This window comes from Phragmites australis, chromosome 24, assembly GCF_958298935.1.
Source record: "Phragmites australis chromosome 24, lpPhrAust1.1, whole genome shotgun sequence".
In the NCBI taxonomy this organism is placed as follows: Eukaryota; Viridiplantae; Streptophyta; class Magnoliopsida; order Poales; family Poaceae; genus Phragmites; species Phragmites australis.
This window is the reverse complement of record NC_084944.1, coordinates 6083382-6153763: the sequence shown is the minus strand read 5'-3', so window position 1 is coordinate 6153763 and position 70382 is coordinate 6083382. Positions and strand designations below refer to the sequence as shown.

At 44.4% G+C, this 70382-nt stretch overlaps 5 protein-coding genes, 1 non-coding gene and 1 pseudogene across 7 annotated transcripts; 4 read left to right on the top strand and 3 right to left on the bottom strand.

Annotated features, from left to right (window-relative positions):
- Window positions 1-421: 421 nt before the first annotated feature.
- LOC133908060 (uncharacterized) lies at window positions 422-2085 on the bottom strand. Its single transcript, XM_062350184.1, has 2 exons — window positions 702-2085; window positions 422-459 (listed from the first exon to the last, which is right to left on the bottom strand). The coding sequence occupies exons 1-2, from the start codon at window positions 2083-2085 to the stop codon at window positions 422-424; spliced, it is 1422 nt and encodes a 473-aa protein (XP_062206168.1).
- Window positions 2086-16475: 14390 nt separating this feature from the next.
- LOC133907606 (peroxisome biogenesis protein 12-like) lies at window positions 16476-22232 on the top strand. Its single transcript, XM_062349678.1, has 10 exons — window positions 16476-16868; window positions 17909-18014; window positions 18487-18635; window positions 19503-19755; window positions 20023-20132; window positions 20617-20691; window positions 20799-20885; window positions 21226-21312; window positions 21507-21644; window positions 21739-22232. Exons 1-10 carry the CDS (start codon window positions 16761-16763, stop codon window positions 21808-21810), a joined length of 1185 nt encoding a protein of 394 aa, XP_062205662.1. The 5' UTR covers window positions 16476-16760; the 3' UTR covers window positions 21811-22232.
- Window positions 22233-22894: 662 nt separating this feature from the next.
- LOC133907652 (eukaryotic translation initiation factor-like) lies at window positions 22895-27820 on the top strand (annotated as a pseudogene).
- Window positions 27821-28556: 736 nt separating this feature from the next.
- LOC133907367 (cellulose synthase A catalytic subunit 7 [UDP-forming]-like) lies at window positions 28557-33057 on the top strand. The gene is made up of 10 exons (XM_062349392.1): window positions 28557-28692; window positions 28839-29037; window positions 29166-29284; window positions 29370-29439; window positions 29533-29689; window positions 29781-30393; window positions 30483-30959; window positions 31054-31632; window positions 31805-32155; window positions 32252-33057. Exons 1-10 carry the CDS (start codon window positions 28621-28623, stop codon window positions 32837-32839), a joined length of 3225 nt encoding a protein of 1074 aa, XP_062205376.1. The 5' UTR covers window positions 28557-28620; the 3' UTR covers window positions 32840-33057.
- On the bottom strand, window positions 31692-31762 carry TRNAG-GCC (transfer RNA glycine (anticodon GCC)). The gene has a single exon. It is a non-coding gene; the product is annotated as a tRNA-Gly (tRNA).
- Window positions 33058-41180: 8123 nt separating the features above from the next.
- LOC133907750 (nucleolin 2-like) lies at window positions 41181-47817 on the top strand. Of its 2 annotated transcripts, none has more exons than XM_062349832.1 (20): window positions 41181-41290; window positions 41659-41759; window positions 41884-42029; window positions 42720-42812; window positions 42880-43110; window positions 44478-44579; window positions 44686-44778; window positions 44862-45020; window positions 45100-45159; window positions 45285-45374; window positions 45450-45581; window positions 45691-45786; window positions 45924-45986; window positions 46078-46169; window positions 46247-46364; window positions 46535-46623; window positions 46753-46843; window positions 46969-47060; window positions 47169-47461; window positions 47589-47817. In XM_062349832.1, exons 2-20 carry the CDS (start codon window positions 41678-41680, stop codon window positions 47615-47617), a joined length of 2151 nt encoding a protein of 716 aa, XP_062205816.1. In that variant the 5' UTR covers window positions 41181-41290; window positions 41659-41677; the 3' UTR covers window positions 47618-47817. The 2 variants fall into 2 exon arrangements, with proteins under 2 accessions (XP_062205816.1, XP_062205817.1); XM_062349833.1 differs by lacking the exon at window positions 41181-41290 and adding an exon at window positions 41569-41590.
- Window positions 47818-52716: 4899 nt separating this feature from the next.
- LOC133906953 (MDIS1-interacting receptor like kinase 2-like) lies at window positions 52717-56605 on the bottom strand. The gene is made up of 2 exons (XM_062348922.1): window positions 53414-56605; window positions 52717-53320 (listed from the first exon to the last, which is right to left on the bottom strand). The coding sequence occupies exons 1-2, from the start codon at window positions 56289-56291 to the stop codon at window positions 52911-52913; spliced, it is 3288 nt and encodes a 1095-aa protein (XP_062204906.1). The 5' UTR covers window positions 56292-56605; the 3' UTR covers window positions 52717-52910.
- Between the last annotated feature and the right edge of the window lie 13777 nt (window positions 56606-70382).

Here is a 70382-nt window from a genome sequence, read left to right as displayed (position 1 = left end):
AACAAAAGAGAAAAAGTTAGAAATGGTGGGAAACGTGTCCAACTTAAGGCGAAGTGGGAACGCCCATAGAAAATGTGAGCAATCATCGAGAACAACAAGGTAATACTTGTAACCCGAGACACTAGCGATAGGGGAAGTCCACAAGTCACAATGTATTAAATAAAAAATCTGAGTAGCACGTGAACTAGATGAAAAGAAAGGTAAACGGACATGTCGACCCAGCTGGCAAGCATGGCAAAGGGACGAGTGATGGTCATATTTATTACAAGAAATAGCAGCGCTACTGGCTAACCGAGAGAAGGCTTCAGAACCGAGATGACCAAGGCGATGATGCCAAACGGTGGAGGACTGGGCGTCGGCAAGGAGGGCATGTGGAGGAGTGGATGCCGGCGTCGGGAAGAGGGGATAAAGCAGCCCTGAGCTATTGCACCTGATGATCACGTTCCTGGTTTGAAGGTCCTTCACAGAAAGGCCATATGGGTCAAACTCAACAGAACAGTTATTATCAGTGGTGAAACGATGAACAGAAATCAAATTCTTAATGATATTGGGGGAGACCAAAACATTATGGAGATGTAAAGGACCTTGGGCTGCAGGAAAAGACATGAAACCGGTGGAGGTAACGGGTAGCAATGACCCATTACCGACAATAATATTAGATGGAGTGGAATAAGAAGGAGGGGAGACTGATGCGAGTGTACCGGAGTTCGATGTCATGTGTGAAGATGCCCCTGAGTCCATGTACCAGTTTGTCGTAGGTGGAGGCGTCAATGTCATCGTGTTGAAGTTGTTGGCGAGAGCGGTCTGGTCCCACTGGCCGAAGACGGGCGGTGTCAAACCCGGCAGTCCTGCTTCTGCATGCGGCACAGGAGACTGCAGAGCGGGCTGTGGTGCATACTGGTGCAAAGCGGGAGGTGGGAGCCAGAGGGGCTGGGCTGGCATGCCTGGTTGGGCCGGTGTGGCAGGCAGGCTGAACGCGCCAGCAGGACCCGCCAGGAGGGCATGCTGCTGGGAAAGGCTGCGCGGGTGCTGGGGCATGTTAGGCCGCGGACCCGGGACAGGCGGACGAGACTGCGATGGGTCGGGCCACATTTGAATGGTCCCGGTCCATGGGTTGTAGAAGGATGGCCAGCCCGAAGAAGGTCCGTTGGAGGTGCTGTCGTTGCGACGCCGACGACAATTGCGCCGAGAGCCACCATTGCCGCCATTGCCGGAAGAAGTGGCAGTACCGGTGTTTCTGGAGGAAGGAACCGCCGGAGATGAAGCTCGATCTGTGGCGGCAAGAAGGGCAGTAGACGTGGAGCCCGGCTTTGAAGTCATGGTGATCTCCTCCAGAAGGAGGTCGTTGCGGACCTCGATGAAGGAGGGGAACGGCTTCTGGCGCTTGAGTAGAGCAGCCATGTAGCCGAATTTTTCGTTGAGGCCGCGTAGGACGGAAAGGACGAGGGTCCGATCTTGGACCGGCTCGCCCAGATCGCCAAGAGCATCGGCCATAGATTTCAACTTCCGGCAGTATTCTGCAATGGAGAGATCGCCCTGGACGAAATTGCGGAACTCATCATCGAGGATGAGAGCCCGTGTCTCCTTGTTGCCGAGGAATTGATCCTCGATGGCGAGCCAAACACGTCGCGCGGTGGTGCCGGGCGTCATGACGTCGTCGAGAAGATCGGTGCTGATGGTGGCATACATCCAGGAGCGCACGGTGCAATCCATGTGTGCCCAACCAGGATCGGCAGGAGGGTCGCCGGTATGAAGAATGTGATCATCAAGGGCATACTTGCCCAACGTCGTGAGGAAAAGCCCCTGCCACTTGCTGTACTGGGTGGACGCCCGATTAAGAACAATCGGCACCAAGGCGCGAAAGTTCTGGACAGCGACGGCCTGCGCATGCAGAGCGGCGGAGACGGCCTGGGCATTGGCGAGGGCGAGCGCGGTGGTCTCTGCGCGAGCAGCTTCCGCGGTACGGCACGCACGGGCGGCCTCGTCATCTAGGTGTGCACGCGCGTTAGCGTCCGCCGGCTCATCCAGGCGCGCACGAGTGGCCGCCTCGGCCAGGAGCTCCTCGACGATCTCCGGATTGTGCATGGCAGAGAGGCAAGCGGCAACGCTAGGGAGAACTGGCGGCTAGGGCTAGGGTTTGGAGCGGAAACGTGATGGTTGCGGGAGCAACGGCATTGGATACCATGAAAGCGAGAGATAATACACGCAATGATTGAATCGATTAACCAGGGGTTACATATATAGGCACGAGCCCTTCCATATCTCAACAACCGGTTTATAGAAATAGATATCCGGGAGAATAGGAAGGTGAGCCTAAAATAGGTAATGCGTGATATATGCCTAAATAAGTGACATGCATATTGATATGTCTAACATTTTGAAACAGACGGCAAGAGTATTGCCGATCCTATATTAAAACGAATAAAAGAGAGAGTGAACAAAAAAAGTCTCAGTAAGTGACCGTCACCACAGAAACCAAACCGGAAGCAACTCGACCCAGTTGCCTGCCCCCACCGCAAACAACAGGGGTACAAGAAGCACAAGAGCTACACCCAGCCAAACAAACAAAAACAAAGAACTAAACAGAGGAACACGAGCGTAATACTCCTGGGTTAACTAATAAAAACAGGAACTAAATGACACTGATCAAACTCCTCCTTGAACCGGTATGCCAATTGTGTCACTGAAAGCTGAGTGTTTTTGAAGGTTCTCTGGTTCCTTTCTTTATTAGTGTCGCTGAAAGCTGATAGTTGAGTGAGAGCTTTCTATGCTGATGTTTTTCAGGGAGCATCTGGGGCTGTGCTGAGCAATTTAAGGTGCGATCAGTTCCTCGCATCATCGTCTTCTTGGTTTGGTTTGGGTTTCCAGTGCTTTGCAAGCTGAAGCCCAGGCCTGCAGGGATGGTATTTAGCTCCTTGCTGATCACAATGCCCCTTATGTGCTAGTTGAAACCGAGTCTCGGAACCTGGTAAACTTGTGGCACACGAGACAGGAGCACAGATCTGAGACTGCGGTTTTTCTCTATGAAATCCTAGAACTTTCGCTTCGGTTCTCTTCTTTCGATTCAGTTCATGTAAGGAGGAATGCTAATAGGCAGCGCACCTTGGCACCAAACATGCTTCTCCAATCTCCATCTAGGAGATTCTGTATCTGTACAAACCTCCTATTGCAGGTTTTGCAACATGATTGTAAATGAATAGAAATGCCCTTGGTCTAAAAGATATCATCGGTGCAGGATGTATAAATAAAACTAATCTCTGATGTAAAAGTGGTGCGTTATCAGTAGTTTCTTGTGATCCCGAAAGCCGGGACTGAGATCCTCTAATTTGAGGGAGTAAAGTCATGGGTAACAGCACCCGTGATTTTACCCTGCAAACCGTCGGACTGGAAATAAACTATATTGATCGCTGCAGTCTTATACAGTACCATGCTACAGTATCTTCAGTGCATTACAGTTGCTGCAGTAAACTAATACAGTACAGTCCCAACACTGTTCGCAGTCTCGCAGAAAATACTGCTCACCGATGACTTCAAGTCAGAGCATCCGGTTTCCGTTCAGTCCAAACTGGAACAAGCTGGACATGAATCAAGTGGGAGCTCTCGCTTGCAAGTGACAGAGTTTGAAGCTCTTCACTTTTGCACGAACGCCCGGTCGGCCAGAATGACTCGGATAATCTGTACGGCCTTCCCAAACTGCCACCACAGCCGTCCTTTTTTTCGAGATCTGTCGACCATCCGACCATGCTGATGGCTCACAGGCAGCTTCCTCTCATCCGGATTTAGCAGGAGCAAGCAGAAAGTCGTTGTAGCCGGTAGATGTGTGTCAGCAGGTAGGTGGCGGAGCGAGTGCACTGTGCTCGCGCTTTTCCTCTCCTCATCAGATCCTCGACGAGCTGCATGCGATTCGGCAGCGAAAACGCATTGTACATGCGGCCATCTCTACCCAAGCGGCTGGCCGTGCCGATTAATTCGGCAGCCGCCACCGCCCACCGGAGCACCAGACTAAAGCTTGCCGGCGGCACGACGCAGGATGCGGCCGCTTATCTCCTTTCACGCGAGATCATGGCGAGATGACATTGCCCTTGCTGGGAAAAAAATTCTATGCAGTATCGTTGCAGACATCTCCTCATACAACACTGTTAGTCATGTATATCAAGTAATACGTCTACAAAATATTTTTTTTATTTAAACGAGATCTACCATTTTAAAAATCACAGTAGAAATAATGGACTGCAGCACCACTAAAAAAGTCATTGCTAGCTCATGTATATCAAGTACTTATACAGTTGGTGATAGTTACCTTCTTTTGACTGCAGGGATGACGCTAGAAAAGATACTGAAATCAGTGACAAAGCTAAGATCCTGTTTGTTTCAGGTTCAAATTCTAGCTTTTAGCTTTTACAATCCGAAGCTGAAATAAATAGGCAGCTTTTGGTTATAGCTTTTTAAAATCTGCTGGTTGGATGGTGAGAATCTGATAAGCTAGTTTTTCTCAGCTTTTGATAGATTGTGAAAGTCCATTTTACTAAACTGTCCATTAAATTTTGTTAGAATCTACAATCTAAAAACTTTTTACAATTCAGCTTTTATAAACTACTTTTCAGAATCTCTAGCTCAAATAAACAGACCGGTACACAGCACCCCTTCAATCAAAAAATATTGCTAATAATAACTAACATTACTGTTCATACAATTAACCGCAAAGGGTCGTGCACCCTGTTTTGACTGCTGGCTCCGTTCCTGCCTGAAATCGGCTTTAATTTTCCTTTAATTTCCCCCCGACCGTTCCGATGATCGCCGCAGTGGATGTCCTCGTCACCCCGTAGGTGGGTGAGTTAGTGCTGGCGGGCCCGGCCGGCGATCGAGATTGACACACACGGATTCTCCCCCCTCCCCCTCCGAGCTTATAAAGCAGCAGCTGAGAGGGGCTTCGTTCCGACGAGGTCTCATCAGAAGCCAAGCAAGAGCAGCTAGTCGCAAGCTGTGAGGGAAGGGCGTGAGCTACCGAGAGAGGACAGCGTCTATGCTGGGCCTGTACGCCGGCGGCGGTGGCCGGACGAGGGTCAACGCCAGGAGCGGCGCGGCGTGGCGGTCGGCTGCGCCGGTGAGGCGGATGCTAAGGAGGCTGAGGTCCAGCTTGGGGAGGAGCGCGGCACGGCCGAGGCGCGGCGCGGTGAGGTTCGGGTACGACTTGCAGAGTTACTCCCGGAACTTCGACGATGGCCACCACTGCTCGTAGCTTGGGATCCTTCTGCCGCTTCTTGTAACTAGCTAAAGTGAGATCGAGTGCCAGCGTCGCTGCTACCGATTTCCAGTGATGATTAGCTAGCTAGGTCGTCCAGTTATAGTATATAGGATCACACTCACTTCTTCTGTGTGATTAGATAGTTATGCAAGACCAAATCTTACAACAATCAGCAAAAATGCTTTGTTCAGCTCTTGGAAACTTGGAATGGGATGGCTTCTGTACTCGTGAGTTTGAGCTGCTCTGTGTTCTGATTTCAGGCTTATGTACGTTTGAATGTGGCACACATGTTGTTAGGCTCCGGCTCTGAGAAACAATTTGAGGGTTTTTGTCGATACATTTTATTTTATTCTACTAACTCTAAATCAGTATAAATTTTAAAGTTAAAACTCTGCCAAACAGAATCTAAATATTTTGTTTTTTTTTTCTTTAAGCTGACGTGGCATTTGCGTGTATATATCTGGCAGGTACCACTAGGCGATCAGAACAATCTTCCCAGTAATTTTTGAATTTTTCACAGACATTTTTGTTTTGCACTTGTATTCTACTGAATCCCTATACTTTTCCGTTATTGCATTCTAAGGACGACTTTTGAGTCCTCTACAATTTATACGGAAAAATTTCAAGTAAATCCTATGTTCCAAATAGCTTCGTCCGCAAAATTCGTATAGAAATCCAATCCTGCCCTACAGAATTCCGTAAAAATATGCTTGTTCCGAAGAGGCCCAGCCTAAAAGACAAAGCGAGACACTTTCTCAACAACAAAAAAAACAGTGTGAGGCATTGTGTGCTTTATGATTGAGCAATCGGCCACTGACAGATGCAGAGGAACCACGTAGGGGCTTATCCATGTGTAAATTGATGATTTATCATTAAAAAAATTAAACTTTTGATTATAATGTCATTCATGCATATTGATGAAAAATGAGTAGTCAATAATCGTAGGCTAGAGTAACAAATAAACGAAACTACTCTACGATGGTTGCAAAAATAAATTGGCTCTCATCCACCACTTGTTTCCTCTTCTTTCTTTTCCTCCTCTTCTTAATACTCTCTCTTTTCTTTTTTCCTCTCCCTTATCCATGACCAGGCTCAAGAGGCTTCCATTGACTCCAAGCAGTAGAAGGCTGAAGCCCCCAGATCCGCCCCTGCAATCGGCAATGTCTATTTGAGTAAGTGCACAAGCGGCCAGGAGCAATAATTTGGCAGGAATTGATGCCCATCAAATCACACAAAAAGCTAACCTTGATATCCAAAGCTATTGGTCCCTGGTTAAATTGCAAAGGAAATCTAACATCAGAACATTAGCTAAATCTAACATCAGAGCAAGCAAAAGCCAAAAGGCTAGTCATCCCTGGTCCAGAATGACTCGGATGATTCGTACGGCCTCCCCAAACTGCCGCCAACGGCCGTCTGTTACGAGATCTGCCGATCAAGTGGTCATCCGATCAGGCTGATGACTCGAACACTAGCAGCTTCCTGTCATCTAGTAGAGTTCTAGATTTTAGCTTTAACACTAGTGCTAACCCTTTCTCTAGATCTCACTTTCTGACGACACCTAGCCGCAACAGGAGGTAGAAAGCTGCTGCAGTCGGTAGATGTTATTGGAAAAATCAGTATCTTAGGTTTATTTAATCTATAAATAAATCATGAATTCAAACATATAGCATGAGCATATTCTAAATATGTATGCAGCAGTGTTTCATAAATATCTTTTTAATATACTCGATGATAGAAATAATATAAACAGATTATAAGGGACATGAGAAAATAATAGATTTCTTTCTAGCCCTTCTAATAGGATAAAAGACATGATTTAATTATGATTGGTCTTCCTTCACCTTACTCCACGTTCACCTTCACTAGCAATGTGTAATTAAGGAGGTGTACATTTTGCGCCTATACGGTTTTTAAGAATTATAAATGAATTTGGCCCATATATGTAACAGATGTAAGCAGGAAGGAGGAACAAGTGCACTATGCACTCTTTTATTTCGCTCCCATCTTGATAACTTCTCTCTTCGAAGATTTCCAAGAGCATGCATGCTAAGAGATTTGATGCGTTCTGATTCGATCTGCACGGCAAGCATGTAGTACACGACAGACGTGAAAACCCCGGTCTGCCGCTCATCAGCCCGACCCATCTCCATCACAACGTTTGATCGAGTAGCTGGTCACCTGGAGTATCCAATCCTCAAAGGAGCATAAGCTGTCAGGTCTCGCCAAAGCGAACCCTATCGCACAAGCTAGCGCACTGGCCGCCCGCGCGGTGCCGGTCTCGACGGCCACCATGCATCCACCAGGATTCCCAAAGCCGGCGGCATCGTCTCTTTGTTGGACGCTGTGATCCGGCCGGCTCGGCACGGCCGCACGAGGCGCCGCCGACACTATCGCTCCTTTTGCTCTGCCACCTCGCATCTCATGCTATACCTCAGGTGCAATAGAGCTACTTAGGCATAGCTTTATCTCCACCATCCACCTCTCTTATCTAATACACATCAATCTATTTATTATTTTATATATTTTATGATTTTTTTATCTTCTGCCCGGCTATGCTCAGCATCTAGGTTGGCCAGGTCCTGAGTTGGAAGCCAGTGGCTAATTTTTATCATCCCATGTTCCAGTTCGGAAGCTGGGCTACGTATCACTACGAGTATGCAATTCACATGCAACCATCGTCACATGGTAGCAATATACAATATTGCATGTAGTTGCTTAAGAGGTTGCAGGTTACGAGAGCATATAGATTTTTTCGTGACTCTACGTTTTTTATGTTTGTGATCAAGTAATATAGGTACTGTCGCGCAGTGGTGGAGTAGATCATGCTATTTTTTATTTTTAGTTCTATGCAGCATGATGTTAAGTTGCTTGTTGTTGTCGTGTCACATAGTGGTGCGGGGTTGATTCTTAGTGGTTGTAGGGGCTCCTTTTATTGTAAGGGACCATCTATATTTTTCCCTATTTTATATTTTTGGACTCTTTATTTTTCTATCCTGCGCTTTACTCTTCTCTAATAAAATCGGCAAACCTTATACCGTCTTTTTGAAAAAAATTCACTGCACCTTCTGATTTCTGGCTTAACATGTGTTGTTAGGCATTATATATATGTCCACATGTTTAATTGCTAATTGTTACTGAAACAAATCGATGTAACCGAAAACTATCAGAGCCGGGCTTGCTGCGGATGTGAGAGAGATCAGTGAAAGAGTGCTCTTGTGTACTCTTGAAAAGTGAAAGGGTGCTGTTGATAGTTGAAGAACTCTGGCTGTACGGAAGTAGGGATGGGCATAGATTGATCCGTCCACTTTAATTTTACTTAATTAACTAGCTAGATAATATATATAGAAAAATTATCTAGTTAGTTAATTAAGTTGAAACTTCATTTTACCTTTATCGATCAACTCCCCATGAATTTCAAACTTTGAGCTCGACCAAAAAAATCAAAACAAAATTCCTTAAAAGATCCTTGCTCCAAATACGCCGTAAAGCACAATGCGAGGCACATTCGCAAAAGAAAAAACAAAAATAAGAAGACAAATTGAGGCACCGTTTTGTTTTATGACTGAGCAATGCCTGTTTGAGTGAGCAATATTTCGACATGAATTGGTCCCATCAAATCCCGTAAAGTTAATCCCATCAAATCACGCACACAAGGTTAATTTTGGTACCCAGAGAGCTTCTTTACATAAAATCATGCACTCATCCGCAGCTTCATCTCAATCTCTTCTGACGCTTTTTCTTTCTCTCGCTTTCTGACGCACTTGGTATTAGGATTTACAAGTTGTTGTAGTCTTCGTAGATGTCTCCAAGTAGGTGTGATGGGAGTAGAACAAGGGGAGACGTGCTCTAAGCCTGACTGCTGCTGCTAGCTCCCAGCTTGATCCTGTCCTACGCATGTATGGACGGGAGTAGCGTACAGGAGTATGATCTTATACCACGAGCAAATCTTATGTCGACTCTACAGATACGGTGTATGATCCGCGCGACGTTTAATTTCGACAAAACTCACGCGTTCCATACAGGCTCCGAACCGGAACCCTCGATTGCCCTTTTTTCTTCTTTTTCTTTTTTTGAAAAGAGAATAGGAACTCTATCATTCATTAATAAAGAAAAGAGTTTTTACGACGAAACACGTCTTTACTTAAAACGAAGTGACTGGGAAACTACCGAAGATGCATTAGCAGAACTAATAACACTATTGCTCTTGCTGCTCGATCACCAGCCAGATCGATCCCCATCACATGCTTGAGCAGATAGATAATCAGCCCCGAGGAGCATCGATCAGGTCTCGCCCAACTCAACCATGGAACGATTCGGCAGGTAGCGAGAGCGCGCTGTACATGTGACATCTCCGCACATTGTACGAACGTGCAACGTAGAGCTAGCAACACATGGCCATCTGCAGTTTTGCACACATGCATGGAACAGGCCATGCCGATCGATTTGGACAGCCACCAATTCCGAGATCGCTCGGGATACGATACTGTCTCGAGTCTCGACACGAGTCCGCCGACCCAATCGCTCCGCTCCTTTTCCAGCCATCCTTTACGCGAGATCAAATATCAGAAGCCATCGATCGCCGACGGTAGTTACTCCTGGCTGCAGGATGACGACAACGAGGGAAAAAAGATACCGCTTTTGCCCGGACCATTCCGGCGATCGTCGACTTATCCTAGTTGATGCCCTCGTCACCGCGTCGGTGGGCGCACTATAAAAAACTATTTTTTAATATTTAAAATATTTTTTTACAGACACTTTATTTGAAAAATCTTCTGAATAGTTGATAAGGGTCTCTTTCAGTTACAGACCGTCGATAATAATGAATGATTATCACAGACGGTTCATATAAGAAACCGTCTCTAAAATTAACCATCTATTAAAAAATTTATAATTTTTTATATCAAGTTGGATGAGAAAAACTCTATATAAAAATTGTAGCACTTGACGAGACCTACAAAGTTGTAGTTGACATTTTTTTATTTGAAGTCATTTAGAGGTCCAAATAATCATTTTAAATTTCAAACAATTATTTGTACATCTAAATGACTTCAAATGAAAAAAAAAATTAACTACAAAGTTGTAGATCTCATCGAGGGCTACAATTTTCATATAGATTTTATCTTCATCCGACTTTGTATGAAAAAGTTATTAATTTTTTAAGATAAACTGTTACATATTTCTACAGGCGGTTACTTATAAGAACCGCCTGTAATAATTGATGTTCATTTTTACATACGGTTAATTAGGTGAATCGTATGTAGAAATAGGTGACAGTTTATCTTAAAAATTCATAACTTTTTCATACGAAATCGGATGAGGACAAACTTTATATGAAAATTATAGTTCTCGACGAGATCTACAACTTTGTGGTTAATTTTTTTTTTTCATTTGAAGTCATTTAGATGCCCAAATAATTATTTAAACTTTTGGATAGAAGATATAAAAAAATTATATATGCTAATATGGTCAGTAGTAGTTCTATGGTGGGATGGTGAGGAGGGTTCACGCGAGCTGAGAGGTTCGAGTTTGAGTGCCAAAAACCGTGTAGCACGCGTATTTCATGCGAAAAAACGCATGACTTGCAACTTCGCGACCGCGGGAGGTGCCTGATCGGTCCAATTTTTTTTTTTTTGCTTTTTTTGGGTCAAAAAATATCGATTCGGGGACTGATTATCACATGCGGTTCACTTAAGAAACCGCCTGTAGAAATAAATTTTCCACAGGCGGTCCGCTTAAGGAACCGCCTGTGGAAACCTATTTTCATAGGAGGTTTTTTAAGTGAACCGCCTGTGATAATAGATTTTCACAGGCAGTCTTTTTTTGCGCATGTGAAAATTGTTTATTTCTACAGGCCTTCAATCACAGGCGGGTGCGCTAAATGCCTGTGAAAACGAGTTACCACCCGCCTCTAGAAATAGTTTTTGTAGTAGTGGCGAGTGAGTGCTGGCAGGCCCGGTCGACGGGGACACTGACAGTGACACTAACGTATAGGAATGTTCCAAACTTTCAATCCGATCCGGGCTTATAAAAGCAGCAGCACGAGAGGCTTACAGTCTGTTGGGACAACGAGGCTTTCAGAGGCCAAGCAAGAGAGCAGCCAGAAGAGAGGGAGCGCTGCTTGGTCGGTCAGTTGCGAGCTGTGACTTGTGGGAACGGTGCCAGCGGTAGATGATGGCGTCTCTGCTCGGTCTATACGGCGGCGGTAGCCGGAGGAGCGACGGCGTGGCGTGGCGCGGTCGGCGGCACCCGTGAGGAGGCTGCTATTGGGGTTGAGGTCCAGCTTGAGGAGGAGAGCAGCTCGGCCGGCCACGGTGAGGTTCGGGTACTACCTGCAGAGCTACTCGTAGAACTTTGACGCCGGCCTTGGCTCCTCCGGCCATCGCGGTTTCTTTTTTTCCGAATGGACGGAATGAGCTCCACAGATTTTATTATAGAAGAAAAAAGAATTGACTCAGTTTATAAGAAAAACTGGGTCCGAAAACCTTACATTACACGGTTAATTAGAGAAAAAACCGGCTAAAACTCACACAACATAAACCGCAAGACCGCAAAATCACACCACCGCACTAGACACCAAGTCGTTGATGTAGCCCACTGCCTACCATCGTTGTCGAGCTTGTTGCCAGAGCAATGCAACAACTCCGATTTCACCATAGTTGCCACGATCACGTGGCTAAAACTAGGCCCAAATAGCAACACCGAGACCTGAAGTAACACAACAATAACCCACCACCTAGCTAAACTATGTCATGTGGGCAAGACCTGTGCCGATTTGAGCAACGCCATGCACATAGCCTAAAGCCCCCAAGACGCGGGGAAGGATCGCCAAAGCGACTCCTCTAGAGAGGGCACAATGTCAGAGACGCCTGTCGTCGCTCGTCTGAAAGATCAAACTGAGTTTTCACCAAGGAATTCTCCCAGAGCGGCAAGGGCAAGAGGCACTATGACAACGACGCCTCCAACAAGAGGAGTGGCACCCTAAGGTGGCACTGTGGCTGGCATCGGCAACAAGCTAGACACGGTTTTTGCCTAGCACCTTACACCCCACGAGCCGCTTTTAGCTTGGCATCCTTTGCCCTTCTTCTTGTAGCATTGTGTTTTAGCAGAGTACTAGTGTCGATGCTACTGATTTCCAATGATTAGCTAGCTAGCTCGTCTAGTGATTTTCTAGCTAGAACTCACTTTTTCTATGTAATTAGCTAGTCACGTAAGGCTAAACCTGCCATCAATCAACAAAATGCTTTGGTCAGATGTTGGAATGGAATGGCTATATATAACTTATGTATACTAATATAATGACTACGTGTTGCAATGGATTCTCAATTCGGCACCACTATATTGCAATGGTTCCTAAAGCCCACACTCAATATTGTTTTACTTCCCACATGGAGAAAATAAAAACATTGATGCTAAAGGTAATACTTAATTCATAGAGAAATATTGCTCTATGATGTCTAAGGTCCAACATTAGAACAATGACATAACTCTCGATTTCTTGTCTAACATGAATATAACAAAATAACATCGCTAATAGATCAAGAATAAATTACCTATAAGAGTATATAAATGTAATTGGTTCATGGATCTGAGTTCTGTACAAAATAATAAAAGATAACTAAAGTAGGAAGCAGTAAAATACCTTGAGCTCCGACATGATATTGGCGGCGATGTGGTGAGGACAACACACTGGGTGTTGGGGACTCAACATCGTCGCGGAAGAACTATGAAGAAGAACAAGCTATTGCATATTGGCTGCTTCCTAGGCTATGGCCACAAGAGAACAACATCCAAAAGGTAAAATATTTGTGCAAGTAGGGAGCAAGTTTAAACAAACCTATGAAATTGAGGAACAATCTGTGCGCCATTGAATTCGCCAGCTCAAGCACTAAAAAAAGGGCTAAAGGTGTCAGACCTTAGTGAGAACTATCATTTTGCAAGTGCATACCTCTTGGTTACTCCTCCTAGGTAAGCATTATGGACAACCTTTGTCGTCTATTAGCCTTGTTCAATCACAAATGACAATTCAACCTCGTATTCAATTAAAGCTATCGCAGAAACAAATAATGGTCACAAGAAGCTAAGTGAACATGAAAAGGTTCTAGTTAGAAAAACTCTAATAGAATTTGTTGATCCAATGACAAGATTTAAGGCATCTTATATGTTACTAGGCCGATAGTACCATAAAGCAAGTTAGTTAACATTGTTGCAAAGCTATGATTATCAAAATATAAGAAAAGATTGCATCCTTTAGTTAGAAAATGTGCCCTATAAAACCAAAGAACTGATCATCAGCTACTTAATGTAAATCTCCTATCTAAAGTAAGCAAAAACAGTGATATTCTACGAATTTTCAAGGTAACTCAACCTACTTAAAAACTTATCTCAAAAAAATATATGAAGAAAGATACAAGCATTAAGATAGTAAGCTTACATAAATTCCAAAAGGAAAGTTTTCTTGAAGAAACTAATTTTCTTGTTAGGGGAGTTAAATGAATTCTTTTACACAGAAGGAATTACTTGGAAACAAAAATTGAAACAAAGATGATCAACTAGGATTGTCACTTGTATTATTACCAATTGTAAGAAAATAATGGTATATGGATACATCACAAGATGGTAATTACAATAAGGAATAGATCAACTTTATTTCAAAGAAACATGTAAAGAAGAATTTTAGAAATTTAAGCATTATGCTTCAAATACATTCTTCAAAAAGTCAACTATTACAAGTAAAAAAATAAAAATCATAGTTGATTTGATTCAAATGAGAAAAGATTCAAATTAAAATTCTTGAGATTAAATAGATCACTAGAGAAGTACTAATAATGGATTATTGCAAAATTGAGCTTTATATGAGCTTGACATACCACTTAGATGTTAGATAAGCAATAATATCAATTCTAAATGGTAGTGCTCAAATATTCACACTTTATGGATTTTTAAGATGCACAAAGCATAATACTCTCCCATAATATGATATTCTATTAATTTCTCCAAAAGAGTCAAAATAGAATTCAATAAGATAGATAAAATCAAATAAGGCTCAAAATCACACAATCAACAAATAAAAGTGCAATACATCCTACCAATACTAGTTATATGACATACACATACTAATTGTTAAGAAAAGCTAGATGCACTGGAAATAAATTCATAGCACATTTAGCAAGCAATCAATATATGTATGGATATTAAACATAGGCAGGACAAGATTACAATAAAGTCTACACATGCTATAATAAGCATAAAACTCTAAAACAAGCACAACTATAAAACCTACACATACGAAGAGCTAGAAACTTCCAAAATCTGGAATTTCCGGATACAACTTGAAACTTCTAAGTTCTAGAGCACTCGGATATTCCGACCTGATCCGGAACCTAGGCGACATCATTGTGCTTTCACTGCCAGGTAGGTTGTTCCACCGGACAACCTGACCTACTCTAGGGCCACATGAGGGTGAACTAGCGGTAGCGACGACATGACCATGATGGTGGGAACAACCGACGACAGCGGGAGAGACAGTAGTAGAATTTTATCTTTGCTTTCATAACTTAGATGTTTGTTTCATGATGCATGTTCAATTCACAAATTAGTCTTATATATTCGGACGTGTCTACTTTCTATATACTACATGTGACCGCACGCTAGTGCTTTTTTAATTAACAAAATCGCCTTTTTATGAGCAATGTAACCGCACGTTGCCATCTTTTGTGAGCGATGTGACCATATATCTGCTTTCTATGTATTACATTAATAACATGGTAGAGTGATATTATATGGAGAGTTGCTAAACAAACCCATCGAGAACTTTTTTTGCTACATCTACTCTTCGGTGACAACTGTCTACCCGAACATAATGGTCATTCGAGACCTTCACGTCGTTGTGAAAGAGGCGGTGATTCGAGCCGTCTTGAAAGAGGTGGTCGTTCGACAACAATCACAAGAGAATGTGCTTCTACCACTTCCGTCACAACTGAAGGGGTTGTTCCAACGATGATGACTTCGTGCTTACTCCTCAGAGAACTCCACGTTGTTGCGAATTCTCTGATGACGGGACAAATGACTGGGATTCTAACTTTGATTATTTTCCGTATATACCGACACCACGTAGACCAAAATCCCCATAATACGATTACCATTGGACGGAACGGGAGATAAGACATATGTAACTTCAAGGGTCATTTCATCGTAATGTTTATGCTACTAAATATTGTACTTATTGAATTTAAAATGGTTATATAATTTTTAATCTATTACCTAAGTTGTGTATGTATCTTAGATATAGTATACATACTATTAATAATGTTCAAATTCCATATACTTATCTCATGTACACATTATATTTAATATTCAGTATAGTTTTTTCATTTCACTTACATATATTTATTCTATCTTCACTATAACATTTTCTAGAATTTTTGTTATTTTTATCTTAGATAACTTCTGGAATTTTTGTTATTTTATAATAAAACTAGGTTAACAGTCATATGAAAGGATGGTAGGAGTGCTAACCACTCTTTCAGAGGGTGGTGAGGGGCAAATACATGGAGCGGGCTTGCGGGCGCTAACCACCATCTCAGATAGCGGTAAGATGAGTGTGAGGTCTAATCGACTTCACAAAGGACATTAAGAGGTACACATGCTACCGTGATACGTTAAGCGCTCTATGAAAAGACTGCAACCCTTTTAGATAACGGTAGACGTCTATTTATATAAATCTTTTCATTAAAGATCTATTTAAATATTAATATTAGAAAATGTAAAAAAAACTCGACTGGCTAACCTCAACAGGTCGTACCCGGGTGAGAAGAGATCGTCTGCCCATGAGGCTCGGTACTTTTCGGCCCAGATTAGATCCTCCTGGGCCCACAGTAGCCCAAGCCCATAACTCCATCCATCTCTATGGGCCATCCATCCTCCTCGTCATAGTGAGTTTTTTAATATTTCGAAAATGATAAATATAAAAATAAACACCTGTTTGAAAAAAATTATAGAGTAAACTACTATCGTCCGTTGGAACTAATTAGTTTGAGTTGTAGAGTAAGAAATAAAAATATAAATTTCATTATACAGAGTCCGTTAGATATCTAGTTCTGTATTTTTTTAAATATACTCCTATTTTTATAATTTTTTTATTTTTAAAACATAAACAATTACAAAAATCAATTTAGATATCTACATAATTGCGTAATATCGCTATTGATACATGCGCTAATTCTCGATGAGCTGCGCGTGTCAGCGAAGAGGTACCCCGAGCAGTTACCTCACAGCATCTCTCTCCCACCCATCTCCGTCACGCCTGCCCTCCTGCGCCCCGCTTCTCCTTTCCCTCACCTCACCGCCGTGGACGCGCGAGCCAACACCCAAACCGTACCGAAGAGATAACCCCCATCCCCCCCCCCCCCCGCGGCGCCCACCACTGCAGCAAAGCCCCGCCGCAGCCGACGCGACCGAGCTCGAGGCACCGGGCCTAAGCCTAGCCAGCTCCCGCGCTCCCGGAGGCGGAGTCGATATGCTGTTCCAGGTGGGAGGGCAGGGCGCGCGGCCCACCTTCTTCGAGATGTCGGCCGCGCAGCAGCTGCCCGCCAGCCTCCGCGCCGCGCTCGCCTACTCGCTCGGGGTAAACCTCTCGCCTCCCACTTCCGCTTTGGCCGGCGTCCTCTTCGATTGGATCGAGTTGCGAGGGTTGCGTGTCCAGTTTGAGCATTTCGTGTCTTGTTGTTTGTTTGTGCGTGCGAGATTTTAGGTATGTTTGAATAGTGTCGCGTGGGGCAATGCATTCAGTGGTCTAGCGTCTAGGTTATAGATGATCGGAGTCTCAGAGTGTGCTGGTTCTGCTAGTGTTTTGACTGGTTTTTTTTTGTCTTTCTAGCACCTTCAGCTTCAAGAGAATTCAACCAGGGGGTAGTTATGTAGTATATGGAAATGCAAATCTGAGCACCCGGATGCTGAAAATCTTATCGAGTCACTCTTTTTAGTTAGCTTCCTGGCCCAGAATGGATGCGTTGGTAACGAGTGGTATGGGATTGCAACATTGAGCTAATATGATGATGTTTTATACATTCCTGCGCGCTGTAGAGATAGTGTTAGCCAGGCTTTTGTGTGTTGCCATTGATTTGATTGCCTTCTGTATAACATCTTAACTCTTAAGTCAATTTACTTTAGTTTCCTTCTTGATGTTGCATATGCCTCCCAGAAGGGAGGGCAGAGGTACCAAGTTCACCTACCGTGCTACTACTTTTCCTTCTTGTTTCCTGCTTCAGTCAACTGATAGTATGTCTAGATTTGAGAAAGCAGCACACTGCCGTTATTTTTAAGTTACGTTTCAATCTTTTTGCTTTGCATAACTATTTATATATTTCAGTTTATATGAAGAGAAGGAAACTTTCTACTTCTTAGCTTGTTTGTATGATGGATTGCACAGCTACACAAGAACTATACTTAGCGAAACATAAGAAGAGTACCCTCCAAAAACTTCAGTTGCCTTTTTTTTAGCGCGCAAGTGAAAAGCGTTTTTGGCTAAACCAGTATAGTTCTGTATCCAGAGATAGTTCATTTCTCATCGATGTTCTCTCTCTTCCAAATTTAGCAATGTTCGTGCACTTCATATAAGTTTGTTTCACACCTTATATTATGGTTAACTTCTATTATTATTTGCAGGTTTTTGCCCTAAGAAGGCCATTCCTACATAAAGTTTTGGATTATGAAGATGAATTCTTTGCTTTGTTAATGAGCGTCCTTGAGTCCCACAGTCTACGGACAACAGGTTCGTCATCTTGGTAGCATAAGGCTCTTTTCGCATAAAAAGTTAATTTTGTTCAGGACCCTCAAAGAATGAAACGGGAATGCAGGTTACTGAGAAAGAAATTTCATGTACCATTCCATGTTGTAATATTAAAATAGGGCACCCCTAATCCTTTATGTTTATACTTCCATCACTATCTCCATATCTGTCTGATATCTTACCTATTATCTTTTTTTTTTTGTTATTTAGAGTTTTAGACAAATCACATGCCCAGAAAAGGCGCTACTTTCGATTGCCATTGTCTTTATTTCTAAAAAGACAATTGGTTTGAGGAATAGCCTGATCCTACTTTGATCTACTTATATATGTGGCATTACCACCCATGAAACTAGTCCAATCAACAAACTTAACGAAGGATATAATTAGCTTGCTCTTTGAGATACCCTATTGTAATTGTATTTAATTCTTAACTGTCCTGGTTATTTCCTTTCAGACGGATCCTTTGCAGAGTCATTATATGGTCTCAGGAGGAGACCTGTTAAGGTTTCAGTAAAGAGAAATAATCCTGGTGCTGAATCCAGTGACAAAGTCTATGATTCTGCACTAAGGAAGCGCCAGAAATTCCTCTCCGTTGTTTTTTTGGTAGGATGCCCTCAAGTTTCATGTACTTGCTGCATTTTAGCTACTGCTGTAAAAGTACGACCCACAAAAGTTTTTTTTTGCTTAATTGGTACTACCAAAAGCACATGCATTAGATTTAGTATGCTGTAAGTTGAGCTTGAGCTTCTGGACTCAAAAGTCACCTATTTATTGCACGTTTATTCCTTTTGGCTCATGATATATTTTGATTTTCTCATATGTGCCATGAGTTGCTCATTAAGATTGAACCACTTGTTTATCAGCAGCTGACTTTTGTGCAGTATGAATATCAGAAAGATGTTTTGCTTTAGTTACTGGCACTGATGCTGTTACAATGTTACTGTATTACTGAGATCAGATTACAATTCTGGTTTTCAGTCTTCAATCATGTTGCTAGTCTGTTAGCATTTGGTAATGATATTTGTGATGTTATTCCTTCTTATGGTACCCAGCTGCTATAAGGATCTTATTTGTTATTGTACGCAAACTCCTGCGTATTGGGGATGAACTATGATGATTGGTACATGTACTGCTTGCAGGCATATTCCATGCAAACTCCTTAATTTTTGTAATGTATTGGGGATGAACTTTAGTAAAATTTGTGTTGCCATTCACAATGTTAAAGTACGTCTTCTTGCTTTTGTCTTTTTGTTTGGAACTGTTAACTTCTGATTTCAATAGTATACAGCTCAACAGATTGTGCCATCCAAAAATACAACCATCGAAAATTTTAGTTGTGTCTATGATAAGTAGATAACTATACACATATCTAAATAAGAAAATGTGTACTTTTCCTTTATGTAAAGATGAATTTCTTGCTTTTGGAACATTTCTTCTCTTTGTGCTGAACTATTGCCATTATTATTGTAGGTTGTTTTGCCATATTTTAAGTCAAAATTGCAGTCTATATATAACAAAGAAAGGGAAGCCAGGTTGCAAGCAACACTTTGGGGTCAGGATGATGTTCGATTCGATGAAGCTGGCTTTGTATTAGATCAGGAGCAGACTTCTCAAGCACAGTCTGAGTCCTCAACTGGAGTAGTGTCAAATTTGACACGTTTTAAGAAGAATTTTGCCTCACTTATAGGTGTTTGCTATCCATGGATTCATGCAACCAATGAAGGTTTGCTTGCTACTCACGCTTTTCATCTTGTATAAACATAAGTTGTTTCTGCCTTATTCTGTCACTGTTTGCTTTAAAGAGCTAATTTATTCTTTTTTGAAACAAGACCTTATTTATTCCATCTTGCTGTTATTGAACACCAATAAAAGAATCAACATTCAATTCTAGTTTGCATTTTATATAAGCAAATGAACTGTGGACTGCCTACTTGGTTGTTTCATTGGATGGTTAACATAATCTTCACTTATTAGGTCCTATATTGTGCAGGTCTCTCGTTTGCATACCAGTTGTTGTACTTGTTGGATGCCACTGAATTTTATAGTCCAGCATTGCATGTGCTTGGGCTTCACGTTTGTCGTGCTACTGGTCAAGAGCTGGTATTGTGCTTCCCATTTTTTCTTTCTGTTGGTATATTTATTATTGTTTATACAGAGGCGCAAATCGTATGTTATTATTACTACATTTTCTAGTCTTTCTTCCCATGTGTTATTTTTAAATTATATTACACTTACACCCTGGGAACGCGACGATAGCGCGCATTGGCAGAGCACCCAGTTGTGGCGCTGTTGACCCGGGCTCGAACCCGGGTACCCACCAAAAAATCCCCCTCGCTGCAGCGGGTAGTGCGCGGTTGCCACAAAGCGATAGCGCAGTTGCGCCGGCGTTCGGGGGTTTCTCGATCTTAGCCAAAATGCCCTCGGGATGTCTCTCCTAGGGGGTCGAGTGTTTTTTTTTTTTTACACTTACACCCTCATTTAACCAATGGAAGCAATAATCAGTGGGCAAATACATGTACACCTTACATTTTTCTTGATCTGTAATGTGCCTGACATGTTTTCCTTGCTTCATCTGGATAAATAGATGGATTCATCTTCTAGGATATCAAGGATTAGAAATCGTGAACTTGAGAGACTCCGTGGCCCTCCATGGTTGAAGGTATGAGAGGGTTGTCACTATGTCAGAACTCAGTAGTTATATTGCTTGCAACTGTGAATTCTCAAGTCATAATGAATGAAAAGAACCTTTCTGTATGACCTCTGCAGGCCGTGCAACAAATGTTCCTTAGTGGTATGTACACAACTCTGGATTATGCACAAACTGGTTTAATTGCTGCAGTTTTCTTTTTCAAGGTCAGCTCTCCAATTCCCTGTAATAGATAATTTAAGACTTTTAAGGTTCCCTCCAAATATCTCATTATAGGAAGACTACTGAGGTCGAATGTGTGACGGTTATTATATGAACTCTTGAATTGAAACTTCTACAATAAATAACTCCTAGATGGCATCCTAAACTTCTTGAAATTGGCATGACTGTAAGAAATCCAAATCCTCACTGGATCATGTCAGTAAATTTTCAGCAGTTCACTTTTAGATGAACTATCAGTTGTCCCTGCGGTAGACTTCCATGCGGCGTAAAACAAGATTCAACTGTAGAACTGCACCTAATGTTCTTTCTGGTAATCTTATCTAGATGATGGAGTGGTGGTATCAATCTGCTGAAGAAAGAATGTCAGCTCCGACTGTATTTCCACCGCCCCCTCCTCCACCAACTCCTAAGGTATATATATTTAATTTTCTTGCGAGCAAAGAGCTACCACCATTCTCTTACTACATAGTCAACCCATTGGTTTTGTAAGTATTCGAAACTGTGCTGTTGGCTCTGTAGTTCAAACATATGGCTTTAACTGCAATAATGAAACCTTTTATTGTTCATGATTATAGCCTCATATGGGTCTCTGTCATTTTCCTTAGGTTGCCAGAGATGGAATTCCCTTGCCACCTGACAGGACGCTTTGCCCCCTATGCTGTCAGAAGCATGCTAACCCCTCTGTTCTTTCTGTTTCTGGTTTTGTTTTTTGCTACAGCTGCATATTTAAGTCCGTCTCTCAGGTAGGGTATTCTACCATATCAGATAGAAATCTATGATATCTCGCCCCAATTGTCTGTCCATTATCAGCTAATATGACATTGTTATGCGCTACAGCATAAAAGGTGTCCCGTAACGCTGATGTCTGCCTCTGTTGAACAAATCAGGCGTCTCTTCCATGATTTGTAGTCAACTAGTCATGAATGGACAGAACAGTTCCTGCTTCCTGAAGATCAGGAGGAAATCAGTTAAACAAAATACATCACAGCCGCCCATTTTGTTAACCATGAGAAATTCAGCCTCAGTCAGTCTCTCCTTTTGATATTCAATCACTGTACATAATGGCGCCAATTCTTCTGCTTTTAGGAAATTTAATGTTCGCATACCCCATGTCTTTTTTTGTTCTCATTGGAGTTGAACCGCAAAAGTGATCTGAGATGACAGTTTTAGGTTAGGGTTCATAATCTATTGTTTGGTGTTACTGATCGGATCCATTTAGATGAGGTGACTGGTTGTCACTTGTTCCACATGTATCCCAATTTGCGGTCATGTAAAGATTGCACTTGCTGTATATCACCTTGTGAAAAATTGGGCTGTAATTTTTAAAATAACCCTGGTCTCTGTTATATGCGGACTAACGTCACAATGTACTCCACTAGCCCCACTTACAATGACAATTTGTGCATACTTTGTTGGATTATGGATGCTGGAATCTACATTCTGAGGTGGGATGATTCTATAGAATATTTTGACAGCCAACCTATATCACTGCAAATCCCTCTATGAAGGATCATGTGTTTTTTTGGCGAAGTCCACTAATGTGATGAACTTACCACTACTAGTCGCAATCAATTTCGTGATTGAAGAAGTTGCAACAAATTCATGTGAAATTCCTCTGCTTCGGAGCCTGAGGGGGCTCGCAATTCAGAGCCCAAGGCATGAACATTTTAGGCCCAAGACCGTAGAATCCAATATTTTTTTATTTTTTATTTTAAGTTTTCAAATTTAGTAATTTTAGACGGTTGTTTGAAAAATAGCAATTATAGATGTACGTCACACTTACAACGGTGATAATAGTCTAGATATGCAATTTCAAAACAAACAATTATTTTTGTAAATTTTCGATCAAAAAGCTCAAATCCAACACAGAATGGGCCCAAACCCAACACGCCACATAAACCTGTGTCCAGTCCGCTAGCCCCCCCCCCCCCCCCGAGAAAACCCCGGAGGTGGCGGAGACCGAAGGCGGCGGCACGGCGGGAGCGCGTGCGACATGGCAATGGTTGACGCGGCGGTTGTGATGACGACGACACCGGAGGTGGCGGGGACCGAGGGCGGCAGCGCGGCGGGAGGCGAAGGCGCCACACAAGCTGCACAGGGCGTGGACCTTCTGGTACGACATCCAGTCGAAGCCCAAGCCCGGCGCTGCGTGGGGCACCCCCCTTTAAAAAGCTGTACACCTTCGACACCGTCGAGGATTTCTGGAGGTACGTGCGCTGCGGTGGTCGTCTTCCCCCAGTTCCCCTGCCCGATCTATTCTGCTCGGATCTAATCTAGATGCTGTGGTGGTTTCCTGTCCATCGGATTCTGTGCGTGTTTTGGCGATCTTGTGGCGGTGGGAATGGCTTGCAGAGTAGATTGGGTTCTAGGTAGCTTTAGCGCCGGCAAAATCTGAAACGATTAGATGATAGATATTGAGAAACCAAATTGAAATGTGCCTTAGTTTACTTATGATGAGTGATTGATATTATCATTTATTTGGTTTGATGATCTTCGGTTTTGCATGAGCTTTGATGTGATTTGAATTGATTTGAGATTTCATTTGAGCATATAGATTATGAACTAATTGGAATTGGAGTTGGAGATATGTGTTTGCTTGTCTCATGGTGTGCAGGTGAAGAATGCAACTTGGCGGTCGACGATGGGATGATCGGGGCCAAGCAGAGTGCTTGGTGCCAAACGATCAAGGAGGTCGGACGGAGTCGAGGGTGATCCTAGCTAAACACGTGGAGGTCAAGTAAAGCATTGAAGATGGATGGAGACGGCGTGTTGACAAAGTCAAGCGAAGGGGATGCCGGTGCAAGTGACAAGGCGGCCCGAGGGATCGGGAGAGACTTGCCGACGGTCAGAATCGCATGACGGAGTACATGCGTCGACATCAAAGCGCTTGCTTAAGGTGTAAGTAAGGCGGTGAGTCACGCTTTGAGAAGCGTGCATGCCGTTTCGTAGTTTGGTCTCAAAATCGTGAGAGGACTGGAGGAGTATGTGGCACCATCATAAAGCTTGCGTCGAGGCGAAGCTAAGTCGTGAAGGCGCCGCGGCCGTCCAATGAATGGAAAAGAAAATAGACCAAAATATCCTTGGTGATAGGTAGGAGTGTACTACAAGAAAGGAGTATTTTGGGAAAAAGTTAGGAAACTTAAGGGTTAAATTTTCTAGACCTATAAATAGAGGGGTATGGCTAGAAAAAGCTTTGAACCAGCTACTTAAGCTCCCTTGTACCACCCATTTGAGAGCCTTAGAGCTAGGGTTTTAGAAGAGAGAAGAATGAATACTTAGCTTATGTAATAGGTGAGAGTTTTGAGAGATAAATCTTTGTAATCTGCCTAAAATAGAGCTGACCTCTTTGAGTAATTAAGTTTATGTTTTTGTATATGCTTTAATTCCCCTCCTTCTAGTTTCTCTCTATTGTTTCCCTTGTAAGTTTTTCGATTTTTAGTTTTGATTTTCGTTTTGATTTTTAGGTTGAAATTTCAGTACCTTGTGAGATCATTCTTCTTGTTGCTAGAGGCATAAAAACTCACATACGAGTGTATGCTCATGGGTCTTGAGTACCCTTGCCTCTAGATCATCAACTTGGAGAGGTTTCTTGCCCAGAGATTTTTTCTTTGAGCTGCAGTTTTTCACCTTTGCAGGATTATTTTTCTTGATGCTAATGGCTTAAATACTCACATACTCATGTATTTGAACGAGTCTTGAGTTCCCTTGCCACTAGACTATCATCTTGGAGGATAACCTTGTTCGGTGTCCATCTTCTCTAGTTTTTTTGAAAGTTACGAGTTTTTTGCACAAAGACATATAGAATGGTCTTGAATGGAACCTATGGTTCATATTCCATCTGTGGAGTCATGTTGTCATGGAACTAGTCTTATTGCTTTGTCTTTCTAATTCTTTTGTTTTCGCTTGAGTGTTTTGAGGTGCGTTGGGTGAGAAATAAGAAAAAATCATCTATTTCGAAAGAAATTTGTTGAAGTGTCTATTCACCCCTCCTCTAATCGCCGTTTTCGTTCCTTACAGATATATTAGGTTGTCGTAGATGTTGTTTGTTCATGATATGATTGGCTGCTGCTTGCACCGAATCTGATTTCTTCCGTGCATATGTGCTGATTGTTTATGGCTGATTTTTCACGTAAGATGTTTCGTGTGTTTTTAGTGTGGTTGGTCCTTCTTGTAGTTAGTTTTGTCTGCTAAATTATTTTGAACCAACTTCTACTATGTTAACTCCCACTTTGAGCATATTGGGTAGTTGGATATATAGAGTGTCTTCTCTAACCTTTTCCTATCGCTGTTCAAGACCCTAACCTTTCGATTAGCTAAAAGTATTTCAAGACATATTCTGGCTTGCATGAGACTGTTCAGATATGAAAGGGTTAACATCTTAGGTTTAGCTGTAACTATTAGCAATATCTATCAATTGTTTCATTTCTTGCACAAGTCTTCCAAAGTCAAAAACTTCTATACATGTTCAGCTTGTATGTTTTTTAATTTGATTGACCTGTATCTGTGTACTTATGGATCCCTTCTTTCTTGATGTAGCTTGTATGATCTGATTTTCCTCCAAGTAAGTTGACTGGGATTGCTGATTTCCATTTATTCAAGGCCGGAGTAGAACCAAAATGGGAAGACTCAGAGTGTGCAAATGGTGGCAAATGGACTGTCCCTTGCAACAGAAAGGCAACCTTTGAAACCACGTGGCTTGAAACGGTACATTTGTTATTCTTATTCTATTTGTTCAGGAGCTTAGAAGTTCTTTAAAGATCTACCATCTAAACCCTGATCTTGCCAGAGAAGTTTTCACCAAAGGAGTGCTTTTGAATAAATGTTTGAACATGCAGTTGATGGCTCTTTTTGGAGAGCAGTTTGACGAAACTGAGGAAATTTGTGGAATTGTTGCTGGTGTTCGTCATAGAGTGGATAAGCTTGCATTATGGACTAGGACTGCCAGCAATGAAGCTGTCCAGGTTGGTTGTTTTGGTTCAAATCTTGATGAAGTGAGAAACTAGTTTTATGTAGTCCAGTGTTTTCTCGCTGCCTCTACAGTTAGTAAGTTCTGCAGAATTGCGGATCCCTAGGTGGTATGATGCTCTCTAGAAGAGATCTCTATTTACCTAGTTTCTTCCACTTGATCTGTTGGGTTCAACTATCGTACAAGTAGTTATATTATTATCACAGTAACACGGTGGTTTGCTAGTATGGGTCACGATTTGTTATTGCCATTTGCGATTCCATATCTTATTTGAATGCATTTATAAGTTTGTTCTATTGGAACAATGTGCAGACGGATGCAATATTTCATTATCTAAGTAGTGATGCAAAATTGTTTTCTTAGTGAACAGGGGCATATACTCCTAGTCATATCTCTCTGGAAGAGAGAACTGTATATTTTGATTGGGGTTTTAGTGCATGTTATTTGGCTGTGCATGATACGAAGTTATGGGCAGCCTATCAAGTGGCAACTCTGTATTCAGTGTGATGTTGCATGAAAGTGGTCACTTGGGGTGTGTCTGGTTGCCCGAATCTCCCTTAGTCTGGGATTGCTGATTTCCATTTATTCAAGGCTGGAGTAGAACCAAAATGGGAAGACTCAGAGTGTGCAAATGGACTGTCCCTTGCAACAGAAAGGCAACCTTTGAAACCATGTGGCTTGAAACGGTACATTTGTTAATCTTATTCTATTTGTTCAGGAGCTTAGAAGTTCTTTAAAGATCTAGCATCTACACCCTGATCTTGCCAGAGAAGTTTTCACCAAAGGAGTGCTTTTGAAGTTTTCACCAAAGGCTGCATCCATTGTTCCAGCCTGGCCTAGCGAATGCAAATATACAACCTCATCCTGGCCTAGGAGTGATGCTCGATTCGAGCTTCACTCTACAATCTGACCTGACTATATGAGTGTCACAAAATAATCTTCATACGAGTAATCAATCATAATATCAACTTTTACATCTGCTCATATAGACGAGTTCACTTGTCAGTGTCACAAAATAATCTTCATGCAAGTAATCAATCACAATATCAACTCTTGCATCCGCTCATATAGTCTTAGATTCATTTAACCAAATATAAACTCAGCTCAGTTTATCCAAATAGATACAACCAACCAAATATTTTTCTTTTCAACAAATATGACTTTACCTAACCTACTTATATGATGCAGCTCTACGAAACCTCATTCGGGGAACCAAACACACCATGCATATGGTTAGATGCAGCTGTGGTGATGCACATGGTTATATGTACTTGAGTGTGCTGTTCATATTATAATGTTATAACATGAACGATGTCTTTTTGTCCTCTATGCAATTGATGAACAACTGAATATTGGAAGAAAGAGACCCCTAAACTTTTCCTATTGGAGAAGCTGTAAAGCTATTGTTTTGTAATTCTGAAACTTTTCCTGTAGTTTGAGCCATCTTGTGTGTATCTCTGCAACTTTTGAAGTTTCCGTTACTCTTTAGTAATATTCAGATAATATTACTGTGCTGTTCTGAGTTTACTGTTTGTTATACAGGTAAACATTGGCAAGAAGTGGAAGGATGTCATTGACTACAACGATAAGATCACTTACACTTTACATGTATGCCTTCAAGACTCTTCCTTTATTTGGCACAAATAGTTGTTCTGTTTCAAACACTTGTGAGAAAGATCAAAGTATGTGTGCAGCTCACTCTATTTGGATGTCTCTCATATGCAGGGTGACTCCATAAAAGAGAAACCAAGCAGAGGTGGGTGGTACACCGTGTAAGATGCACGCCACGAGGATCATGGCTTGGATAGCCGGGGTGGAGTATTTTGCTGAGATTGGTGCCTGTTTTGAATGCAGCCTCTGCTTGTTCGAGGCAATTTCCCAACCTATTATGTTGTTTTGCTCTCAGATAGCTTACGTGGTAAAAGAACTAGACGTTGGAGAAATGTTGACGACTTTGTATGCCACTAAATTTCATCCTAATCTGCACTGATTTCCACAACCCAAGGTAGCCATTGCATTGTGAAAAGCTTACATTGCCCTTAGCTGCGCTATTTCTGCACGAGAATTCTTCCCTCTCTGTTTCTTTGTTTTATACTTGGTCAGATGAAAGAGAAACTTGCGTTCCACCTTGCCAAACTCGAACATGTGCTGTTGAGCTCTTCGCATTTGAGCGAACGAAACATCACCTCTTCCTCTCGGAAAGGGCTACACTGCCTGCCAGCCTGCTCTTGCGCTGACCTCCGCCCCGACAGGAGTTGTCTTTTCACGTTGTTTCGTTCCATTTCATCCCAGATCACTCACCTACGACCTGCCATTTATACACGCACTGACTTCACGCCCACACGAGCTCGCCATCTCACCAGAAGCGCTGAGGCGTCGCCCCGGACCACCCGCACGCACATCGACGTCTCAATTCACCGCCGTCTTCGTCGCTAGCCTCGGAGAGTTTTGGAGGCCAGTTTGCTTCAAGAGCACTGCGAGTGTGCGGCACATTTCCCTCGCGTTGGCTTCGGAGCGAGCGAACGAAAGCCGTGGCCTCGAAGCGAGCCAATGCTGTGTGTTGTCATGCACCTGCCTGCCGTGGCTTGTGCTCTAATCAAAGCCGGACTGCCCACCGCACGGTTGGTGCGAGACGCCACCCCGCCACCTTACCGCTCGCTGCCTCGCCACCTCACTCACACCCAGCTATATCACCTAGCTTTCCACCATGTCCCTTCACCGATACCTCACTCCCCTCCGCCGTTGCGCACGCCATGGACACCGGTGGCCTCGCCACGGGCTCGCACCTGCGGGACGAGCTGCACGTCATGCGCGCCCACGAGGAGGTCGGTCTCATGGCTTGTTCATCTCTCTCTCTCTCTCTCTCTCTCTCTCTCTCTCTCTCTCTCTCTCTCTCTCTCTCTCTCTCTCTCTCTCTCGCGGCCACTGGCATTGTTGCTGATCGCTGGACTGCATGCCGACGCGCGCGCAGCCGAACGGCAAGATCCGGAGCGCTGACGTGAAGACGTGCCGCGTGTGCGGCGATGAGGTCGGGGCGCGGGAGGACGGGCGGCCGTTCGTGGCGTGCGCCGAGTGCGGGTTCCCGGTCTGCAGGCCGTGCTACGAGTACGAGCGCGCCGAGGGCACGCAGTGTTGCCCGCAGTGCAACACCCGCTACAAGCGTCACAAAGGTCCGTGCTGGTGCCTCGCCAACCAACACCGTGTCACAGTCTACGTGACTTATGTCACAGCTAAAATTTGAAGGACGAACTGCAGTCGGAGATTGAAAATCCTGTATCTTTGTTGCGTGATCTCGCAGGGTGTCCCAGAGTTAATGGGGACGAAGAAGACGGTCCGGAGATGGACGATTTCGAGGAGGAGTTCCAGATCAAGAGCCCCAAGAAGCCTCACGAGCCAGTTGCATTCGACGTCTACTCGGTGAGCTCATTTGAATGAACCGTCCATTCCAGCAAGGCTGCGAAAGCGCTTGTGAACTGACGGACCGGCCGCACTGGTCTTGCAGGAAACCGGTGAGCAGCCGGCGCAGAAGTGGCGGACGGGAGGCCAGACGCTGTCCTCCTTCACTGGAAGCGGTCGGTGCAAAACAAATTCTTTTGCCGTTCCGATTGGATTGATCTTGCAAGATCTATTTGAAGATGCATGGCCTGCTGCGTGATGTTTTGCAGTGGCTGGGAAGGACCTGGAGGCAGAGGGGGAGATGGAGGGAAGCATGGAGTGGAAGGACAGGATCGACAAGTGGAAGACCAAGCAGGAGAAGAGGGGCAAGCTCAACCACGACGACAGCGACGACGACAGCGACAAGAATGACGACGAGTACATGCTGTAAGCTCCAAGCTCTCCCCTCTGCTAAGTTCCTCTGCCTTCCCGCTACCGGTTTCATCTGAATTGGAGTGAATTGAATCGGGGTGCGCAGACTGGCGGAGGCGCGGCAGCCGCTGTGGCGCAAGGTGCCGATCCCGTCGAGCAAGATCAACCCGTACCGCATCGTGATCGTGATCCGCCTGGTGGTGCTCTGCTTCTTCCTCAAGTTCCGGATCACGACGCCGGCCATGGACGCCGTGCCGCTGTGGCTGGCCTCCGTGATATGCGAGCTCTGGTTCGCGCTGTCGTGGATCCTGGACCAGCTGCCCAAGTGGTCGCCGGTGACGCGGGAGACGTACCTGGACCGGCTGGCGCTGCGGTACGACCGCGAGGGCGAGGCGAGCCGGCTGTCGCCCATCGACTTCTTCGTGAGCACGGTGGACCCGCTCAAGGAGCCTCCCATCATCACGGCCAACACAGTGCTGTCCATCCTAGCCGTGGACTACCCCGTCGACCGCGTCAGCTGCTACGTCTCCGACGACGGCGCGTCCATGCTGCTCTTCGACACGCTGTCCGAGACCTCCGAGTTCGCGCGCCGCTGGGTGCCCTTCTGCAAGAAGTTCGGCGTGGAGCCCCGCGCGCCCGAGTTCTACTTCTCCCAGAAGATCGACTACCTCAAGGACAAGGTCCAGCCCACCTTCGTGAAGGAGCGGCGCGCCATGAAGGTCAGTGACATAGCAACATTTCTATCTGATTCGACTGCGCCGCCATGGATGCTCTGATTCTGACACGCGAGGTCAATGCATGCTGGCAGAGGGAGTACGAGGAGTTCAAGGTGCGGATCAACGCGCTGGTGGCGAAGGCGGAGAAGAAGCCGGAGGAAGGGTGGGTGATGCAGGACGGCACGCCGTGGCCCGGGAACAACACGCGCGACCACCCTGGCATGATCCAGGTGTACCTCGGCAGCCAGGGGGCGCTCGACGTCGAGGGCCACGAGCTGCCGCGGCTCGTGTACGTGTCCCGTGAGAAGCGTCCGGGCTACAACCACCACAAGAAGGCCGGCGCCATGAACGCGCTGGTCCGCGTGTCCGCCGTGCTGACGAACGCGCCCTTCATCCTGAACCTGGACTGCGACCACTACGTGAACAACAGCAAGGCCGTGCGCGAGGCCATGTGCTTCCTCATGGACCCGCAGCTGGGGAAGAAGCTCTGCTACGTCCAGTTCCCGCAGCGCTTCGACGGCATCGACCTTCACGATCGATACGCCAACCGCAACGTCGTCTTCTTCGACGTACGTCCGTCGACCGTCGTGTCGCCCATGGCGTTCTCGTTGATGGCGTGCGTTTGTGAGCTGATCACGGCCGTGTCCTGTTGTGTCTCTGCAGATCAACATGAAGGGGCTGGACGGGATCCAGGGGCCGGTGTACGTGGGCACGGGGTGCGTGTTCAACCGGCAGGCGCTGTACGGCTACGACCCGCCGCGGCCGGAGAAGCGGCCCAAGATGACGTGCGACTGCTGGCCGTCGTGGTGCTGCTGCTGCTGCTGCTTCGGCGGCGGGAAGCGCGGCAAGGCAAAGAAGGACAAGAAGGGCGGAGCTGATGGCGTCGACGAGCCGCGCCGCGGGCTGCTCGGGTTCTACAAGAAGCGCGGGAGCAAGAAGGACAGGCTCGGCGGCGGGTCGGTGGCGAGCGGGAAGAAGGGGTACCGGAAGCACCAGCGCGGGTTCGAACTGGAGGAGATCGAGGAGGGGCTGGAGGGGTACGACGAGCTGGAGCGCTCGTCGCTCATGTCGCAGAAGGGCTTCGAGAAGCGGTTCGGCCAGTCGCCGGTGTTCATCGCCTCCACGCTCGTCGAGGACGGCGGCCTGCCGTCCGGCGCCGCTGCCGACCCCGCCGCGCTCATCAAGGAGGCCATCCACGTCATCAGCTGCGGCTACGAGGAGAAGACCGAGTGGGGCAAGGAGGTGCGTGGCTGACAATGTTTTTTTTTTTTGGCACAGATTTTCTCGGTAAAAAATTATTGTGCACCAGCCGGGAATCGAACCCGGGTCTGTACCGTGGCAGGGTACTATTCTACCACTAGACCACTGGTGCGTGTTTGATAGTTCTGATGCATTGTGCTTTTTGACCGTGTAGATTGGGTGGATTTACGGGTCAGTGACGGAGGACATCCTGACGGGGTTCAAGATGCACTGCCGGGGTTGGAAGTCGGTGTACTGCACGCCGTCACGGCCGGCGTTCAAGGGTTCAGCGCCGATCAACCTGTCGGACAGGCTGCACCAGGTGCTGCGGTGGGCACTGGGATCCGTTGAGATCTTCATGAGCCGTCATTGTCCGCTCTGGTATGCCTATGGTGGTCGGCTCAAGTGGCTCGAGCGTTTCGCCTACACCAACACCATTGTTTACCCCTTCACCTCCATCCCCCTTGTTGCCTACTGCACTATACCCGCCGTCTGCCTCCTCACCGGCAAGTTCATCATCCCTACGGTAAGTAGCATGCCGTCTGCATCGTCCTGCAATATATGTACCATTGTGTTCCAAGCATTGATTGGACATACGTATGCCATGACACATGTGATGCAGTTGAACAACCTGGCGAGCATCTGGTTCATCGCGTTGTTCCTGTCCATCATCGCGACGGGGGTGCTGGAGCTGCGGTGGAGCGGGGTGAGCATCGAGGACTGGTGGCGCAACGAGCAGTTTTGGGTGATCGGCGGGGTGTCCGCGCACCTCTTCGCCGTGTTCCAGGGTCTACTCAAGGTGCTGGGCGGCGTGGACACCAACTTCACCGTCACCTCCAAGGGAGCCGCCGACGAGACCGATGTCTTCGGTGAGCTCTACCTCTTCAAGTGGACCACCCTACTGGTACCGCCCACCACGCTCATCATCATCAACATGGTCGGCATTGTCGCCGGTGTCTCCGACGCCGTCAACAATGGCTATGGCTCCTGGGGCCCGCTCTTCGGCAAGCTCTTCTTCTCCTTTTGGGTCATCGTCCACCTCTACCCGTTCCTCAAGGGGCTCATGGGGAGGCAGAACCGGACGCCCACCATCGTCGTGCTCTGGTCCATCCTCCTCGCCTCCATCTTTTCGCTCGTGTGGGTCAGGATCGATCCCTTCATCCCCAAGTCCAAGGGACCCGTCCTTAAGCCATGTGGAGTCGATTGCTGATAAAGCTTCTTGCATTAGTTTGCTTGGACAAACGTGATCGTGCGTTTGCACATGCACTTTTGGGACTTCTATTCATATTTGACTTGTTTTTGTACAAGTTTTGTGACTGAGATGAAGGTTATAAGGATTGTGGTGGAGTTCACCCAAAGTAAAAGACAAAATATTTTCTTTAGAAACCACAGTAAGCTAAATGTTTCGGGCCGTGCAAAGTTCAAATAGCTGATTTGAGAAACCACAGTACATTCTTGCTTAAAGACCTTTTGTTGGAGAACAACTAAGGAAAAAAGGGCTGTTGAATGCCAAATGCGCGGCTATAGCGGGAAATGAATGTGAGATGCAGGAGGATTATTTGTTGGGTTGCTTGGAAGCTACTTCCTCTGTAAATGTCAAATAAAGAATATCTTAAAAAAAAGGTCGGACAAAGGAAAAAGTTTTATAAATTAAACTAGATACTCAACATAATAGCTACATGTTGTGATCATGGAGGCTTTGTAGGATTGAATATGCATAAATTACTCAATCGGTGGGGGTGAATGATTATAGAAGCTAAATTAAAAAAAATAAATTATCCTAATTAAATATTTAATTTATTCGCTAAATTTAGTTCGGGATAGACAACTATCACATCAATAAGAGCAATATCCAAAAAGATCCAACCATTATATTGCCCTCAAATTTCTACTGTAGAAACTAGATAAGCATACAAAACTATTCCTATAAGAATCAGTCTAATCGGATCTCTAGATCCAAAGGTATGAAATTCATAAACAAACCATGACAGATTGTAACGAAAATAGACCAAACATAAATATCTCAAGAATTACGAATTTTTGGCCATCTAAAATTCTCAGAGATTTATCTTGATGCCTTAGGATGATTTTAGATATATCAAATCAAGACAAATCACAATGAACAAATGATCAACTAAAAATTACCGTGAAACGACGAAAGCAATGAACACGAAGAAAAACTTACAAAAAAAATTAATGTTCATTGCATGAATAAATTCACAAGATGCATTACAAAACATCCCTAAAAGTTTCTCTATGAAACCCTAATTTTCCTCTAAATTTTATCTATTAAAAAATAGATCGGTTTTTGTCCTTCTATCTATCGTGCTACTGTTGCTCATCGGCTCTTTCTTTTGTAACAAACATGGCACAGTAGCAACCCCAATTGATCACGTTAGCCTCAGCCCGACTCCATGCAAAATTTCTGTTTCCAGGTGTCCCTGACTTGGGAAGTCGCGGCCCACCCGACAGCCCAAACGCGGCCCACTCGGGGTTAGGGTTCAGGGTTCGAGGGCGGCAACCCAAGTGGGTGGGCCTAGAGGAGGTTCGGGAGGGGGGTGGGGTGGCGGCCGCAGGCGAGGCAGAGGTGGCGGGCGGGGGGAGGGGGTGGCTAAGGCTGGGCGGCGGGGGCGTTGTCGGTCTGGTGGTGGAGGACCGTCGGTGGGTGACGTTGGTGGCAAGGGCGTGAAAGCAATAGCCTGAAAACGCTGAGTTAGCGTGGCGGTGGGTGACGGTGGCGGATTCGACAACAGGGAGCTACCGGAGACGGTGAAAGAGGGTGGGGCGGGGCAGGGGCGAGCACGCCGAGAGTCATCGGAGGTGAGTAAGAAGGAGAGACGGGTGGCGGGGAGCACGTCGAGGGAGCCAGAGCCGAAGATGGAGGTGGAGGCGGAGGCGAGCGGAGGTGGCAACAGAGGCTTATCGTTTAGCTATCGCAATTCACGTGCACGATGTCTGGGCGTGCAAATTAGCATGCCCCAACTCGATGCCTGCGTGGGCCTTCTGCCGTGCACCTTAGCCCACACTGCTGAGTTGCTGCACCTGTGCACCTGGGCCAGAGCCTCCACTCGGCTTGCCGCCTATGGGCCACCTTGCCAGCATCGCTCCTGCCAGCACCGCTCTTGCCAGCTCACGTGGGCTGGTGCACCTTCCAGCCTAACAAGACACGCCCACCATGTGATACTCACATGTATGTGCCTCTTTTTTTTATTAGGATTTTTGACTTTGGAACACTAATAAAGTATGATTTGGTTCATACCACACCGCACTCTATGTTTTTGTCTCAGCCGCACTGTGAATATGTGGTTTTTTCTGTAGGACACTGTTTCAATTAAAATAAGCATTTTCAGCTGACAAAGTGAGAGAGTAGTCTCAAAATAACACAAATGCACTTGGTCCCACCATTTTGACTAGCAGGGCCCACACGTCAGTGGGTGGACAAAGGGATAAAGCTAGCTGGCTTTGTGTGGGCGTGAGGCATTCAGAGAGAGAGGGAGAGAGACTGGAGGGGAGAGTGACCAGGGAGGAGCGGCCGGGTGAGAGGAGGGAGCCGGTGGACATGATGGCAACCGGGAGAGATGGCCAGGAGGCGGTGGCTCGGGCCAGCGGTGGCGCGGGCCAGCGGCGTGAGGGCGGCTTGGTGGTGCAAGATGTAGAGCGTGGCGGCGGCAACGGCCGGGACTAGCCGTCTGCCAAGCTCACCCAGCGCTGCTGTCATCCGCCGACCTCTAAGCTCTATGCTGCAGCACGAAGAAAGGCCTCGACGCCGGGGCACGCCCGAGGGAGAGAGGAGCCGGGGTGGGGAGTGTTGACATGGATTTTAGCCTAAACTTAAATATATGCAATATTTAATAAAATAATGGCTAAAATCCATTTGAATATGAACTAAATGGACAATTCAAAATAATCATGCCTCAAAAAAGGAGATTAATATAATCTAGCATCGTCAGCAAAATATGGGTGCGTCAAAAATATTATGGTTGTCTCAAAATAAGAAAGAAAAATTATGCATGGTGGTCAAAGCGTGCGCGCGTCCGTATGTAGTAGCTACATGTGAATACGGCTTGTTCTGAAGACTACACGGCACATCGGCAAACCTCCGTGTATGTATAGACATATCTACGTGAAGCAAGTATTTCTTCGTCTAATTAATTAATTAGTCGATTCGAATGATGAAACACATATGTTCTGACACATATGTAGATCAAGTGAGAATAAAACAAAGGAAAGAAAAGAAATCGGAATCAGCTGAGAAGTGATTGGCTGATCCATAGGTTAAGTGATTGCATGCATGCATGTATAGGCATTCCTGTACTACTTTTCTCGCATGTATGAGGAATGGCCAGCATATTAATTGAAAGAGGTTTACATCTCCTAATTACTCTCCCCGAGAACTAATTAGCCAAGTTATCTTTTGATTAACCAATTGAGATGACCCACACGTCAGCCATACATAGTCCAAAGTGCATGACAAAATGCTCAACTGAATGAAAAGTACCTGCTGCCACGTCGCTGAAGAAACGACGCTCGCGTGAGGCATGACTGCATGCAGGGTGGAATAGATTATCTGCTCCCTTAATTACGTAATTTAGGCCCACACTCCAACCAAAGCAAACAGGATGTGCTGCTCTTTTCGATTAGTTAGCAAATAAATAAAAAGGAGAGAGAATGGATGACCTAAGCAAGGAGATTAGCCAATAAACAAAGGAGAGAGTTGCCGGTCAAATAAAAATCTGCACGTCCATGGCCTGCACGGACTGCACGGGAGTTGCAAACCGCCCATTGCTCCTGCTCTATAAATACCAGGGGAGCAGTACATGCGAGAGGGGAGACAAGAGTGAGCACGCATATACTGAAAGGCTGCCGGCTTCAAAGCACACAGTAGAAACTTTGCAGCGAGGGAACACTCGAGAGAGAAGAGAGTCCAGGAGGGGAGCGTGCAGGGAGAAAGTTGCCGTGCGCGCAAAGGTATTGGACAAGATGACGCTCTTCCCTCTTCGCCGTCCTCTGATTTGGTCTGTTGATACAAATCAAGGAGCTAGCTATCCTACTCCCTCCACTTTGTTGGTTTCTTGTTCTCGCCTCACTCTGATTTGGTCTCTTGATACAAATCAAGAGCAGACACAAAAACCTCATTCGCTGGTTTGATCCATTAATACAAATCACGTATGATGATATAATACCACGATGGAAAGAGCCTTATTTCTTCGTTTCGGTCTTTTGATACGAATCAAGAACAAGTGCTGCAAAAATCATCTTTTAAAAGCCAACTAAAATACGCTTTGGCTGCACTCCGCGTATGGGTTCTGTGATCATCACAAATATCTACCATGAGTAGTAGCTGGCGTTGCCAAAATCATACAAGAAATTGCATCGGTTTTGGTAACGTTACTGGAAGGGATAAATCTTGCGCTCCTCTGCATATAGCAGAATCTATAATCCTATCTTGCTTAACACGTTTAGCACGTGGTTCCATGATCAAGAATTTCACACCAAAGTAACAGCATGGGTGTAGATAATAAACAAATAATCTATCACATTTACTTTACGACCATTGCATGGTTATTGACGTAGAAAAATAGTAAACCTTATCATATTGTTTCGTGCACACGTGCACGACATCATTTAGGGTCATGTCATGCGAATAGCAGAGGTGAATAATCACACATCTAAGTTGAGCAAAATAAACAAGCTCCATTACAGTACTACGTTCTGCACATGCAGCATCCATCAGAAGTTGGCACTTGCTAGCTTACTCTACGCACAGGTTCTTTACCGAAGAATACCTGCCATGGGTAGAAGCGAGCAATCTTAAAATCATACAAGAAAAAATGCTTTGGTTTGTGTTACACCATGCATGCATATGCACATACCACGCTAGTAAACAAGCTAGGAAAACAAAACAAATCGCATACGTGCTGCATGCATAATAAATCGTATCGATTGGTCATCGCCGAATACATCATGTCCAGAAATATATTTCAGGTGTTACATATATGCCAGTCTGCTCCGCACATGGGTCCTTTCTTTGATGGATACCTGTCACGAGCGATGGTATAGAATTGGCAAAATCAACAAACTGCATCACTTAGCATTCTGCGCATGAGCACTTGCATCATGTCACTGATTGTAGTTTCTCATTTATGCTCAGCTCATGGGGTCTTTCTACACAAATACCATGTCACGAGTTCCAACATCTGCTTAGCAAAATTAACAGACAATGGACCTCGTCAAATCGCATGCACTCTGTATATGTGCATCATATTAGTCATTAATCATGCCATGTCATAATGATATCTAACACGGGTGGATAAATCATACATCTCCGCTGAGCCAAAGTTAAACAAACTAATTATGTGTTGCATCCCTGGGAAATCGAGCAACACCATGTTTAAAACAACTGAAATGCTTCATGCTAGTTGTGCTTCGCAGATGGGTTCTCTCTGAATACCATGTCATGAGCTTTCATACAAACTTCGCTGAAATCAATAAACAACTAGGCCTTGTCTGCATTACATGGTACCCATCTGCATGCATACTACCATGATTGATAATCCGAGTGAATCAAACAGATATGAGTGAATCATACGACTCGCTGCATATAGGCCCTAAACATGTCATGCCTACATCGCGGTTTGCTAGACGACTAAAAAATTCTAGTAGTGAAACATATGCATGATGAGATTATGATAAAATCATGCATAAATGCCAAGATAGGTGTATGCATGAGCATCGTGAGAAAATAGACTCAAGTCATGTTGAAATCTAAAGAAAACAGAAAGTTAAATTCTTCGGCAAGCATTCGTCAGGGCGACAATACTGAAGACTTTTCTTTTCTTTTATAGTTTTGTAATAGTCATATGCTGTAATATTTCTCTTATGTTTTTTTATGTTGGAATTCTTAATCAGGGGTTTTCTCTACGGAGATGTAATTAACTAAATTTCTAAGTGAATGTATGAATTTAGGAAGTAATGTACTCGCAATACCTGATGCATTTTATTTTCGTCTATGTTAAATTCGAATTAAACTCAAACTTGTCTCTTTTGACGCGGAGGCGGGTTTCCGCCCGTTTCCCTGCCATTAGGGAGAGAGCCGGGTGGCGCGGTGGAGGGAAGCAGAGCGTGGAGGGGAGATGGCTGGAGAGGAAGGAGATGGCCGGTCGGGCTTCTTGGCGAGAGAAGGCCGACGATGGCCGCAGCGTGGTGGGGCGACAACAGGAGCACGACGCGGCTACCTGGGGCGGCGGCCAGCAGGGCGTCGACGGTGCGCAACACAATGGTCAGTAGAGTCTTCGGTCGGCGATGGCGGCAGCAGGGCTACACCCTTCATCGGCGGTGGCAACCTTCTCATCAGTTGCAGCGAGATACCTTGCGTGGGTAGCAGGCTCGGCAGACACAGGGCGTCGGCGGACACAGGGCGTCGGCGGCCAGCAACACGCCACGGTCTGGTCTCGCTTCTCCTTGCCAGATCTCCCTCGATGACGATGACGATGAGGCTTCAATTGACTGTGGTGGCGAGATCCCAATCGAGCAGACTAACGAAGAGGATAACATGTGGGACCCGCTTGGTAATGAAACAATGAGGAGAAGGGCAACAAAGTTTTTTCACTCATACTATGATTATTTTATTCAACATAGTGTCCTAGAGACTAAGTCATATTTTTGTAGTGTCTGACCGGCAAAATCGACGAGTACAATATGCTAGAGACCAAAACTCACTTTATCAATATCCCAGACAAAAATCCCTTTTTTATTTCGGCCAATACAAGCTAGCTCACGTAATCATGCATTGAGCCACAATTGTTTATTCCCTAATCACTGTGCACACATGCACTTTTTCTTTTTCTTTTATTCCAACACGCACACACATACATCCATACCATCAAATGATCTCAAGATACAATCCTTCTTCACTATATTATAGCATGTATAACTTCCGTGTATGTATCGTAGATTGATCATCCTCACGTGCACCGCTTACAAGTCTGAACAATCACGAGTATGTTGAACATAACAAAAACACAAATATAAACTTACTATCACGAGCATTATCATCATATACATAATGTTGCGTCTTTTTCCAAATTCACAATTATGCAAGTTTTGCTTCTGCCAATTTTTCAGCACATAATCTCATATCCTTTCTGCATATATCTTGCTCCATGTTATACACATTGTTATAACTAACTGAGCATAGCTAAGTTAGTTAAGATTCTTATGTTGAAACCTATCAACTAGATTTGAATCCTAGATTTGCTCACATTTATAAAATAGCTACATATATATCCTTAACACTTGACATCCTATTGTTATAGAGATCAAAAGTTGTACTTCCTTCATAAAAACACTCATTTATATGGTACAAGGCTACATAGGAGAGGATGTACTGTTCCATATCTTGGGTCCACCATCACATGGCTTAACTTCTAGGCTTCAAGTTACCTATAAAATCACCCAAATGCGGGCTATTCAGGGGTTATCACTTCAACTTCCATTATAAGTCCCACAAGTCTTATGCGAGCTTTCCTCGTACATTTACTAGCAGCACCTCAGGGCTGCAATTTGGAATGCTATGACACTTTGAATCAACATCGTGGTATGAGCATCAGCCGACACAGACTCGCCTCAATTCCTATATATCAGTCAACTGAGCCTGGCACTGAGGTCGGTCAGCTAACGCGGGAGGCTTTAATTAGCACAGGGTTAGGGTGAGGTGGTAGGATAGGTTTTGAGGTATTTTTGAGCTTTAAATATATTTTCCTCTCAAACCAGTTGTTTGTTTTGGAATCCATTTGAACCATGGTATTGTTCACAATCAATATAACAAAAAAGATATAATACAAATATGCTTCGAACTATTTGAAATGAACCGACAATTCGAAGTACTATCTCAACAATTCAAATACATTGTTTCAGCCATCCACATACAAAATGCTGGACACGTTATCACGAAATTGTTGAAACAAGTCTTACAAAAATGTTGAAACTCGTAAACTAATGAAAAATGAAAATGTTGAATTAGGTCTTTACAATTGTTAAGTTAGGTTTCACATATTATTGAATCAAGTCTCCTTAACTTTTAGTGCATTGGAAAGACAAAAACGCTATAAACCTAAATACCAAGGATCAGATTGTACCTAGAATAGAAAATTCAAAAAGAAAAATAAAAGAAAGAAAATACGAAAAAGTTAAGCTTCATGGACCAAAGGGGCTGGCCGATATGGATCGGACGGCGAATAGGAGGCCTCCAACTCGGAATTAAATATTTTTTAGTTGTCATCATTTAAGCAAGAAAGATTCAACAACTTTTAATCGACTGTGTGCATAACTTCTATTTAGCCCAAGAAGGCCCAGAGATCCAATATAGCAACTTTTATGTTTCAGTCCCTTACAAATTATATATTTAGATACCTTTGAAGTCAAAGGACTCGACGTCTCGACGAGGACGAGTGCATACTGCAACAGAACATCGTGGGGGCGAAATGCGAAAGTGGCACCTCTCTTTGACTTGGTATAAAAACCGGGCGCCGGTGCCCAAACCCACCCAAAACCCTCCCTCCGGTCCCCGACCCGGCCGGATCCCTAGCCATCCTCCTCCCGCTCCGCCGCCGCTGCTCCCGCCGCAGGTCACCCATCCCTTCTCCTCGCGCCGCGTCCAGTGGTAAGGAACCCCTAACCCCGATTGCTTGGATGAATCGCTCGTTTTGTTCCGCGGGATCGTTGCGTCGCTGCGAGCGCTCGGATTCGGGTGCCTCGCGCTCTCTGATCCGTCCTCTTCATTGCGAATTCGCTTGCTTGCCGCGTGCGTGGTGGAGCGCCAGTAGCAGTTATCATGATGTGTTGATTTTTGTTCGTGTTAATCTATCCACTGCCTTATGTGTACTGACTAATTACCACAGGTAAATTGGGAACTTTCAGTTTTCCAGTATGCTAACATGTGCCTGCAGCCTTTATTATGATGGTAATAAGGGGTGTGCTATATTGTTGTTATTATGCATTATTCTTATTTTAATTCCCATGTTTTGGTAGAGGTTATCTGATACATATTATGGGCAAGTCGAGCAAGAAGTCCGGTGTTGAGGTTGCATCTGCTGCTGCCTCTGTTCCAGACGGGAAATCTGGAAAGAAGGGTAATGTTTTGATAACTGCATTTTTGCAATGGAATCTCTTTTTTATCATGTTTCTGCCTCGTGGCTTCGTATGTAGTTTAGTTGTTCCACGGGTGTTACAATAGTTTTTAATCTGAATGTGCAGGGAAGAGAAATGCGGAAGATGAGATTGAGAAGGCTATCAGCACCAAGAAGCAAAAAACTGTACCTGAAGTGAAGAAGCAGCCCCCTCCGAAGAAGGTTGAGAGCAGCAGTTCTGAGGAGGAGGATTCTTCAGATTCCGAAGAGGAGGTACTTCTGTGTTCCTTTTGGCTTGCTGACATTCTTGTGATCATGCGTCTCCTTTCATTGAATTTTGAATATATATGTCTGAACTCTGAAGATTGGTTTGCTTTATGTCATAATAGATTGCACGATAAGTCTACTGTATTGTTTTCTAGTGTTATTGTTCTCTGCACCCTGTTGTTTGATTTTATTTTCTTCGCTAATACTTTTAAGAGTTAAGAGTTTACAGTTACGTTGAAATCATACTTCTCCATTTAGTGTTGTAGTTGGCTTATTGAACATGTGGGACAATTTTTGGTGCTATTCTTTAAATAAGTAATTGCAACAAAAATCTCTATGCCATCAAGTCAAAACATAAACCATTGAGACTAGCACTCATTGGTATCTATATGCCATCAAGTCAAAACATCTAACATTGAGATTTGACATCCATTGGTTATTAGATGTTTGCATTCTAGTTTCGTGCTTTTAGTATCTGAGTTGTCAATAGCAATGCTGTTCGAAAAACCCTCATGGTTTTGTTTTTGGCTTTGCTGTGTTCTGTAATGCAAAGAAAATTATTTAACATCAGGGCCTCTGTTTTGTTGTAGTTCTCTCGGGCTTAATGGGAAACTAGTATATAAAGTGTACACGGAGGGAAATTCGCTGTCCTTTTAATTTTTATTGGAAACTTCTAACTAGAAAAAATCTTTGCAGGTTAAGGTCCAGCCAAAGAAGGTTGTCCAACCTAAGAAAGGTACACAACCTCCTAAACAGGAGTCCAGTGATGATAGCTCATCATCTGATGATGTAAGGATTATTCACTTTCTATTGGGGTCTTTTTACGAAGGTTATACTTATTTTTCCTTCAATTAAGGAACCTTCAAAAAAACCTGTTACCCCTTCAATTAAACCCCTGGCTGCCAGTAGCAGCAGCAGTGATGACAGCAGTGACAGTGATGAGAGCAGCTCTGATGAGGAACCTGCAAAGAAGCCTGCTGCCCCTTCAAAGAAGCCTATTGCAGTGGTTAACAATGGTTCCAAAAAGGTCAAGTCCGACAGCAGCAGCTCTGACAGTAGCTCGGATGAGGAATCTGACGAGGATGAAGTAAGTATTTATTTCCTACTTTATCTTCAAAGGTGAAGCTCAATTTTTTTTTCATACTCTTGGTCCTCCCAACCTACCTTTGTTCGTGTGCTCATGCTGTGTAAACTATAAATTGTGAGCTTTTGTGGTCCGTTATCCTGTATGTATCATCGGTTGTTTCTTTCCCTTGTTGGACTTGCTGTAGTATGGAAAGACTACCTTTTTCATAAATATTGTGCTTACTATGCTCCAGGTTTTGTTTCATTCACACGCCTGCTACCTCTGAAACACCGACACTTAAAGAAGACACCGTGTTCGTATCGGATACTGTATCCAATACCGATACGCACCGGATACTCGCTGGATACGTATCTGACAAGTATCCAAAAAAATTATTATGTAAATTCCGGATACACAACTGGATCTCTGATACTTTGGGGATACGGCCTAGCCCATTTGCACCCGCATGACCTAACAAGTCGTCCACAGTCCCGCACGCTAGCCGCCACCTGCAGTCCCCCACGCCTCCTTCTCGCAAAGTTGCCCGCATGCCAGCACACTAGTCACCACCTGCCGCCCACACACCGCACGCACGCCAGCAGCCGCCCGCGACACCCTCCCAGACACGGCGGCGAGTTCCTCTTTGGCTCTCCCCCTTTTTAGATTAATTGGTTAACAAAATTGGCTAGTGGTTATGATTCATATGAAGTGGAAACAGTTTTGCAGTTGTGAAGACGACAAAGCAAATTAGTGTTGGTATTGCATAATTTGAACAACCTTTTGTCATTTCCTATGCAAATTACTGATGAGTTAAATCTAGGCATATGCTCTAGTTTGATAGAACATGTTGGCAATAGTTGCCTCTGAGTGATTTAGATAATATAAACATGCACTGCAAACTTATTATTGTTTTTTTTAAAGTAAAATGTATCCGCATAATGGGTTTCCTAGGAAAATGACGAATCCCTGTATCCGTATCGGTGATGACAAGTCTGCTATGAGTTAAATGATGCACCTTGTGCCCCCCCCCCCCCCCCCCAAAAGAGGTTAAATTAAATAATATGTTTAAGTACTCAATGTCCTAAGAAGACAAAGAGCTATGGTGTCTACAGTTTGCTAAATTAATGTGTACAAAAGCCAATTTAATGTGGATAATTCTTTCTGTTTCTTTGTAAAATTCAACAATGTTGAGCTTCATATGTTCAAATGGGAAAGAGAACGAAACACATATTATGCTAGATACAAGTTCTGCGCTAATGTACAATCAGACACCACTGGCTCCGTAATTTCTACACGGGGTCACTGCAGCCACTAATATTGAATGAAGTGTTCCTAAAGTTCTTTTTGCCTGATTTAACTGACATTTGTTGCACTTTCTTGCTTTTCAGAAGCCTGCTGCTCAATTAAAGAAGCCTGCAGCTGCCTCTGTTCAGAAGAAAACCCAAGAGTCTGATAACTCTGACAGTGATTTTGATGATGATTCAGATGAGGTAAGTAGATTCATATTGTCCATTGATTTTGCCGAGTATCTTTCATAGTTGTTCTTTGTCAATAGTAATTTGTTAGTCTTAGTCCCGACACAAACAATATTTGCAGGATATGCCTGCTAAAGCTCCAGTAGCAGCCAAGAAAAAGGAAGAATCCAGCGACAGTTCTGATTCTGAGAGTGATTCTGACTCTGAGGATGAGGTAGTCACCTTACTACAGAAGTTGCATAGAAGTTTCAAACTTCATTACCTTCTAATGCAGCTACACTTTCTATTGACCTACAGAATAACAATGTTAAAACAGTACAGCCTGCCAAGGCTGCTCCTTCTAAACAGAGGGAAGAATCTAGTGATAGCTCAGAAGAATCTAGTGATAGCTCAGAATCTGACTCATCTGATAGCTCAGAATCTGACTCATCCGAGTCAGAGTCAGATTCTGATGAAGTATGTGTTACTATATCTCTTCACTTTTAGTAACCTTTTATTGTGCAATATTTAAAATTCTTCTCCATTGTCTTTACAGCCTGAAAAACCTACTATCCCTGCAAAAAGGCCTCTAGCAACAGTTAAGAAGAATGAACAAGTATGCTCTCTCTCTTGTTAATCCTTGACTCATAACATGTATACTTTTGAGTTTTAGTAGTCTATGCTATTATACATGTGATTATTTTGTTGCGACTCAATAGAAACTTCTTTTTTTCTCTGCAGTCAGATGATGAATCTGATGATAGTTCCGGTGATAGTTCTGATGATAGTTCTGATGAAAGTGATGTGGAGCCTCCACAAAAGAAGCTTAAGGTACTGATTTTTTCTTGTCCACTCTTCCTCTTGATGATTTTGTTTCACACATTAGCTGTTTCTTGTGTCTGCAAGGATTATGCTCCTTCTAGTGCTGCAAAGCCTGCCACTAAGGTTTCCAAGAAAGAAAGCAGTAGTGGTGAAGATGATGATGACAGTTCAGAAGACAGCTCTGATGGTGATAGCCATAAAGAAGTTCAATCAAAGGTTGTCTGAATATTCTCAGATGCCTGGATTTTTTCTCTAATAAACATACAGGTGCTGTGATTTTTCTTTAACTATCTTAACCTGTTTATGCCCTTTGAAAAAACTACAGCAAAAACCAAAAGCAGAAGACAGCAGCAGCTCTGAATCTTCTGAAGAAGATGGTGACAAGGAAAGTGACAAATCTGTTAAAATTCCCATGAAAAAGGTCAGGCTTTTGAAGGTTTTCATAGTTTTTCATTCTTTCATAAAGGCAATGATTATAACTAAGCATAAGTCTTAGCTTACGACATTGTTCTATGCATCTCTTTTAGCCGGGATAGTAACAGTTTCTTTAATGCTCAGGGAACTTTGGTAGACAACTCTCTTACTTCAGCACATTCTGCGAAAAAAATGGCACAGAACGAAGTATTCTACTATCTTACACCCTTACTTCTTTATTTTGACTGTTTCACAATTAATTGATGTTTAACAACCGTCTTTTCCTTATTTTTTGCAGCCCAAAACTCCTGCCAGCAACCAAAGTCAGGCTACTGGGTCAAAGACACTTTTTGTTGGGAATTTATCGTACAATATAGAGCATGAACAAGTGTAAGTTCGTGAAATGTGTTAATTTCCTTCTTTTTTGAAATGTGTGGCTACTAACCTCATTTGTCCACATCCTGTAGTAAGCAATTTTTTGAGGAGGCTGGTGAGGTTGTTGATATTCGTTTGGCTACTTTCGAAGATGGGAGCTTCAGGGGTTTTGGACATGTTGAATTCGCTACAGCTGAAGTTGCTCAGAAGGTGAACCAGCTGCTTGATTTTTTATTTATTTGTGATCTATGAAGCTTAGTTGAACTGTTAAAAAAGCAGTGCATTTAACTGCCATCAAAGTCTATTTGATGTCTACATTTTCTGACACTCAGCGAAGCATTGTAATTTTTTGGTAATAAATTGTTCCGTTTCATTTCTAGGCACTCGAATTTGCTGGTCATGACCTGATGGGACGGCCGGTCAGGCTTGATCTGGCTATCGAGAGGGGTGCATACACTCCTGGCAGCGGGTGATTCTCTATCCCATTATGCGTGGTGATGGTCTTCTAGGGAATGTTTTTATATATTTTATTTGAAAAGTCTACTCATTATTACCGACTACTCTATCAGTATGGCTTTAATTTCTGTGTATTGCTCAGGAGGGACAGTAGTTCTTTCAAGAAGTCTGCTCAAAGGTCAGGCAACACTGTGTTTATTAAAGGCTTTGATAGATCTCTTGGAGCGGATCAGGTTATATGAAGTTCCTATTGCCATCCTTGTGTATCTGCTTTGTGGAATCTGACTGGATCTAAGGTGTACTTTTAGTGTTGTGCTCATGTCTCTTTATATTACCTCTAACGGGATTTCTTTGCCAGATCCGAAGCTCTCTTGAAGAACATTTTAGCTCATGTGGTGAGATTACACGAATTTCAATTCCAAAGGATCATGATACTGGTGAAAGCAAAGGGTCAGTTGGCGTTCCACAGAAATGTTTGAGAATCATGTTGTTTCAAAATGTTCCCATCTGCAAAGGTTCTATTCTTGTTGCTGACAGAGGCTTTGCTTGGTTTTGCAGGATGGCATACATGGATTTTAAGGACCAGGATTCCTTGTCTAAAGCTTATGAGCTGACTGGATCTGATCTTGGTGGCTTCAACTTGTATGTTGATGAAGCGAAGCCTAGACCTGATAACAACAGAGATGGTGGCTTCAGTGGTGACAGGCGTGGTGGTTTCAGTGGAAGAGGATGGAGTGACATAGGCTGTGGACGTGATGGAGGCCGTGGACGCGGAAGAGGAGGAAGGGGTGACAGAGGCCGTGGAGGCCGGGGTACGCCTTACAGGCAGAACCCTGGTACAGTTAGTACAGGTAACCTTGTTACATCTGCAAACTATCTAGATTTATTTGTTTTAGTCACTTATTTTCCCTTTTATCATCAGAATTACGTTTGCTGGGTTCGCTTGATTTGGAATTGCTGTTACATCTTATTATGCAGGAAAGAAGACAACATTCGGTGACGACTGAGTGAAGATTGAGCTTAGGCGCGCACAATCTCCCCTCCGACGTTTATAGTGAAAAATGTGAACGCTACTATATTATACCCTTAGACTGTTTTCTTCTGCTATCTGTTCTATTGGAGGCCGTGCTGGTTTCTTTGCCCGGCAATTTTGAATATTTTCGAACCTTTTTTGACATTTAGAGTTATTAAACATGGCAAGTGCGCATATTGTGTTTTTTGTCTATGTAATCGTTTTCGTAGTATGGTTTTGTGGAATACATTTCAGGGCAATTGAACCCAAACTTGGCGTGGCCAAGAAGGTCGCGCGAGCCCCGGTCGGTACCTCTGCGGACACAATGACACCTGACCAGAAACAGCACACTTTGTCAGCCAACATGGGCGTGCCGTACAGCGCTCCATGGCTGCGCGGGGTAAGGGTAAAGATGTTCAAATGGGTCAATCGAGTCGGCTCGGTACGGGTCCAACTCGGCACGGTCCTAAATCGGCATGGCCCGATTGATCCATTTATTGTTACGGACCGTGCCGTGCCGAGTTGTCGGCTCACGGCACGGCCCAACTGTCACTGTGCTGTGCCGGGTTGGCCCACGGCACGGTCGGCACGACGGGCCCGATCGGCACAGTGGAGGCACGACGGGCCAGGTCGGCACGGAAAGTCACGACGGGCCCGGCTGGCACGGTGGAGGCACGTTCGGCCCGTCAGCACTCCGAAAAATAGGAAAAAAATCAAAAATAATAGCTAAAAAAATCCAAAAAAACAATAAAAATATAGAAAATAAATACATAAGATCTTTATTGATTGGTTGCCTCGTTAAAAACCTTTCTACTATAAGGAAAAAAGAGTACAACCTACGATTATGCTCCGAAAATTACATGTTTTCATTAGAAACCCCATAATTTTGCTTGCAATATTTAATATGCTTCTTCAAATGTCCCGTTTCATTTGGAGATCTGGCACCTATTTCTTTGCTGCATATATTACACTTAGCAAATCTTACCTGTTCCCCGTTAATTTCTCTGAAGACCTTTTCAAAATATTGTCACACCCATGACCATGCACTCGAGTTCTCGGCGTCTTGATCCATGAATTGAAATATGGAATTGGTTTCTTGATGACTTGATGTGAAGTGGCTACTGGCTACTTAACTAGCAACTAGGAAAAGAGATATGGGTGGCTGATGAGATTACATAGAGTTTGAGATGGAATAGATGGTATTTATAGGCCACGATGAGAGGAGAGGTGGGTGGGGGTGGGGCCGTGGGGGTTATTTTAAAAAAAATAAACAAAAAACATGAATAAAATAAAAAAACATAGAAATAATAGGGGCACATGATTAATTCTAAAAATGAGCTTTATTGATAGGTTGTCTCATTAAAAACCTTTCTAGCAAAGGAAAAAAGAGTACAACCTAGCTCAAAAAATTTAAAATTACACGTTCTCATCAGCATCTAGATACAAATTTTGGGATGATTCTTCAAGCTCAGTATTTTCTGCAGTGTGTTGCATTCGTGCTTCAGCTTGTTCCCAATCCTTTACTATGGTGAGTATTTCAACCATCTCACTTGACAGATTTGTTCTTCTCTCTTCGATTATCCTTCCTGTAAGACTGAAGGCAGCCTCAGAAGAAACTGTAGATACAGGAACCGTTAACAAATCTCGCGCTAACAGTGAAAGCACTGGATAATTCGTCTTGTGCTCATGCCACCATTGCAGTATGTTGAAGTTTTCTTGTTCGTGGCTGATAACGTCACTGTCGATGAAGGTAGTTAGCTCCCCTCCGGATGTTGGAATTCCGGTGCCCGTAGACGATCGTGACGAAGAGTCTGAACTTCTTGATGAAGAACCTGCACCAAATATTTTCCCTCACGTTGTCGTCTTCTTACTTGTTATGGGTGCTAGTGGAGGTCGTTGCAGGCGAACTCCGTCATACTTTGTTTCATATTTACTATAAACTTCGAATAACTTAGAACAAATATTAGTATAATAATTAGAATAATCATGGCCAAGTGCATCACCTAGAATTGCGAGAACTCTACAGAAAGCTACAATTTTAGCTCTAGGATCTAAAATAAAGGCAAAGACGTACAACAAAGGAATTTCTTTCCAATACTTTAAAAATTTAGATTTCATAGGAACTACACAATCTCTTAGAAGATTGTCATTTTCATAGTTGTTTAAATGAGTAGCAATTTCAACAATATTATGCACTACTAAACAAGATGTTGGATAATAAATTCCTGATAAACTCACAGTTGAATCATAAAAAAATTCAAGAAACTCCAGTATCCTTTCAACAACATACCAATGCGCTTCCGTGAGTAAAGTTTGACCCCTATGCTGATGGTAATGTGTATGAATAAACACACCAAATGTGCTCTTATATGGTATAATATTTTTAAGCATCAAGAAAGTAGAGTTCCATCTCACCGGCATGTCCAGAGCAAACTTACGTGGACGCACACCCATTGCAACACAATACTGTTTATATGCTGTAATTCGTTGGTTAGAGGAGTTCACAAAAGATATTGCAGTACGAAAATCGTCTAAGTATCGCGACAACTTCTTCAAACCGGATTTTACTATAAGATTGATAATATGACAAGCACAACGTTGATGTAACAAGAAAGATTCAGCATAAGTACTAAACAACGGAGTAAGAATATCCATTGCTCTAGAATTTGCACCGGCATTATCTAAAGTGATAGAAAATATTTTATTCGTGAGACCAAAGTCTGCAATTACTTGAGATATTTTTTCAGCAATATTTTCATCGGTATGCGCGTTGTTAATCAAACGAAAACCTATTATTCTCTTTTCTAATTCCCAATCATTATTAACAAAATGAGCAACCACACTAAGATAATCCTCTCTAGCCCTACCTGCCCATATGTCCGAGGTCAAAGCAACTGAAAATGTACATGCTTGCAATATTTCTTTAAGCTTGCTACGACACGTATTGTAGTATTTTATTATATCCCTACTAGTTGTCTGTCTAGAAACATGCGTGAACCTAGGATTATGAGCTTGCTTAATGTAATCTTCAAATGCAACAGACTCACCGATATTGAGTGGTAGATCCGCTCTTTCAATGAAGCGACATAGCTCTTTTCGAGCATTAGCAAAGTCGTACTTCCAATGATGAACAGAGCCGTCGGGGTTGTACTGCAACACCGTCTGCTTCATGGCTGCTCCACTCTTTCGCTTGCAACTTGTGGCGTGCCTCTTCAAGTGCCCCGTTCCACCCGACAGCTTTGCAGATAATTCATTTTTACAAATATAACACCTAGCATACCTGACACTTACCCCATCTTCCTCTTTGTAGATCCTTTCAAAGTCTTGCCAAACTTCGGAAGTACCGACTCTTGATCTTTTAGACCCGGTGCTTGTTAATGTGTGCGCACTTGTAGAGCTTGACGATGGAACTGCTGCTGCATCACCTGGATGTGAACCAACCGGAGGTTTACCGTCGGGTCCATCATCACCTGCAGCACTGGTATCAAAGGGGCCGTAGTCCCCTGTGAGTCCTTGGAGAAAAAAAATCATGATCTATGGATGTATCATGATCATCGGCATCCATGATCAATGTCGAATGACACTACAAAAATTGCAAATATTCAGAGTTAGAAATAATCAAGTAATAAAACTAATAATAAAATAAGACTCAACAACAATGCAAAAAAATCACCAAGATTTCTTCAACTTCAAGATAGCAAGTCAGCAGGATGACGATTTTGGAATTGCTCGGATTTTTTTGCAACAATTCAAACTAATTTTGCCAAATTATCGCTAATTCTCAGGAACTTTGAGACAAGAATGAGATGAGGAAACAAGAGAGAAAATGATGTTGCTGGTGTGGAATGGAAGGGCAAGGTGCTCCTCTATTTATAGGTGAAAAATAGTGATTTTTGTAAATTTTTTTGAATTTTTTGGAGCTCAAACGGTCACAAAACGGCTATAAAATTCAAAAATATCGGGTTAACGGGTTAAACGGACCGTTCCTGGCCCGTTTAACCCGTTAACCCGCGTGCCCCCGCCGGCCCATCGTGCCCCCACGTGCCGGCCGGGCCGTGCTCCCCACGTGCCGACCGGGCCGTGCCCCCCGCGGTTTTAATGAGCCTTAAAGATGGCCGATCCTGGGTTCTAAGTTAGATCCCACATAGAAATAGAAAACGATGTGAATTGTGCAAAATTATAAGTATAGTATTATTTGTAACATAAAACTATAAATATTGTAAATATTTCACACAAAATTTGATTTTAATTAGTTTTATTTAAAAAATAGTCTTATGTTTCTCTAAAAACTTTAAATTTTTTTTTACATGCTTCATAATCCATGCATAATTTATTTTAATTGGACTCACCTAAAAAGGTTATGTAGAATTTAAACTAAATTCTCAAAAAATATTACTTTTATAACTACTACTAATTGTTAAAGTCTCAAATAAAATCCTAAAAAATATATAAGATTCATTAATATTCTTATTATATGATAAACTAATTTCTAAAATTATTTTCAATTATAGGTTATGGTGAAAAAATGAGTTTTTTTAATGCTCTATTTATATACTTACAAAGAAACTCACTTTTTTTTATCATATAACCTAGTACTGAAAATAATTTTAGAAATTAGTTCATCATATAAGAAAAATATTAATAAATTTTCTCATATTTTTTAAATTTTATTTGAGACTTTAACAATTGTTAGGAGTTATAAAAGTAACCTTTTTGAAGAATTTTAGTTTTTGCACACAGGTTTTTTGGGTGAGTCCATTAAAATTAGTTGCAAATGGATTATGAAATATATATAAAAAATTCTAGAATTTTTGGAGAAACATAAGACTATTTTTTGAATGAATCTAATTAAAATCGATTTTTGTGTGAAATTAATATACAATACTTATAATTTTATGTTAATATTCATAATACTTGTAATTTTATACTATAAATGACACCATACTTATAGTTTTGTATAATTCACTCTTGAAAAATTGTTCGCATGTGCTGGAGAAAGAGAGAAGAATAATGTAGAAATAATATTTTATTACTTGAGGTCTAATCTCACATTTAAAGACCAGTTGTAGTAATATAGACTTTAAAATTCCTTTTTATAATATATAAAGTCGGGACCATCTTTTTTACTTACGATCTCTTTTTATACACAAATTTCAGCTCAGAACCGGCAAGTACGGCACACATTTACTTTGGAAAACCACTCTAATGCAATCACAAACGTTCAGAAAGTACACAACCGAGCTGATCGGGACAAAAGAGGCCCCTGTTCCTGTACAAATGCAACTAAGCTAGCTACCGATCATCATGTCAACTAAGCTAGCCGCCGAACTAGTAGTCAGGTCACCGACCCTGATCACGGCGAACGGCCTGTCCAGGACCGCCCTCCTCCGCGCCGCGAGCTCCTGTTCGACGTGCCGCATGGTCGGCCGGGCGTCGGGGTTCATCCGGACGCACGACAGGGCGACGACGAAGGCGAACACGACCTGCCCGGTCACCTGCCCGGCTGGAGGGTCCAGCTTCTGGTCCACCGCGTCCTTGATCAGCAGCGACAGGCCGTCGACGCCGCCCTGCTCCTCGGGGCGCCGCGAGTGCAGGGAGCTGATGAGGCCGCCCGGGTACCTGCCCATCAGGATCTCCAACGCCACCACGCCGAAGCTGTACACGTCGCACTTGGTCGTCACCCTCATGTACGCCAGCTCTGCGGCGAGAAACGCCACCCGTGCCAAAGTGAGCGTGCGACATTTACACATCTACGATTCAATTGATGTATCACGGTGAGTCGGTGACATACCTGGTCCCATGTAGCCATAGGAGCCGGCGATGCTGGAGCAGTCGGAGCGCCCGGGGGCGAGGAACCTCGCCGTGCCGAAGTCCGACACCCGCGGCTCGTAGTCGGGGTCCAGCAGCACGTTGTTGATCGACACGTCGCGGTGGATCATCGGCGGTGAGCAGTCGTGGTGCAGGTACGCCAGCGCGTGCGCCAGGCCTCCGATCGCGCGCATCCTCGCCGGCCAGTCGAACCTCTCGCCGCTGCCGGTCCCGTACAGCACCTTCCCGAGGCTGCCCCGCCCGACGAGCTCGTAGGCCAGGTACATGTACCCGCCCATGGCGCAGAAGCCGTGGAGCTTGACGATGTTCCTGTGCCGGACGCGCGTCAGGGCCCTGATCTCGTTCTCGAAGCTCTTCTCGCTGATGCCCCAGCACGCGTCGCCGGTCTCCGACGCGTCGAGCCGCTTCACGGCGAGGCGGTACCCGCCCGGCAGGTCCGCGCGGTACACGCTCCCGAAGCTGCCCTTGCCGATGCAGTAGGACTCGTTGAAGTGCTCCGTCGCCGCCAGGATGTCGCCGAATGAGAACTCCGCGTCCTTGCCCCATATGGAAGCCGTCAGAGCCGTCGTGCTGCCGCTCGCCGTCGTGCCCTCGTTGTCTTGGCCGGTCCGCCTCCTCTTGCGGGCCAGTACACACGCCACTGCAACGATGAAGAGCAGCAGCGCCGCGGCGGAAACCAGCGCGACGATGAGGATCCGCCTCGCTATGTACCGTTTGGAGTCACCACTAATCGGGTACGAGAGGCAAGAATTCAGGCCGGCGATGTCGCCGCACAGACCTGGGTTGCCACTGAGATCAAGCTCTTGGAGCGAGTCCATCTTTCCTAGCAGAGCCGGCACTTTTCCGGTGAGGTTGTTGTTGCTCAGGTTCAGGTGCCACATGTGGGTCAGTCTGGTCAGCTCCACTGGCACGCCGCCGTCGAGATGATTTCCAGATAGGTCCAGCTCTAGCATCTTCCTGGCGTTCCCCAGCGTCAGAGGGATTTGTCCTAACAGCATGTTGTGGCTCAAGTTCAGATTAAGCAGAGGCAGTTCACCGAACTCCGGCGGTATCGCGCCACCGAGACGATTTGACGCGAGACTCAGGCCTTCCAATGCAGACATGGCACTGTAACTGGCCGGGATTGTCCCGGTGATCTTGTTGCCGTCCAAGTGCAGGTACGAGAGGTTCTTGAACTGAGTCCAGTGTTCCGGGAGCTCTCCGTCGAACGAGTTCCCGGACAGGTCAACGTAGTACAGGTCAGGATGCGATCCGAAGATCTCTGCCACGCTGCCGGTCAACTGGTTCCGTGCCACCCGGAAGCGTATCAGCTTGGTAAAATTGCGGTAGCAGGAGGGCACGGTACCGGAGATGTCGTTGTCGTCGAGGCTGAGGTACCGCAGGCGGGGTGTGCTACACAGCCCTGGAGGCAGCTCGCCGGAGAACGTGTTGTTCGACATGCTGACGATGGACAGTTTCCGGCCGAAATCCGGCGGGATGGTGCCGGAGAAGAGATTGTCGAACGCAACGATGCCGAGGAGGTTCGGCAACCGGATGAGCCCGGCCGGCAGCTCGCCCTCTAGCATGTTGGTGTTTATGGACAGCCTCTGCAGCGCCGTCATGTTCCCGAACTCGTCCGGCAACCGGCCCGTGAGCTTGTTGTCGTACAGACGCAGCGTCTCGAGGCTCGTGAGGTTGCCGATCGTCCGCGGGATCACGCCGGAGAACCCGTTCTCGGAGAGGTCCAGCACCTTTAGACTTGTCAGCCTCCCGATGACCGGTGGGATTATGCCGGAGAGGTTGTTGGTCGCCAACGAGAGGAACTCGAGCCTCGATGCCGTCGCGACCTCTGGGGGGATCTTGCCGGTGAAACGGTTGCCGTCCGTCTGAAACACCGTGAGATCGGTCCAGGACGTGAAGTAGTCCCGCAATATCTCGCCGGTGAGCATGTTCTTGGAGACGTTGAACTCCCGTACTCTGGTCAGCTTGGCCAGCGACGGCGGCAGCCCCCCGGATAGCTTGTTCCCGGCGAAGGCAATGACGGTGAGGTTGGTGCAGAGGCTGAGCTCACTCGGAATTGTTGAGTCCAGTCCAGCGAGGCTGACGTTGATGCGCTCCAGAGACAGGAGCTTGCCGAGAGTGGCAGGAATCGGGCCGCCCAACGGATTGCTGGACAGCTCGAGCTCTCGTAGCCCGGAGACGGAACCAAGCACCGGCGGTATGCCGCCGGCGAGATGGTTGGAGCCAAGGACAAGGCTCTGAAGCTTCGTCATGTTCGCGAGGGACGTCGGTATCTCGCCGGCGAACTGGTTGGACGAGAGGTTGAGGTGCTCAAGGTTCGGCATGTACGCCGGCAACGTCGCCGGGATCGGACCCGACAAGTTGTTGTTCGACAAGTCCACGGACCTGACGCTGAGCAGCGGCGCAGACACATTCGACGGGAAGAACGGACCCGTCAGCGCGTTGAAGCTGAGGTTGAGGCGGCCGAGGCTGGGCAACGACGAGAGGTTCAGGGCGTCGAGCGTGCCGGCGAGGCCCGCGCCGGCCACGTCGACGCCCACGACGCGGCCGAGGAAGTCGCACGAAACGCCGCGCCATGAGCACGCCGCCGCGGTTGCGGCTGCGGCAGAGCCGTTCAGCAACCACGAGGCGAGGGCGTCCGCCGCCGGCGCGGCGGCCAGGCTGTCCTTCCACCTCAGGAGCGCCTCGGCCTCGCCCTGCGCCGAGTCCGCGCTGCGTGGGGAGGACGACAGGATGAGCAGCAGGAGGAGATGAAGCGCGCGCCACCGCGGCATGGCGGCTAGCCTGGCGCACCCTGCCGGACGACGGTGCATGGACGCTCTTGCTTCACGGAGCTTCATCTCTTTCCTCTGCAGAATCTGTGCAAAGGTGGGCGCAGCGCACGTTTGCGGCTAATCAGCACCAGTTTGCGTGGCGGGCATGCAACGCAGTGCCGCGCTACGCCGGCCAGGAGCTGCTACAAGAGCTGTACGTGACTCAGTCCAGTGGCAGCGCAGCTGCAGCCATGGCGGCAAGCGCTTCTGAGCAAGAGTTGCACTTCGTTGCTTCTGGATAGTTGATCCGAGTGTGACTTAGAGAGCAGGGACTGTGGTAGTTGGATGGGCACTATCTTGCGTTAGCGCTGATGAACATTCCTGGGATGTGTCCATATGGAGGCTGGCAAAATGTGCAAGGCACTACGGCGGTTTCCATCCTTTTTTGTTCTGGTTTTTTGAAACGAGACAGTAAGGAAGATTCATCCTGGATATATATTTTAATGGATTATAAAAGTTTACAGGTGGAAGGGAGCTAGTCTGTCCATGAAAGTCTCCACGAGCTTATTTTATAGAATAGATTACAGATTATATACTTACACACGGAACGAAAACTTCTCTCGCTGCCTCTTTCTTTATTATGTTTGGATAGCATTGGGGTATTGGACACTGGAACTTTTTTATGTTTTGACTGCATTGGACACAAACACAATCATGCATTGCTTAACGCGAAGGATCGGCCGCGTAGATGCATTGGAGCACCCATATTGACACTGGTCTTTTCTTTTTCCCCAGTTGGAGCTGCCAAACCGGATGGCTCGTTCGTACATGTCCGTCCTTCTTGCTCCCCCTGTATGAGCTCATGTATTTTAACGTGCCACTAGCCCATTTTCGGCGCCTGCCGCGTCCATCTGACAACCACGAATCCGTCGTCGGAGCCACCAAATTTATGTCGCGTCGTCGTCGTAGTTGAGCACTGCTCGTCCGGTCGCTCTTCAGTACCTGTCAACAAGGTCAGCGTGCATTTTTTTAAGCGGTTGATCGACTCGAGTGCACTGCACGTACGGCGACGGTAGGATAGTTTAATCGTTCGCAAACCGCGTTTGCGTTGCTGTGGGTCTTGCAATGATGCGTTAGCCCCTTTTCAAAACTTTTTCTAGCATGGACTTATGCGAAAAAACAATGTTAAAACAAATCCTTTTTACTGTGCAATTAATATTAACACCTTTGTTAAATAGCACGGTGTTGCGGCAATTATCGCTATAATTACTGTCACTATGATCTTACATGTTTAACGTAAAAGATCATACGGGACAACTACCACGGTGTTAATTATTATGTCGTAATGCTATTTAATCACAACGCTAAATATTATAGAGATGTTATCAAAAATTATTTTCATAGATATCTATTTGTAGAATATGTTTTTAAAAAGATTAAAATGTATAAATTTCACGGATGCATGCATGGTTTCGGCGACGGAACAGTCAATCAATTTTTAGGCGCCGGTACATCTAGAAAAGAATTATTTGCAACATTTCCGGAGTAGGTAATGCATCTGGGGAATAAAAAGAGTAAATAGTATTTCAACCGGTTGTAACGTTAATCTCAGCTGCATTTGTTTATCCTATTCTCTTATATCCGAGACAAGAAATTGGAAAGGCTCAAATCCTTTGCTTCCTTGTCCCAAATCCGGATTTCCTCATTTCACGCGACACAAGCGCAAAAATTGGGTAAAAATAGAAAATTATGCAACATACGTTAGCATATTTATAAAAATAAATAACATATCGACATATTTACAAATCTAGTACCTGTATTTGGCACCTCAAAATCCGAAACCCAATTTCGATCCCTCAAAATCCAAAAGCAGTCCAGGCCCACTGATTTTGACAACTCAGATGCCGAATACGTCATTGTTCATCGTATCTAGCACCTTAGTTGCTGAAAGCTCTTTGTATTCGATAACTAAGGTGCTGAATAAGGCGTACAGTGCCGTATTCAGCACCTGAGCTGCCTAAATCTCGTCGGCCGAGTTACATGTTGTCCGTGCTTTAGGTGCATGCGAGTTTTGCAGCCTACTGGTAGCTAACTAAATTAGCAATGAGGAGAGCTTTTTTTTTCCCCACATATTTCTTTATTCACTCGATGGAAATTGAGGGGTGTAATTTTGTGAAGTAATATTAGGATGATACAAATTCGAATTTATCAAATAATAGTAGTTATGAAGTACAATTATCGTATAACCCGGTACAAATATTATATATGTCTAATGACTAACTTAATAGTATACCGCTGCTAAACCTAAAATGACTTAGAGAATAAAAATAGACCGGGTTATTATAGATGCTCTCTACTGAGTGCGTCTAGGATATTTGCTCTTTTCCAGAGCATCAAGGTCCTCCGTCTTAGCACGACGGGACATTTCCCGCTTCCTTTCCCTCTCTTCTTCGTGAGCTTTAGTCGCAGTGCGCTCCTCCATTTCCTTCCTCATGCGCTCCTTCTTCTGGCGCTTCAACCATAGTTCATTCTGTTGTTGCTCGTACTCCTGTACGCTTCCCTCCTCCACCGCATGCTCATGTTGACCCACCACTTCTGGTGCTCATTTTGCTCCATGTACAACCATTATATGAAGTTACAGATAGGTGGAGAAGACTAGACAAATAAAATAAGAGGGAAGATTAGTAAGATAGTGCATGAATCGTATGGAAAGTGCCACATAAGTGATCTATGTTGCTATACCGGTGGGTACTCATATGGTCCATATCGATGCTTATCATACTGGTAGTTGGCACATATGAAAAAGCGTAGGTCATATGTGTAGGAGATGTCCTGAGACTCACGAAACCTACAAAGGTCACCATAGAAGCACATCGGCGGTTCGACCCCCTGGGGGATAAAAATCCCCTAATGCTTCTTAGATGAGCTTGATGGAGCTGAGGAAGATATTGCAGTTGAGAGAGCTGAGGAAATGGTCTATCAAAGGAAGAGGGAGGGGTTATTTATAATGGATGGGGTTGATGCATGGACTGAGTGTACGGGTTTGGCTAAGGGAGCATAGGATTCCCTTTGAAAGCTGAAAAAGTTGTGGCATTGATGCTTGACAGAGATTCTCTGTGAAAGCTGTTGCTTGGTGTTGTCATATTTTTTTGGTTAAAGCTGAGTCATGTGATCACTTCTTGTCTAAGTCTGACCCACGACATAGGTGTTGTCATTTCATGCTTAAAGCACTATCGTGTGCTCACTTCGTATGTACAGTGTCAGTCACGACAGAGATGCTGTGCTGGTAGCCAGATGTTGTTATTTTATGCTTAAAGCTAAATCATGTGGTCACTTCATGTCTAAAGCTTGACTCACGACATAGGTGTTTGCTGGCAGTAATGTGTGTTTGCAATTGAGGCTGTGAACGACTATAATTGGCCTACAATGAGCTTGTGGTGGAGATGAAGTAGTTGTCTGTATGCACTGAAGCGTATTCGTGAGTACGTGAATGAGTCCGGAGGAACGATAATTAAGTAGATTTCTAAGTAATGCTTTTTATATATTGGAAAAAAATATGCTTGGATTGTACGTTAATATAATAAACTTACCATCACATTGATTAGACATAAAGTTTACAAATAGTTTATAACATAGTAAGTTAATATAAGACACTAACCATATATCCATCAAACTGAACTAATGAAATAGAAAGGTGAACAAAATAAATAGTCCTGCCTGGCATTTGCATAGTTCATAGTGCATAGATGTTGAATACCTACATTATCTCAAGATGGCGGAGGAATGTGGGATGCATACTAGTCGGGTAACATCACTATCATTCTTTGCCTCCTAGAGAAACCAAGCACAGAAGGATGGTCGGCCAGTTCGCATACCCTGAGATACGTTTGACGCCGCTCGTGCAACAAGGCCCTAAGGTCATTAGTGGTTACATGTTGGATCAGAGCGGTTAACGCAAAACATAAGGGTCTTACATGCAATTTGGCGATAGCTTCCATTAGGTTGTTCTCCTTGAAGGAATCATCCTTCTGTTCACGCACAACCTGCAAGGATGCATTAAGTGCTATATCGATCATCGTAGGTGTCCATGAAAAGTCTGTATTCGAAGATCCCACCATAGATTTGTTGATCCCTGACTGCAATGTTATGGTTCTGCAACAAAGCACGACTTCCTGAATATTTACGAAACAATGAACTAGTAGTAAATATCATAATTAATATGTAATAACGCTTAATAAATAACTTAAACAAAGTTATGTTTAAATTAAAAATACAATAAACAGGACGATGCACTAAAAAATTACATAAATGAAATGTAATTACATTAAATAAATGAAAATTAATTACATTAACAAGTATAAGTGCACTAAAAAATTACACTGGCTACTCAACGCCGACACCATCGCACGCAATCCCCAAGAGTGTAAGCGTCTGGTGGCTGTGTGGCCCTCATCCCAGCAGCCTGTGCTGGCCCTTGCCTCATGTGCCCTTGCTCCTCATCATCATCGTCCTGCCATGTGGGACCCCCACCGAACGTATATCACGCTCCGCTAACTTGGCCTTGCATGTACCATCACGAAGGATCCTAATGCGGAAGTGTGGATGCCCCTAGAACATGCTCCAATAGAGTTGGGTGGGCCGAAGGTTGACCCTGTTGGTACCACTATGAACCCCAAGTGCATCGGGATATTAGGGGTACTATCCGCTAAGGAGATCGTGAAGCTGGCGGCCTGCATTGCAGAAGCCTAGTCAAAAGCATGTGTGCTACTCCAGTCAGTCGTTTGGTGCAGTCAACGACGTCCTCTTGATGAGTCTGAGGAGGCTCTGTCAACTGCGGGGCCTGTGTACCCAGTGTAAACTGCTAGGGCGCATGAGCCTGCATGCACTCCTCGGCCTCAACACCGGAACATGACACATGGTGCTCCGAAGCCGAAGGTGCCGCTCGCGACTTTGCCCGAATGTGCTCCTCACGAGCACTGGACGAGCGCCTGCTGTGGGAGGCATGAGATGTGTCCATGGCTGGTTGGTCGTACCCCCTCCATGACGGGGCACAACCACCTAGACTACGTATAGCGGGTAGGAAACGGGACCCTCTCATTCTCATGTAGTCCTGGAGAGGGTTCCGATCCATCCACGTTGATGGCCTGCTTGTTTTCCCACAAGCTTGCTCTGCCTGCGTATGCATCTCGTATGCCTCTTCAGTCTGTAGAGATGAGGGCAATGTTAGTAATAGGGAGGTTTAACTAAAAAAAGTTGTTATAAGTACCGTATCATGTACCACAACATGAAGAAGGTGGGCACGATCCTCGGAGAAGGGTCTAGGGCCAGCTCTACACGTCTGGTGAGTAAGGTGGCACACATGCGCGGACGGTACCACTAAAGGTACTTCCAATTAGTGGCATCGGCGTATTGTCCAGCAGGAACGACGGCATCCACCGCGGTTAACACTGTCCAGCTCTGTAAGTGCTCGACATTCATGTATGCCCAGTCTTGCATGCCTTTGCCCCCTGTGCACTCCTCCTGTACATGACAGAAACAATTATCATTTGTTAACATGGATAGCCAAAAGATACTAATGCTACCTACAGTAACACACTTACTCGTGCGCCCGTCCCGTGTCTCATGGGGAGGTACTGGCACCACCTGTCGGTACCCAAACTGCATCTGATCATGCTTAGGGGAATATACTTCCACGTTGTTCATGTACAATAGGAAACTTTTGGTCAACCAAAAGTCTACATCACGCCAACAGGAGAATACGATGAGCCCTCCATCCGCAATTTTGACAACTCGTGTCATACGTCATGGGTCCCACTCTACGAGATCGGCGTTGAGGACGTCCAGATCACTGATGACTCGGGAGTAGTTATCATGGTCTTGCTACTGACTCCATCTCAGCCTAACATGAATCCACCGATACTCCATCATAGGCCTCATACCATCTGCAATACCATCAGTAATGGAGACTAGATAGTAGCTCTTGAGCACTCAAGACTGACAAATCGGGAGGTACTCCCAACTCCATAACTGTAAGAGGTGTAGGCAGCTTGTAATAGTTCCCTTCTTCTTTGATCGCTGGGTTGCATCACATAATCCTCTGTAGGTTGCAGCCAGCACATCAGATCCCTAACTGTAAGATGTCGGCTCATAAGGATGTGACGCGAGCTAACTCACTAACCATACAATATGGGGGACGACATAATCGTCTGCCGTGTTGCAGAACATGATGCCTCCAAGTAGGACGTATAAGTACACCTCATAGTGCTGCATAAGTGTAGCCTCATCTATATCCAGTGGGCACTCATCGAACTGTGGCAGCCCATAAATTCAGGACATGGAGAGACCAGCATCCTTCCTGTCATATTGAACCCCAAACCTACAAGATGCAGAGGGTCAATCAAGCTTGAATAACACTACAATATTTGAAGTGCATTGCATAAGAAATATGTTCCTGCCCTAAATATAACCCTTCCACTGCTCCTTTGCTGGTCGTGAAACTATTAACGGGGCACCCCTGATTGGCAACCCGGTCAGCATGGCCACGTCCCTCAATGTTACGACCATCTCGTCAAAAGGGAAGTGGAACATGTGCGTCTCAGGACACCACCGGTCGATGAGACCCATGAGCAGTTCCTCCTCAATCGTCGGGAGAGGTGTCTTGCCACCCCCCTATGGGAGATCCGACCATCATGAGAGTGAAAGGTAGTAGCCCTACCTGTGCGAGTGACTCGTGGAATCAAGGGTCTAACTCCTTAATCATGTGGACACTCCGGGCTCACAATGGACCCAAATGTAAGATGTATCCAAGATGTGAACTGAGTTAGTAGCAAATTATCGTGGCAATGAAATAGCACATATAAACGTGGTACCTGCTGCCCTGTGAAAATCATCCTTCCCCTATGGTTCTTGTTGTACTGCTGCCGAAGAAGCTAAGGAAGACTAACATGAGCCATGACAATAATTTCAGGCTTAATGGTTTAAGAAATAGGTGACCAACAAATTGGAATATATTACAAGATTCATGGTTCAATAAATAGGTGAATAACAAGCTTCATGGTTCAAATAAAAATACAATATTTGTGATGGCAGTACTATACGATATATTACAAAATAAGTAGTACAACTAACATGTGAATAACAATTTACAATACAAACTATGTTTGCGAATAGCTTCAAAGAAAAAATTAAAATGCAATAACTCTAATACAATACAGTTTGATAGTGGCCTAATAGTTTATTGCCGCTGCCAGGTCGGGCAAGTTCTCATGTCATGGCTAGGTTGTTTGCAAAGTTTGCAGCTGCGTAGGCCATCAACAGCATCTGCTTCATTCGTGTCACCTTGCAGCCTCGTAGCTCTAGGCCTTCCAAGGTCCGTGCATCGTGCTTGGGGATAAGATACCCACTTAGGTCCCTCGATCGCTTTGTAGCTGCTTCCGATATTGAAGGATCACATCTTTGGAAGCCATGTGCTTCTCAATGCATCGATCGTGAAGTACAGTGATTTGTACTGTGATCTGTCATTGCCACTCATGTCTCTGCAAGCGGCTAAGACATGCGACTATAGGATATGGTGCAGTTTTGGCTTATTGCATGTGCACTTTACCTTGTTAGGCCCAAGTTGATATTACTGCACAGTGTCCTCTACGCTATACCCTGATGCATAGTTACGGTGGCACATGACCTCGAAGTCATTATTGGCTAGGTCGTAGATCCTCGTCCGATGAAAGTGTGCCTTGCTCCTCCTTCTGGATATAATTTCCTCCACCTTAGGTGCAAACCGTGTGTTGCACTTCATAGCAGCATTACCACGGTCTTGAAAGTAGTTCGTCGTTCTATAGAATGTGAGCTCAATGATGACACACAACGGGAGGCCCCGTACTCCCTTTAGAACATTGTTGAACGCCTCCGCTGTCTTCGTTGTCATGATGATGTACCTAACAAGGGATACAATAATTTTAGAAGATCTATTTGCATAAGAAAGGGTAAACTAACGATCATTAAAATTCTATGTGCTAACCTGGCACCAAGGGTGTCATGGATTAGGGCCCAACAACCCACCGACTTTCCCGCTATCCACTGGCTAAATGTAGCACGTGAATGGCTAACGATAGTTTGGCCCCAACCATTTGCGTTCGTAGATTGTCCTCCTGTGATTGGGGCTCTGCCATCATCTTGCAAGTGGTCTCATTTAACTCTCTATATCTCGTTGAACTTCGTTTGCTAATTCTGCAGACTCAACCCTTTGAATCTCTTTACAAGAGACTTGCTGCGGTACCTTGTGAACAGGTTCACTCCCAAGTGTCGCATGCACCATCTTCTCTCCGTATCTGGCCATGCAATGGAGTAGTTTGTGCTATCGTGCAGCACGTCCAACGCATTCAGAAGGCTCTTGTTGTGGTCTGAGATGATGCAAACTCGTTCCCTATTGCTCACGACATGTGTCCTCACCAAGGTGAGGAACTACAACCATCTATCATTGTTCTCACTCTCAACTATTGCAAAGGCGACACGAATAATCTGGTTATTTGCATTTGCCGCCATCACTGCCATAAGGGTACCATGCTACTTGCCGCTCAGAAATGTGCCATCCACGCATACAACTGACTTGCAATGTCTGAAAGCTTCGATATATTGCCCAAAGGACCAGAATAACCTAATAAGGTATCAGTCAGTGGTGCTGTATCACTCATCTTCTAGCTTGATCTGCCCATCCGTCATGGCTCACTGAGTCCCTGGATTCATCATAGCAATCTTCTATAGTAGCCTCGGAGCATAGTTGTAAGACTCTTTGAAGCTTTCAAACAACATCTTCAACGCCTTCTATTCGCTCGCCACACGGTGTGGTAATTGATCAGCATACCCATCTTACTCTGCACCTTTCCCATAATTGATTTTGGCGACAAACAAATGCCCGTGCCGACAAGGGTGATGAGGAGTTGGGCTATGAACCTCGCATCAGCGGCGTGGCTCACATTCCTAATAGTCTCTTCACTGCATGTATGTGGGGTGTGTCTACTGATCATAAAATAGTTCTCATATTTTGGTTTATGTGCTCGTATGAAGTAACGACAATTTAGGTGCTTGATACACCTAACCTCATACTCTATAGGGTTACACCGGGCGTACTTGTGGTCCCTTCTTGTCATGGCAGCATAGTTGCTAATAAAGTGGATGACCTCCCCCTGTTACGAAATTATTGCCTGATCTGGATGTCGCTATTCTAGTATCCCCAGTTAGATAAGGTGTTATACTCAATGACAGTACAATCCAGCAGCCCAGCACCACGAAAGTACTGAATCGTCGGCACCGGGTCATCATTGTCAGCAGCTTCTTTATCCCCTCTACCACCGGTTTCATCATCTATGCATCTTGCATCTACCTCAGAAGGATCCACTCTAGCTCCCTCTCTACCGAAACTTCCCTCCCCGACATGCCCTCCATCATCTTCATGCATCACCTGCTAGCCTAATCCTTCCATGGTAGTCATTGCATCACCTTGCACAAGTTGTGGCACTATATTTACGTACACCCCCATATCAAAGTTCTCCTCTAATGACTTGTGTGAGTACAAAGCTCATGCGTTGTTCCTACTCATCTCAAACAACGTATGGATAACGACTGAGCTGTTTGGAACAAGCCGTGGCCACACAACCTCTAGGAGAACAGTATGGGACTGTTGGTTCATACGCAAAAATCTCATAACATGTGATTTCATGCCATCTAGGTCAATAGGTACATCAACCGGATTCTCTATGTGCTGGTAGTTCTAAATTGTTACGAGCCTTCCGTGCAAAACAACAGGACGTTCTTCATAATAAATATGAAAAATCATACTGTATCTGCTAAACAAATGTATATGTAATAAAATAACTACTTAAATATATGTACAGTACACAACTAATTACACCATCGATAAATAATAAGTAACAGTACTCACCATATTTAAATAATCCGATTAATCATGTTACTCTACTTATTCTAAGTCATTAAGCTAATTAATCAAATAAATACAATTACACTAATTAATAAGATTAATCAAATAACTCTAATAATTATGATTAAATTATGTAAAAAATCTAGTTATACTAGTTAATGACATACGTACAATTATACCATGGGAATAATCTAATTACACTGATTAATGAATTTCATGTGTTTAAACAAGATACATAATCTAATTACACTGACTAATGAAATTCATATAATCAAACTATTCAAATAATCTAAATACTCTATTTTATCAACTTAATATAATTTAACAAATATAATTGAATGGATTAAATAATCTACTTACTCTAATTACTATTACTAATCCAAATATTAATTATATACATAATTTAAGTACTTACTGTAACTGGAGGTAACATTCTCAAACTGTTCAACAAGCGTTGGAGCTCCTCTCCTCGTGCTGATGCTGCTCCTCTCCTCACTCCTCGCCTCGCACTGATGCTGCTCCTCTCGGTTCTAGCCTCGCACTACTGCTTCTCTCCTTGCCTCGCTTTGCTGCTGCTCTCCTCTCTATGCTACGTTGTTGCTCTCCTCGTTTTATAGCATACATTGCCACCACGCGACGCACCGAAAGCAAAAAAACAGCAGCACGTGGACGCACAGCACCGAACCAGGCGACTCTACGTGACTGAGCTGCGACAAGACAATAGCGACTTTTAGCAGCGATGCGACGACACGCAGGCCCGGTGGCTTTCGGCAACTGAGATGCCGAATATGGCACTATTCGCCATATTCGGTGGCTCAGTTGCCGAATACACAGAGATTTTGGCAACTGAGCTGCCGAATATGGTGATCAGTGCCGTATTCGGCACCTTAGTTGTCAAAAAAGGTGGGGTTGATCCGTTTTCGGTTTTTGAGATTCTGAAATCTGGTTTTCGGTATTTGAGGTTGTAACAAAAATGATCCTATTAGGTCATGATTGTGATTTTGATGATTAATGACAATATAGTCATTAGGACTAACATATTTGTCAAGAATATATGTTAGTAGGTCTCATAGATGCAATACATCAAGAAGTCACCGCAGCCAGGATAAAGTTTGATTGAATTGAAAAAAGTCACAGAGAAATTATTCTCACCGGAAGGTCTGGCACTGAAAGAATTGCACTCACTAGAGCATTATGTCTAGAGGCAGTTTGCCTCACCGGATGATCCGATGATAAAGAGTGTACATGACGAAGCAATTCTGTCAGAAGGAGTCAGAGTGGATTGCACTCACCGGAAGGTCCGGCGATCAGAAGAGATGTACACCGGATTAATTCTTACAGAGAAGAATCCAAGCGCAGAAGATCAAAGATCTACTCACTGGATAGTTCGGTGATGAAGTGATGCACACCGGAGGCTCCACTGGAGCATTTAACAGAAGGTGTGGAAAATCCAGAAAAGGAGAAGTTCAACACACCGGAAGGTCCGGCGATGAAGACAATGAACGCCGGAGCAATTTACACAGAGAGGCTATCGAAGATGAGAAGGCTCATGTGTACTCATCGGATAGTCCGGTGATGGATTGAAGATTACACTGGACAATCTGGTGTTCAGAAGAACTCTGAGTAGAGTTCCAACGGCTAGTTTCTGAGAATGTACACACTGGATATTCCGGTGCTTGTACCTCTGTTAATACCGGATCATCCGGTGTTCACAAAATATGTGAGCCGTTGGGATAACGACTAGTCCGCGGGGTTGAGGCTATAAATACCCTTCTACTCATTCAATTGAAGGGACTGGAGTCTAGGGAAACCCTTATACACCTAAGAATACATCCCAGCCATCCAAAAGCATAAAATGTTCATCAAAGGCGATTAAGCACACTATTATTGAGTGATTAGTGCTTATAGGCCTAGAGAGAAGAGTTGCTAGGTGCTACAACCTAGAGTGCGGATCAAGGAGTGATCGAAAAGTGTACCGAGAGGTACGTCGACGCCTTGGAGTCTTTGTGACTCGCCGGTAACTTATTGACCATCTGACTTGGTGTGGAGCGGAGACAAGAGGATTGTGCACGGACACGGATGCCCTTATCTTTGTGACTAAAGCTCTAAAGTGAAGACAATGTTCAAGTGACCGAAAGAGAGATTAGTGGTGAGACCTTACCTTGGTGGTTTGGTGGCTCATCGTGATTGAAGCATTGTCTTGGTGATTTGGTATCTCAAGAGTCGTGACCGAAAGAGACTTGGTGACCGGGAGCATATCCTTTGTGGATTAGGGGTGGCTTGTATGTCACCGATACCACGGGATAAAAATCCTTCGTGCCGAGTTTGTATCTCTACCTCAATTACGTTTTCTCATTTACTTACTTGCAATTTACCTTGCAATTCTCTTAAACGGTAGAGTAGACACACTAAATAAGCCTAGAGTACATTTAGATAGAAATTGAGATAGGTTTATCTTATGAAAGTTTTGAAGCTAATAGTTTTAAGTGTACTAATTCACTCCCTCTCTTAGGACGTCCTCGATTCCCTTCAGAGGTGCCGAATATAAGTGCTAGATTTGTAAATATACTAATATATTATCTATTTTAATAAATATACCAATATATATCGCTTATTTTTTCATTTTTGCCCAAAAATTGTGTGACGTGATCTCTGTATGGAGAGCATATATACAGGGCACCAAATCGGGTACGAGTTATCGTGGCCCTCAATACATTTCTCATGTATGCAACATGTCATGTTCCATGTGATGACAATTACATCAAACTTGTAAAGTAGTAGTGTCTAATCTAATTAGGATTTGTTCCTATTAAATAATTGTCACGTTACTTCTATGCATATATTTACATGTACATCATCTATAACTTAGTTTTCAAGTACATATAAGGTCAGATTTATTCTTCACTTAGTCTCTAATACAATTATTTAGAGCCTCTAACATAATTAGCTATCTAGATTAATATACTTCCATATGTACAGAGGTGCTTTCCAAATATATTATTTCCTTTTATACTAAACTTCTAAACAAGGAGGGCAGTAATACTCATTTAAGTATAATTGAGACATATTACCTCTAAAAGGTAGTAAGGTCACCTTCTTGGATCTCAACCCTTAGAATCAAACTAAATGTACGGTCCATAATAGTTTAGGAGTACCTTAAAATCTGCCATCTGTTGTATCTATGTGTGTGTGTTTTTTTGCATGAAGTATGGACTAAGTTCTGGCTAGGGTGCTTTAAAAAAATATTTGGTCTAAATAAACAAATAGATATAAACATACAAATAACGAATGCTGGTCTGTCCGATTCCCAGTCGAAGGCTGCGGTTGAATTGATCCCACTATACCTTAAGTAGAGCGGTGGATTATCATAAAATAACATCTTCATTGGTGGAAAGGAAGGATCAACGGCGGCCGTGCGACAGGGATCATATATGTAATTTTGTGGTAAGCTCCCTGTAAGACTCACCATTTCACGAAAATCTCCCTACACAGGGTTTCATCCTCTCGTACCATAGTTCTCTTCTCATCGTTCCTTTCTTTCAGCTAGGCTCCGGCGATTGGTACCGATGGCAGCTAGGCTTTCTCTGGTGCTGCCCCTCGCCCCGGCATCGGTCCTCTCCCGCCGTCGCCGGCCCATTCCTCCACGCCACTCGTCTAGATCATCCTCCGCCGCTCGGCCTGGGTACCCGCCTGCGCCCGGCCGCCCTGCTGATCGACCTCGGACGCCGCCGCTGGTGTGGGAGGCTGCACACGACGTCGCAATGGATGGGACGCAGTGCCGGTGCGTCGTCTTGGTGCCTTCGCCGTGTGGAACCCCTGTCCAAGCCAATTCATTGATGTGCAAAGGGGAATGGTGTGGCGGCAGCGGCGAGACTCTGTGCGAGAGCACTCTCTAAGCTCGGCCACGACGTGGAGCGTAGCAACGTGTGCTGCGATTTTGGTTGTTGCCGTAGTTCGGTAGTGATATTTTTCCCATCAATATTTAGCTTTGTAAATTGTTGCTTGAATGTTCATTGTGGAGGGCTGTGATTTGTATATTGTGATTGAAAATCCGGCTTGTAAATTGGGATTCTCAGTTCAATGTAAATTTTAGTTTGTCCTCTGATCTGTAAGGAATAAATATTTGTCAATTTCATGCTCTCATAAGTTCAATTGAGATGTTTAGGTTAGGAAATTAGCTATTAACGGAACTAACAAATTGATCTATCAAAATATGCATACGATTATAGGCGACACCAAAATAT

Excerpts from the sequence above, each read along its gene's own strand:
- LOC133908060 (XM_062350184.1), bottom strand. The coding sequence starts at position 2,085 with ATGCACAATCCGGAGATCGTCGAGGAGCTCCTGGCCGAGGCGGCCACT. Across the intron at positions 460-701 it reads ACACATGACATCGAACTCCG|GACCTTCAAACCAGGAACGT; the intron begins GTACACTCGCAT and ends CTTTCTGTGAAG.
- LOC133907606 (XM_062349678.1), top strand. The coding sequence starts at position 16,761 with ATGCTGTTCCAGGTGGGAGGGCAGGGCGCGCGGCCCACCTTCTTCGAG. Across the intron at positions 18,015-18,486 it reads CCACAGTCTACGGACAACAG|ACGGATCCTTTGCAGAGTCA; the intron begins GTTCGTCATCTT and ends ATTTCCTTTCAG. Across the intron at positions 20,886-21,225 it reads CTGCAGTTTTCTTTTTCAAG|ATGATGGAGTGGTGGTATCA; the intron begins GTCAGCTCTCCA and ends AATCTTATCTAG.
- LOC133907367 (XM_062349392.1), top strand. The coding sequence starts at position 28,621 with ATGGACACCGGTGGCCTCGCCACGGGCTCGCACCTGCGGGACGAGCTG. Across the intron at positions 29,285-29,369 it reads TTGCATTCGACGTCTACTCG|GAAACCGGTGAGCAGCCGGC; the intron begins GTGAGCTCATTT and ends CTGGTCTTGCAG. Across the intron at positions 30,960-31,053 it reads GCAACGTCGTCTTCTTCGAC|ATCAACATGAAGGGGCTGGA; the intron begins GTACGTCCGTCG and ends GTGTCTCTGCAG.
- LOC133907750 (XM_062349832.1), top strand. The coding sequence starts at position 41,678 with ATGGGCAAGTCGAGCAAGAAGTCCGGTGTTGAGGTTGCATCTGCTGCT. Across the intron at positions 45,787-45,923 it reads TTAAAATTCCCATGAAAAAG|GGAACTTTGGTAGACAACTC; the intron begins GTCAGGCTTTTG and ends TTTAATGCTCAG. Across the intron at positions 46,844-46,968 it reads GATCTCTTGGAGCGGATCAG|ATCCGAAGCTCTCTTGAAGA; the intron begins GTTATATGAAGT and ends TTTCTTTGCCAG.
- LOC133906953 (XM_062348922.1), bottom strand. The coding sequence starts at position 56,291 with ATGAAGCTCCGTGAAGCAAGAGCGTCCATGCACCGTCGTCCGGCAGGG. Across the intron at positions 53,321-53,413 it reads CTATGGCTACATGGGACCAG|AGCTGGCGTACATGAGGGTG; the intron begins GTATGTCACCGA and ends TTCTCGCCGCAG.